General features: G+C 36.1%; 2 protein-coding genes and 1 pseudogene across 6 annotated transcripts in view; 2 read left to right on the top strand and 1 right to left on the bottom strand.

The window, feature by feature from the left end:
* The first annotated feature begins 21357 nt into the window (after window positions 1-21357).
* Window positions 21358-52789, top strand: LOC114258705 (pumilio homolog 4). 2 transcript variants are annotated; one of them, XM_082882808.1, is made up of 12 exons: window positions 21396-21593; window positions 21784-21817; window positions 21932-22627; window positions 29570-30428; window positions 30574-31168; window positions 31260-31401; window positions 31481-31588; window positions 43633-43845; window positions 43925-44035; window positions 51276-51470; window positions 52132-52306; window positions 52402-52789. In XM_082882808.1, exons 3-12 carry the CDS (start codon window positions 21944-21946, stop codon window positions 52437-52439), a joined length of 3120 nt encoding a protein of 1039 aa, XP_082738934.1. In that variant the 5' UTR covers window positions 21396-21593; window positions 21784-21817; window positions 21932-21943; the 3' UTR covers window positions 52440-52789. The 2 variants fall into 2 exon arrangements, with proteins under 2 accessions (XP_082738933.1, XP_082738934.1); XM_082882807.1 differs by having other exon boundaries at window positions 21358-21817.
* LOC145796967 (PHD finger protein ALFIN-LIKE 4 pseudogene) lies at window positions 44622-45939 on the top strand (annotated as a pseudogene). The gene has a single exon (XR_014337819.1). The product of XR_014337819.1 is annotated as a PHD finger protein ALFIN-LIKE 4 pseudogene (transcript).
* Window positions 52790-63574: 10785 nt separating the features above from the next.
* LOC114266380 (OVARIAN TUMOR DOMAIN-containing deubiquitinating enzyme 9) overlaps window positions 63575-72089 on the bottom strand; it is a 19171-nt gene continuing 10656 nt past the window's right edge. For all 3 annotated transcript variants that reach the window (XM_082882811.1, XM_082882810.1, XM_082882809.1), the window contains 6 exons: window positions 71984-72058; window positions 71784-71857; window positions 71642-71690; window positions 67917-68001; window positions 65993-66049; window positions 63575-63953 (listed from right to left, as the gene is read on the bottom strand). In XM_082882811.1, coding sequence (XP_082738937.1) covers window positions 63904-63953; window positions 65993-66049; window positions 67917-68001; window positions 71642-71690; window positions 71784-71857; window positions 71984-72058 — 390 coding nt within the window. In that variant the 3' untranslated portion in view covers window positions 63575-63903. The remainder of the gene's footprint in view (window positions 63954-65992; window positions 66050-67916; window positions 68002-71641; window positions 71691-71783; window positions 71858-71983; window positions 72059-72089) is intronic.

Genomic DNA, 72089 nt, shown 5'->3' on the forward strand with positions numbered 1-72089 from the left:
GCAAAAGAGAGAGGGAATTGTAAAGAGAGAAATATTTTTGCTCCAAAATTTTCAACCCTCAAAAATGGAAGGAGAGGTCTTCTATTTATAGAAAAACATGAAACTCCCTCAGAAATATCCATACATACACGTGTGGACAGATGCATGCACCTATGGAAACAGCTAGCACAACTGGCATAAATATCTGCAAAAACACACAAGTGGCTGGCAGGCCACTAATGTTGGCTGGTAGGCCACACAAATGGCCAGCAGCCCACATTGGTGGCTAGCAGCCCACATTGGTGGCTAGTAGCCCACACTAGTGGGCCTGTAGGTCCCAGGGTTTTTAGGCTTGAAAAATTGTGGTTTGGTCCAAAACAAGACAAAAGGTGTGTAGGGTTTGAAGGCTCAAAGTTGTGGCATTCTATTAAGAACTTCGAGCACTGACAAGCATATACAAATTCATCATTGGGTGCGCAAGCAGGGACGCCCAAGTCATAAGGGCGGTCAAAAATGGGGTGTCTACACCGCTCGAGTGCAAGAAGCGTCGCTCGAGCGTAGATATCAAACTCTCAGTAGTTTGCAGACTAAAAAAGACTGCTCAAGCGAACAAGCAAAATTCTAGGCAATCAACTCTTTGAAAACAGACTCCCAACCTGTTTCAAACACAACCAAGACACTCCAATAACCAAACTCAACAAGGAATAAGATGAAACAAGACTTGAACAACCAGCATGGCAAGGAAACCCAGATACAAGACAATAAACGGGTCGAGTTTAAACCAGAGTCACTATTAAACCAGAGTCGCTATAACCTCCCCTCTTAAGGAATTTCGTTCCCGAAATTTAAAGTCAACACAATAACCACTGTATTTAAATCAATTACAACAACTCATAACCATGACCCATCCACCAGTCATCCAATCTCATAGCAACAATGAACAAGGTTTTCAATATTTAATATGCAATTCACTTTTTCCAAAACGTGTGCAATGTTTTACATTTAACCAACATAACTGAATTTTCAATACAGATTTTAACCATCAACAAAAATAGGTCCAGGTACTTCTCACAGACTTTCACATCACGTTCCCAAGTTGCCTCCTCAATCCCGTGGTGTCTCCACAACACCTTTACTAATGGAATTGTCTTGTCTCACAAGACTTGGTCCCATGTATCTAGGACTCTGACCAGTCTCTCCTCATACGAGACATCCTCATCTACATTTAACTATGTCCAATCCAACACATGTAATGGATCCAGCTCATACTTCTGAAGCATACAGATATGGAATACATCATGAACCCTAGAAAGCTATGGCAGCTAGGCCAAATAATAAGTCACCTCCCCAATACGCTCCAAAATCTCAAAAGGCCTAATAAATTTAGGAGACAACTTCTCACTCTTCCCAAACCTCATCAAACCCCGTCTAGGTGATATTTTCAAGATGACGTGATCTCCTACTTAGATTGATAACCGTCTCCTCCTTCGGTCGGTATAACTCTTCTGACAGCTCTGCGCTGAAATCAACCTCTTACGGATAAGTACAACCTTCTCCGTCGTTTCCCAGACTAACTCAGGACCTAACATAGGTGCGTCACCCACCTTGGCCCAACACACAGGAGATCTACACGGTCGGCCATACAAGGCCTCAAACGATGTCATGTCAATACTCATTTAAAAGCTATTGTTGTATGCAAACTCCACTAAAGGCAAGTGCCACTCCCAAGACCACTTAAAGTCAAGAATACAACCCCGAAGCATATCCTCTAGGATCTGAATAGTACTCTCTGACTGCTCGTCAATCTGAGGATGATAAGCAGTACTAAATGTCAATCTAGTGCCCAAGACATTTTGTAGGCTTTGCCACAATCGAGCCTTGAAAGGCTAATCTCTATCTGAAACAATAGTAACAGGGACCTCGTGAAGTTGAACTATGTCCCTAACATACAAGTCAATAAGAAAATCTACCGAGTCACTCATGCACATAGGTACAAAGTGTGCTGACTTGGTTAACCAATCAACTATCACCCACACGGCATCATTACCCCGTTGAGTCTTCAGAAGACCCACAACAAAATCCATCGTGACATGTTCCCACTTCCAATCGGCTATAGGTAAGGGTTGCAACAAACCCGCTAGCCTCTGATGCTTGACCTTCGCTTGTTGACAAATAAGGCACCTGAAACAAACAAGGCTACGTCTTTCTTCATTCCCCTCCACCAAAACTGGCGACTAAGGTTTTGATACATCTTGGTGCCTTCCAGATGTACCACAAGGCACGAATGGTAGAATTCTCAGAGTCCGACATGAAAAGACGGTCAAGATATCTAACACTCGAGTCAGAATGCACGTTTGGACCCTTCTCTACCTTCTCACTAGATAGCTTCTCCCGGAGGGTTTCTACTTCATGATTACTCCACTGTGAGTCGAAAACTTGGCTCACAAGTGTAGGTTGTGCAACTATTGCAAACAAAGCTGCTAATTCAACGGAATCACCAAGATACAAGTCAAACTCGCCAATAGCGCCCAACATCTTCTATTCTTGGATAGCAATACTAGTTACATTGCTAATGAATTTCCTACTCAAGGCACCGACCACTACATTGGCCTTCCCCAGATGACAATGTAACTCGAAGTCGTAATCCTTCATAAATTCCATCCACCTCTTCTGCCTCAGATTCAAATCTTTCTGTGAAAACAAATACTTCAAACTTTTGTGAACGGAGAATATCTCAAACCTCTCACCATACAGATAATGTCTCTAAATCTTCAAGGCAAAGATCACGGATGCTAGATCTAATTCATGAGTAGGATAGTTTCTCTCATGTGTTTTCAACTACAATGAGCCATAAGCTACTACTTTCTCCTCTTGCACCAAAACACAACCCAAACCTTCCCGAGACGCATCACAATACACAAAATAGCCCAAACCCCTCTCCAGAATGGTCAACACTGGAGTAATAGTAAGTCTAACATTAGGCTCCTGAAACAATTTCTCATAAGTCTCACTTCACACAAAGTTAATTCTCTTCCTCATCGGTCTAGTCAATGGTGAGGCTAGTCTAAAGAAATCTTTCACAAAACGGTGGTAATAACCGACTAACCACAAGAAAATCTGGATCTCAAAGGCATTCTTAGGTTGTTCCCGATCTTGCACTACCTCGATCTTAGAAGAATCTACAGTCACCCCTTCTCCAGATGCCACATAACCTAAGAATTTCACCTCCTTTAACCAAGACCCACACTTCCCGAACTTAGCATACAATTTGTGGGCTCTAAGCAAATCGAGTACTATCCACAAATGTTCCTCGTGTCCCTCCTCAGAGGCTGAGTTGATCAAGATGTCATCCACAAAGACAACTATAAAATGGTCTAAGAATTCACGAAAGATGCCGTTGCGTTGGTTAACCCAAAAGGCATCACTAAGAACTTATAATGGTTATACCGTGTATGAAACGTCGTCTTCTGGATATCCTCCTCCTTCACCCTCAATTGGTGCCCGATCTCAAGTCTATGTTAGAAAAGCAATAAGACCCCTTCAACTGGTCAAACAAGTCATCTATATGAGGCAATGGATACTTGTTCTTAACAGTTACCTAGTTCAACTTCCGGTAATCAATACAAAGTAACAATGTGCCATCATTCTTCTTGGCAAAGAGAGCCGGTGCTCCCCAAGGTGAAGTACTAGGGCGGATAAAACCCTTATCTAGCAATTCCTGGAGTTGAATTTTTAACTCACTCAACTCAGCGCGAATCTATACGATGCCATAGAGATCGGTGTCATGCCAGGCACTAAATCAATAGAAAACTCAATCTCACGGTGAGGTGGTAAACTCGTGAGATCCTTAGAAAAGAAGTTTGAGTATTCACAAACTACCCTCGGTAACTCAATTCGAACCACATCGCTCTCAACAACCAAGAATGTAGCAAGAATGAGACTAAGCGCACCCTAACCACGCGGATCACACACTAGAAACTAGGCCATATCAACCCAATCTCCCAGGAAATAAAAACAGTCACCACTCGAGGTGCACCCCATAACTCTCTGACGGTAATAGTCTATAATGGTTTGATAGGATGACAACCAATCCATGTCCAAAATAACATCAAAACTCGACATATCGATCAACATAAAAGCAAAAGGAAGTCGGTGATCGGCAACCTCTATCTCACAACCTCGACTGACACCCCTAGTCCAATACAACCTCACCACCAATAGGTGACTCTACCTTGAGTGAAGATGCTAATCGAGCCACTTTTAACCCCAATGTTGATGTGAATGCAGACAAAATGAAAGAATGCGATGCACCAGTATCAATCAACACATTGGCAATAGAATTACACAACAAGAAGTTACCTCTCACTACTGAAGGTGCTGGCAACAAATCTGCATGGTAACAGCATACACACGCCCTGTAGGTCTCTGCTCCACCTGCTTATCCCTCGGAACATGAGTCTGATACACTGAATGAGTCGAAGAGGCTCCCTAATTAACCCTCGAGGCTTGAGTTGACGGTGTAGACTGATGGCTCTGTGTTTGCTTCAAACTAAACGCACCAAACGCGCCACCCATCTAAAGGCAAAACCTTCTTAGGTGCCCTGACTACCCACTCTGATAATAAGCAGACGGCTGCCCTTTCCCCTAACTTTGGCTCTGAGAACGAGCCGAAGACAGTACAAACTGTTGTTCTCCTCCCTTCTGCGGGCAAATTATAGACTTGTGGTCTAGCTGACCACACTTGAAGCAAGTGATCCCTCCTTGACCACCTCTCTCAGAACCAGAACTAGGTACAGGAAAAGTGGATCTAGACTGTGCTCCCTAGGACTGTTGTAAGATAGAACCTCTATGCCTCTTACTATCCCGAGTCATTCCCTGAACCTCCTGACTCCTTTGCTTGGAGTCCCTCATCCTTTCTTTTTAAGTCTGAATCATAGTCTCTAAGTGAGCCGCTGCCTCCACAAGACGACCGTAATCCCTAATCATGGATCAACCACCTTGAAAATGAGTCAGGTCCTCAACCTCTTCTCAAACTCCAAGCAACGACGTTCCTCCGTCGCCACGAGTTCTGGAGCAAACCTTGACAGGCTAGTAAAGGCAGCCTCAAACTCTATCGCCAGTGTGTTAAGTTGCTTGAGCTTCAAGAACTACTCTCTCAACTTCTCTCTCACAGTGGGAGGTAAGAACTTGTCCTGGAAGACGTTGACAAATGCCTCTTAAGTCACTCTAATGCGCTCCCTTCCACCACTGACCCTCATCTCCCTTTCAATTTGAAGGATACCAAGGTCACTCTTAACCCATCGTCCTCAATGACAAGCATCTCAAACGTCTTGACTATCTACTCTAGCCTCATCTGCCTTTAGTGGCTCTTTCGGATCTCCCAAAAACTCATTCGGATTCGACTGGAAGAATTCCCTCTTTAGAAAAGACAGCTCTGTCTCGGCAACGTGGGCCTAGACTTGATTCTCAACTCTGAGAATGTCCATGGATTCCCGTAAAGCTCCGACCATCCCATGGGCTAAAGAACCCATGGCCTGTTGACCAATTAGTTCGGCCACATTGGCTTGACCAACCTCTTCCTCCTGCGCTGGAATATCATCCGGTAACGGCACCTCCTGCCATCTAGGCTTGCCACGCCTACCACCACCACGTCCACGTCTTGACGTCCTAATGAAGGTAACACAAAAGGTTAGCACATTCACAAATATGTCGAAGCTAACTCACTCGCATCCTAAAGCAGTGGACAACAATTAATTCACTCCACATAAGCACATAGTCATACAAACACATACGAATTTCCTTTCTAGATAATGATCGTCCCGCGACGTTGCCAGAGTTCCAATTAGAAATAGCAGTGACCAAGTACTCTTTTAACAGGACTTCTAGAAACTCGTAGACTCAATCAATATCTTAGAAATTAAATCTCATACCCACTTAGTTACATAAGCATGTTATCACATAACATACCAAGTTATTCCTAATATCATCTAACAAGGAAACCCATAGTGGTAATAACCACTCTCCACGATTCCAAAGTATTCAAACCCGATAGCTCTGATACCAAGTTGTAACGTCCCAAAATAATTATAACAAGATCATCCCATGACAAATATTAAATAACAACAGATATCTGAATATAATGTTTCACATTCATAAAATTTCGTCTCTTTACAAAAGTATAGCACATGCAATAATACATTCATAAGTCTTAATCCTGAATCTATAGCATGTATTATAAACAAAAGATAAGAAATAAAGTTAAACAGGTATAGTAATGCCCTATCGGCTACAGCTTGCCAAGAAGATGCTTGGTTACGATAAAATTGAGTTTGAACTAAACACAAATAAAGCCCTAGGCTTGTACAAAATAAATACAAAAATAGAAGCTCTTGGCTCCCAGTCCTCCCAAGTTATTGCCATGGCGGAGGTATATCATTAGCACCTGAAAATGGTTTTCCACATAAGGTGAGCCAAAGCCCAGTTAAGTGATTTAGAAAACATTAAATGAGTTGCTTAAGTTAAACTAACATCGTTAAGCTACAATTACTCAGTAAATTCTCTTTCTTGGAGGCTAAGCAAGATTAGTTTGAGTTAAACTTGGCCACTTAAGTTAATGAAACTATTAGTTGCCTAAACTAATTAGTTTCTAGAACAAAAGAGAGAAGGTTGGAAAAGGACAGAAGGAGTTAGAGAGAAACTTTCTTCTTGAGAGCTAGAAAAGAAAATTAGAGAAAATAAAGGGAAATGGGATAAATACTCTAACACGATGTATGAATCTTAACAGGGTTATAAAGTGAATGCATATACAATTCTCGTACCAAAACATTTTATATCTCTTTTCAAAACCATGCAATGTCAAGTTTATATCACAATTCATGAATTTACTTTCCTTATAATAGAAAACAGGACAGTGGATACAATACTAGGAATCTCTAGAACGTGTCTGCAAGTAGGCTACAAGAATTACCAATTTGTCATTTTTATCGGTATTAACTGGAAGGCTCAATACCTAACCGCGCGGGTTTCTGGACTTTCACCAAGGACACACAGGCCAACAGAATACCACAACTACACTCCTACCCAGATTCACCAAGGTATGCACCCTTTTTTTTCTCAAAACAATAACCATTTCAACGTGTTAAATATGTTATAATGCTCAATGCAAATAGATGAGAAAATAGTTTTCAATTCACCAAATTCTTCTGCAATTCCTATAACAATCATAGCTAACCTCCATCGATAACCCAAAATAGATATCTCTAAACAGATAAATAATTTCCAACATTTTCAAATAGGAGTGATAATTCATATCCAACTCTACATCATCATCATTATTGTTCCAATTCCATAAAACCAACATTAATTCCATTTTCCTTTTCAACACGAAATATTCACAATTTAGGGCAAAACCTCTTCTTCTTTTTTTAATAATAATACAAAGAACTAATTTCCCAAGGATAAAATCCACTATTTATCCCAACCCAACCATTTTTACAAAGCCACGGTCATAAACAATAACCCATTTTGAAAACCCCTCTTTTGAATTTTTAGACCGAACCCTAGATTTTTGTTTAAAAATCCCCAAATCATCAACATAGCTTAGAAAATCAAATAACTAAGTTAAAAACCATACAAAGTGTCAAAGTAATCCCTGTCTCAAAGCTAGAAGACAAGAGAGAGAGTGAAGAAACTTTGACGACGTTAAAAATCAACTTTGCTCCGATCAAAACGAAACTCTAGGTGAGCTCTAACTTTTTATCAGAGGGACTATGGTGTAAAAATCAACGGATCAAGATATATTTGAGGTTTAAAGGTGGTTTTTAGAGAGAGAGTAAGTAGATCTAGGTTTTGGAGTGTTTTGGAGTGTTTTAGAGAGAGATAGAGATAAGAAAATGACTCAAAAGTGACCCCCTTCGAACTAGTATACACGCAGATCGCTCAAGCGCAAGTATGGTCGCTCGAGCGACCAGACACATTGAAGGCACAGCTCGAGCGCAAGAATGGTCACTAGAGCGCACAATGCACCCCTCCCAGTAGTTCAGACCTACAAAAGTTCGCTCAAGCACAAGAAGCTTGAGCATAAATATCAAATTCTCAGTAGTTTGCAGACTGTAAAAGACCGCTCGAGCGCAAGAAGCGTCACTTGAGCGAACAAGCAAAATTCTAGGCAATCAACTCTTTGAAAACGGACTCCCAACCTGTTTCAAACACAACCAAGATACTCCAATAACCAAACTCAACAAGGAATAAGATAGAAGAAGACCTAAACAACCATCAAGGCAAGGAAACCCATATACAAGACAACAAATAGGTCGAGTTTAAACTAGAGTCGCTATAGCAATTGTCTTGCAATAAATGCTAGCTACTTGTGGAGAGCTAAGAAAAATACAACAGCACTATCAAAAATGACTAAACAACCCTTTTGGCTCCTCCTTGGAGTTGCTCTCATTTATCAAAACGAGATAGAGAGAAATTATAAATTTTTTTCTTTGTGTTTTTTTTTTCTTTTGGGGAAATTACTCATCAGTAGGAATTTCAAATTTTATTATAGATTTATGAACAAAATTATGTTTTTAATTATTAATATTTATAAAATTTATCACTTATTTGTAATTATTTTTTAAAACTATCCCTAAATTAAAATTTTTCCTTTTCTTTTCTCTTCTAATTTATGTAATTTTTTTTTTCTCTTCTAAATTTCTAAACATAGTGTGAATCAACTTGAGTTTAATGGGTTGGAGTGGGCTCATTCTAGTAGAAGATCTGTTGGAAATGTTATGGTGCACACCCCTTTAGGGGTGCATATCATATGTATTCTATCATAAAATATATAATTTTATTATAAAATTTAGTAACATCAATCATAAAATGCTTAACTTTGTCACAAATTGGCATAACAAAAATACCAAGCCACGTACTTTTACAACATTAGCCACAAAATTTTAGACATCTTATTATGCCAATTTGTGATGAGTACATTAACAAATTTTATAATATAATTACATATTTTTGTGATAAGATACATGTGATATACACCCCAACACCATAGGATATGATTGTGTCGTATCTAGGCACTTTAAAACATATAGTGCACCTTCATCATTTAATCTTGTGAGCCAACCACGTGTTTTGTTCTGATAATTTAGGCTGTTCATTTTGTAAAATCTTTTAAGTATATACTAATAATAATAAAATTAGGTCGATTCGATAATCATAATTTTTTCATTTTATCATATTTGTCTTCAAAAAATATATGGTCTATTTTCAAAAATATATTTGTTGTCTATTTTTTTTAAAAAACAAATATGATAAAATAAAAACGTTGCGATTATTGAATCGGCCCACTTTTTTTTTTATAAGTGATATACACTAAGTGTAACAACCCCAACCTATGATTAACTATTAACCCATGATTAAAGATGCCTAATAAGTAATTAAGATGAAATTCTGAATTATTTGCATATGTATTGCATTATTTGTGTTTTTATCTGTTTATCGTAGGAATATCTGTTTGAAATTTTGTTAAATGTTGCGAATTGAAGGCCTTATCGGCATCCGATCAAGGAATTGACTTGATTTATGTGTTATTTAGATTTTTTAGAATTTTATGGTAGGTTCAATTGAAATTTGATTCAGAATGAATAAAGTAGAATAAAAATAATCCCACTTAGTTATCTTTGACTCAAACTAATTAAGCTTCATTAGTTGAGCCTATATAAGGCCTCTACACCACCTAGACTCATCTTTTCTTCATCATTTTTGAGACAAAAATGTGAGGGGTAAGAGAGAGAGTGAAGAGAAGTTTAAACCCAAGGGAGGAAAGCTAACATTTGGAAGGAACTTTGGAAATTTGACCTCCTAGCTCAAAGAATTAAGCATCTTAAACCCAATTGAACACCTAAGGTAAGAAATCAAACCTTTAGTTTTGTAGTTGAGTTGGTTCGCACATGAATTCAAGATAATTGAACTAAGAGATGCAATAATTAAGCGTAAGAAGTGGAAAAGAATATCAATTCGTACATGCATGTGCATTTCATTGCATTTGGAACATGCTTTCTAAGAAATTCTCTCATGCATGTAATAAGCTAAGCTTAGTTGTAGGAATTCATCATGTTTTACATCCTCTTATCTCATTTGATTATGTTTTGGAAGTTTTAAACCCAAGTCAATACATGCATGGCATGTATACTCATAATTCAAGTTTGAATTTGAAGAATCCACTTACTTTTGGGCCATGATTTTGAGTAATGATTCTTAACTCATGATATTTTTCAAGTTTACAAGTGATTTCTTGAGTTTTGGCCCAAAGGAACATGTTTTACAATTTTGGAATTTGAGTTTTAAGCTTGGTAGAGCAATCTGGAAATTCCAGATTCTACTTCTCCGCTCGAGCGACAGATCCTGAGCTCAAGCGACCACTCTGTAGTTTGCGCCTCCGCTCGAGCGACCAAAAGTTAGCTCGGGCGTAAAATGCATGCTCCTAGAAGTTTTCAATTTTTACAGATTGGTCGAGCGACAAGAGTTGCACTCGAGAGAGGACCTCAATCTTATGCTCGAACGAGCATCGAGCGGAAAAACAAAACAACCAATACTTTTGTAGAGTTAATAGACCACTCGAGCAAAAGAAGTTGCGCTCGAGTGACCACTAACATTTTTGCATGTCCATTCGAGCGAAAGAAGTTGCGCTCGAGCGAAACCTCTGTTTTCAGCAAGTTTTATTAAGTGTTTTCAAGAGCATTTTGGCATTCTCATTGCATTCTAGGCACTCCTAAGCCAAGATTAAGACATAATAATGAGGATAAGAAGTAGAAACACACCAAGATAAGAATGAACTAAGTTAATAATTCCGAGTGTGTAATTCAGTACATATTTGTTTTGTAACTGTGTAGGTCACACGCCACAAGATATCTGATTTGCTTACTTTGTCTGTCTGCTTTCGGAGCCATCTATGAGTAATAACTTAGTAAAGCTATGTTCAACTTTATTTATTTTTTGTATATGGAACAAGATCTGTTTTATAACATGTTATATATTCTGTACAATGAATGATTGTCCAATTTCTAACAAGTATTTGTGGCAACAATTCCATAGCTCAAGTAAGTTATCTGTTCCTAGTCCGGGAGGTTCCTTTATGGACTGACAAGTTATCCGTACTCGGCCGGAGGTTCATTTATGGAACTGACAAGTTATATGTTCCCGATCTAGAGGTTCTTTTATGGAACTGACAAGTTATCCGTACCTGGCCAGAGGTGCCTATATGGAACTGACAAGTATAAGCCTTGATGATATGTATGTGATCTGCTAGCGCTAACAGATGTACTATGTAAGATTAAGCATGAATTCTGATTTCTGTTTATAACTCGAACAAGAATGAGCATATGAATCTGTTTCTGTTTACTGAATTAGTTATGGGACATCATTCATTTAACCCTTTACTCTATTATTATTCACTGGGCTTTCGCTTACTATTTATATTATGTATGTAGGTGAGCAGGCGCGTGACCAGGCCTAAGCTGTTGCTTGGAGAGTTAGGTCAGCCAGCCACTATGCCTCCCGATGAGGTTCCCTTTGAGAAGTCAAGTTTTTGTGGTTCAAGCTTTTAAGACCTGTTTTCCTTTTTGGTATAATACATTGGGCCAAGTCCCACTTTTGTTTCATCTGTCTATGGGAATGATGTATGACTAATTTCTTTTTATGACATCACAAGTGTGTTTATAAAGTTTAAAATTATCTGTCCCATGTATCTCTCCACAGCTCGATGGTCGATGTAAGTTTTATATATTTGCTTCCGCAGCCCCTTATACTTTGTAATTCTATTAAGAGGACTTTGGTGATCCAAGTATTACTGGATGATTACGATGCTAAACCCTTAGGGGCGGGTTTGGGTCGTGACATTAAGGATTTTGCAAAATAAACAATTCAGATCATTGAAATAACCCATAATAAACTCAATGAACCCTTCAAATTTTTTTAAGTTTAAATTTGAACTTTGAAAAACTCAACACTAAACCTCACTCCTGATTCTATCATATTTTTCCTAAATTCTGACCCTAGCCCCCACATTGTCCTTTGGTCGCCGCTACGTCTCCTCTACCAACCTCCCTTCTAATTAGCGTCCTCTTTAACGACCCCTCTTCCCACTACAACCCTTTCTAGCCTCCCTCCTCTACCACATACCCCTTCCTAACTCCTTTTTTTCCTATAGAAGACTCACTTTTCCTACTACACCCTTCATAGCCCCCTTCTCCTACTAATGACCCCCTTCCCCCACCATTTGTTGTCTCTCACTCTCACTACAAGAGAAAGAAATGGAAAAGGGATTAGATGGCGACAACAATTGAAGAGTAGCTATAGGAAGTTGAAAGAGGATAGAGAAGATGTTGGGAAAGTTCAACGAAACTGAGGAATGGGTGGAGAATCCACAGGTTAGAGCTGGTAGGGTGGGGTTGGAAGTGAGTATAGGTAGGAACGAAAACAATATTTCATCACTAGAGGGGCCGAAAAAGGAATAAAAGTGTTTCACTATATACACAAACACACATGTATGTATAATATGATATATAAATTAAATATATACATAGAAAAAAATTAAATATCATAGAAGTAATTTCTAATAGGATAAAGAAGTTTTTTTTTTTTATGCAAAATAGAAAAAGAAGGTAAAATTAGAGGATAATGAGATATATAATTTTTATGTTGGAGGTCCATTTTATACATAAAATGCTATGAAAAACATCATTTTTCACAGAAACATGGGATCATGGCCCTTCATAATCTTCTCCTAGTTCCATCCATGAGTTTAGAATTAAGGTTCAAGAGATGAGGGATTGGAATAAAATGATAATTTTATGTTAGGGTAAAATTGTAATAAAAAAATAAAACATAAAGTTCCAAAGAAGAAAAATAGAGACTATTAGCAACATTCAATTAATAGATGGTTTTTAAAAGTTAACAAATGTATATTTGATTAGTTACTTTAAGTAATATAAAATATATATAAAATATAAATAGGCGTAGTTTTTAATTAATTAAATGTTATAAAATGATTATGATTTAAAAGTTTAAAAAAATTAAAGTATTGTTATTATATAAGTAAAGAGCCATAATACCATAATTTCATATTCAACTTTTCCTTTTATATAGAGTATCAAGCAACATTTAGAGAAGTAAAAGAAGTAAGGGTAAATTATCAATAACTCCTAATAGATAGATTTAATTTCTATGAAATTTAATTGAAAATAAGTCCTAGTATAATCGTCGCTAAAAATAATTTTTTGTGACGATTTTTTACATATGTCACTAAAAATTGACAATTAGTGACTTTTTTTGTTACGATTTTTATAAATTGTCACTAAAACTTACAATTAATAATGTTTTTCTATGATAAATTTTTCAAACTGTCACTGAAAGTTAAAAATTAATGACATTTTTTTATAACATTTTTTTAAACTGACTAAAACTTATAATTAGTGACATTTTTTGTAACAATATTTTCAAAATGTCACTGAAAATTAACGATTAGTGACGTTTTTTAATAGAGTACGATGAAAAATGTCATTAATAATCATAGGATCTATTAGACAATAAGTTCACTTAGTAAGACTTACACGTAAGTCCCCTAAAAGTAAATCACAACAAATAAAGTGTAATTTGTTATAAATAAACAAAAAAAGCACCCTAAAAAATTAGAATTTTTATTTTCACATCTCATTTTCTCTGAGTACACCAATTTTTAAAAACATTTGATTAGATTATATCTTTAGTTTGAAAACAAAAACTCATTGAAAAAAAAAAAAACTTTTGAATAAATGAATTTGGTTTGGAAATGAATTTCAAAATAAAAAATTCAAGAGGAAATTACAAATACACTTTTTGAGATTCGTTTAAAATATAAATTATTTCATATAGTTCCAAAAATTACAGATCACCTCTTCAAATTTCTAATTGTATAACAAGTAATCACTTTCATTAATCAACCATTAAGTCAAAAATAGTTTTTAATAATATTATAAATATATTTCAATTAACAGTTTTAATAATTTCATTGTTGCATAGGAAGATAGTTAGAAAATTTTATTTTTTCTGTCAACTCTATTAAATAAAAAATTCTAACAATAAAGTATTTGTAATTTACAAAATTATAAGTGACAATCAATATTTTAAACAAATTTCAAGAAGTATATTTGTAATTAAGGCTGCAAATGAATAGACCTGTTTGTGAACAGGCTCAAACTCGACACGGTAAGAGCTCGTTCGGACTCGATTCATTATTATTATTATTTTTTTTTTTGCAATCGAGCTCGTTAAATTTTTAAAAAACAAACCCAAACATTCTAAAGCTCGGCTCGTTAGCTGGCTCATTTAATATTTATTATTTATATATTAAATAATGTAAAAATATGTATACAAAATAAGATAAATATGTTATTTATATATTTAAAATATATAATGTAAATAATAGTTAACTATACATAGTACATTTATATAATAGTGGTAGGAGATATTATTTTGATAAAATATTGACTTTTTTAATATGTTTATATATATTATATATATAATTGTATAATCAAAGTTTTAATGGTAATTTTAGTTTCGTAGGCAAGTATGAATTTATAAATTTTTGGTTCATTAAGGCTCGTGAACATGCTCGAACTCAAGTCAAGCCTAAGCCAACTCGGCTTGAGCTCGGTTCGTCAAATTTTTATTGAGCTCGAATTCGATTTCGAGTTCATTAAAATTTTAATAAACAAGCGCAAATATACTAAAATTCGGTTCGGCTCGACTTTTTTTTTTTTCAACTAATTTGCAGCCTTATTTGCAATTTACCTAAAATGAAAAAATTAGAATTCAATGTGTAAACAAAGTATAACGCAGCGGAATAAAAATTATGGTCATACCTTTCAAACAGAGTCTGAATTGAAGGATCTCGTGGGTAAATCACGTGCTTCCTGAATCTGGTCAATCAACCCAGCAGTGGGGTGATGATATTACAATAGTGAATATCATCCACACAAATCACAGTGCAAATGGCTTTGATCGTTGTTTTTTGGGAGAGAGTCAGTAAATGGGAAAAACTCAAACATACGTTATTTTTCACTTAATCACCCATATCCCATATATCATATATATATCCTATTTATCTCATTTATCCATATTTGTTATATGAGATAATATCTGATATCTATATCATCTATCCATATCAGGATATGATAGATATATATCCTGAGTGGCTATCCAAATAGGTTTGAATTCAAATTCAAAACCCATTTGGATAAGGTTCAAAAGGCTGAAAAGGGTCATGCCACATGGGCGCCCAATTTCTAACATCTCTTACTCGCACATGAGTTGGAATGACACTGCCACATCTCTATCTCAATCTCCCCAAAAAAGAACAATCTCATACTAACCAATGCACCGTGCGACTACTGAGAACACCTGCATGTGGGAGTTCTATACTAGAAACTCAAAATGAGCCAGCATAGAGACATCAACCCAAAAACAACAGAAATAGTGTCTCATATACCCCAGACCCATCTAATTACACCGATCCAAAAAACATCTCTAATCCCTCAAAAGAGCATGTTTGACCCTCTCAATTCTTGCAATATATTCACACTCAATTCGCCTATCATACAGAGCGATGTGAGTTGCTGGTAGTGAATATACAACAGTGGTGTAATACTAGATGATCTTCCCTTTGCACTCATGCCATTTAGTTTAGGATTGACCGTTTTCCCAGTGATGTCCCTTAAGGCAGAATCATGCATGACCGCAAGCAACATACCAAAGTAGCAGAACATCAACCCCTTACCTTATGACATAGTCAAAAGTCACAAAAGGGTACATAAATGAAAGTCATATCAATAATGACACGTAAGACTCACACGGTGAGGAAACAGGGATCCATTCTCTCACCTCATTACTCGGTCGCCAAGCACATATAGTATGAATACATGCTACGGTGGAGTAACTCTTCCATAAAGAGTGACATCATACTCGATATACCGTACAGATATTAGTCTAGTCACTTTCTAGCGCCTAACCCGAATTCTCTATTTGCTCGCCTTCCAGGCGCCAAATGAGATCTCGCATCTGGCTAATCATAACAGGCACAACATGGAAAGTGGGTACTAACATCCATGTTTGGTCCTTAACATGACCTCATCTTGGTTATAACCAAGGCGACATACATAGTGGATGATTTAAGCCTCTCTTGGCTCCAAATAAAAATAAACCACTAGTCTCATCCTTGCTCGCTCTCAAGTGCCAAGGGCGATTGCTCGTGTGAGTGAGCTAATCTTGCCTGCTGACATCATCATCTGCTAATCATTATGACACTAACCATAATAGTGTCAACATCCCATCATCTCATAACAAATAAGTGATCAATTTTAAAAAAAACACAACCACAGTCTGCGCAATTCTAGATTCCAAGCATAACCCTTATCAACACCTTTTGCAATAAGCATATACAAAAAAATCCACCATTTGCGCCTCATATGAAGTGGTTCAAGATCACTACCTCTTGCGCAATTTCCTCTCTAAAGATATTTTGGTGACCAATTTGCGTTCATTCTAGATGCGCCCAACTAGCACAAATACGCCCAACTAGCGCATTGAATCTTACAAGAAGCAAATTAATATACTACTAGTAAAGCATTTTATCCACAATCTAATGAGCATAGTCAATGTCTAAATAACTCAGTTGACCATTTACCAAAGATAACACTTATCATGCCAAATACGCCCACATAGCGTACTTCAGGCTCCCACAACAAAAAAGATCAAGGAATATAGGTCAACTGTTTCTCCCAAAGACAATCCGAGGATTCACTCAATAGCTAAGGCTCTGGCTTTTACCGATAGGTAAGTCAATGGATTTGCAATTTTGCATCTAGAATCATTCTAGGATATTCTCTATGTAAGTCATCGAAGACAAACCGAGAATTTTCCTAAAACAATCCCTAAGGATCGTACATCCGAGCATATAAATTACATCACCCATGTCCATTATATTTAAAATAGAGGACTGCCTACCCTAGGTAGCGACAACCTTATAAATTCCTGGCTCATAATGACTAAGTAAGGAAAAACTTCTTTTTGGACCATTGATCATGCCTCAGTGGTCTTCATCGATCATCGTTGGCCTATCATAGCTTTGACGAAATCTAAGAACCACTATTTTGATAACTGTTTTAGGCTGTAAAAGATTTATTGGAACTAGCAACATTTTTGCGCTTCTAACTTTTCACTATAAAAGCAGAAGGTAAATCCCTACGGATCTACTTATCCAATTCTCTAACGAGAAAGTTGGGTCACAATGTCCACAAATCAATGTTCCGAACTTATGTCAATCATAGCCTAAGTCAAAATAATCTCACTCCCCAGGAGGAAGTCTTCTCATGGTCTACATTTTTCTCAATGGTGCGACTTTTCGGTATCTAGCGAGCCTTATGCCTCAACAATGACTATCCAAATTACGCATAACTTTAGAATAGTTTCGCGTCATAATGGAAAGTCAACCAAATTATAGAAATAGTTAATCCTCAAAGACTTTGTCTTAAACTACGCAACATTAATCCACTTTCTAAAAAACAGGGGACTAGAGCCTTTGGCATTATCCTAGGCTCTTTATCATCTTGCGGAGCAATCATGAATGTTTCCCCCTCAATCACCCAGTGATGACATGGAAAATTTTCACATTCGCTACCACGCAACTTAAGAATGTAGAGTATTCTTCTCTAATGGTGTAATCCATTAGTAGGCACATCGCTCCCACTGTCCCTAGGATATTGGAAATTTCTTTCCATTCTCAACTAGGCTACATAAAGCGCTATGCTTAGAATTCTCTATCTTATAGAGTTCCAAAACTCTATTCACGTCACCTTTACTAAGAAAACTTTATGTGACTTAGTTACACTACCACAAAACTGCTTACCTATATGCATATGACCCGGAGGGTTTGCATGACCTCATACAATAATGCGCCACACGACCTTTTGTGTTTATAAGACAGCATACAATAATGCGCTATAGAACCCTAGGTCTTAACTTCGCAATCTTATGAGAAGTAGAATAAAGATAAGCTGCTTAACGGTTACAGATCGCCCATTGATGGCTCTCTGCTAACCCATTACTCAAAATGGAGTGTAAAATCTGACATTAAGGGCACTTAGTTAGGGATATAGGCAACAAACTAGCGCAATTCCCAATTGGAAAACATTTTGCGCCATTATCCACCTAACATTAACAATACTTAATTCCTTATCTCTACTACACCATTGTGTTGTTGAGTATTAGGAATAATCAATTTTCTAAGCATCCATCTCTCTTCACAGAGCTTTCTAAAAATAACTCAAATAGATACTCGCCACCTTGGTCAAAACTAAAAGCACAAAAGCTCTTATCTAATTGATCTCGACCTCATATGTGCAATGTCAAAAAACATCTCAAAACTTTTGACTTATGGGAGATCAAATAGTCTTGACTCAGATGCGTATCGTAATCTATAAATGTGTCAAGATTGGGGCTTAGCTATCATACCCTCATACATATCTAGTCACAAATATCATAGTGGACTAAATGCGCCAATACAAATGACCTTCTATGGCTTTCCTACTTACTTGTGCGCAACCATTGCGAACAAAGTTACACGTTCACATGAGAGCAGGATGTCATAAGCGAGTGGGCCAGAGAAGGCCTACTCAAATCATCGTGTCATCATCTCATTTAATGTGATTAAGTATAATTAAGCCACCGGTTTATGACCAATGTCATAAACTAATTCCAGTCATCTTAATGTGTGAGTTCTCGAAGACAAGTTTAAAAGGTTTAGGCCCAACTAGGTAATGACTCACGACTAATTCATATTCACTAGATCATAAAAGGATGTCATGGAGATATCAAGTGCGCCTAAGTCGCAAATTTAACTAGTAAGTGCTAATCCCCTGCAGCTTCAAGTCAATTTTATTCTCCATACACTTTACTGCATCTAGTTGAAAGATGACGGTACTCTTCTTGCCATCTCTATTTCTCGCTTCATAGTTACTTGCAATTAATTCTACTATCCACTAAAAGGAGAGAATAAGTTATCAATCTATGACAGCTCCTGAAGTAACTTAAGCGCGAATTAGGCTGAAGAGTCTAATTCAACACAATGCTCTCACAAGCGATGCATCAAATTTTTAGAGCCATAACAACCTTGTCGGCCTTGACCTTTTTATTATTATGCTGCAACGTTTGCGCTTAGTGGTAAATGTTATTCAAAAACATTAGCCTAGCTAAGGAATCATACAAAGAAGCCCCTCCTCATGTCTCACACTTAAGTGTGGAAACAGTAAGTGTCCAGACTTAGACAAGTTGGCAATGATAATAGATTTTGCAGCCACTTGGCGCTAATCTTTTCACTTAGTGTTAATAGATTTTGCTGCTACTAAGCGTTAATCTTTTAACTTCAAGTGATACTTCAATGCACACTATTATAGTGCGTGAAATTTTGGTCCATCCACTCCCAACAATTGGATAAAGAGCAAAACACTGCTCATACTGGCTACTCGTCTTACACTCAATGACTAATTTATTTAAGCTCGCATTTCTTGGATGACGTGACTCTTGAATGTTACTTCATCCAATGATGTAACATTATTTACAAGTCAAATTACAAAGTCAATCTACGCAGCTCAATAGTCAAGATCATATACAGATCTATTGAGGACTTACTAATTTCATAACTCCAAAACTCGCCAATCAAAACTACGTAGTGTGCCGCTAACCATAGCGCACACATCAAATTTTGTTGTGCCGAACAAGGCAACAAAATCAGGGCGACTTTGAGTTATGTTTCCTTACTTTGGCTCAATTAAGGCTTGACCTAAAGTCTCCAAGACTTTTGCTCATCAAAAGAATAGGATTACATTGTTCACATTTGAACATCTCTACTAAGGCCCCGTTTGGGGACTTACCTTTTTAGCTAAAAAGTCAAAAAATTACCTTTTTAGCCAAAAAGCCAACAACTCATACAAAAAAGTCAAAGATTCTCTTTTCTCTCTACTTTTTGCACATCTTTTCGTAATTAGCTAAAAAGTCATCCCAAACATATAAGTTTTTTTTACCTACTTTTTTAGCCAAATAGCCAAAAAGTTACTAAATTAGCCTGTTCCCAAACGAGGCCTAAGTCTAGGTCAACCAAATAACTTCCATAAGCTAAATTAATTTAAAGAGAAATTCGTATTGGAATTAATTTTGATTAGCATAATATAATTTTGCCGCAAAAATCTAAATTAAATAGTGACAATATTACACAAGTCGCAAGATCGAAAATCCGCTATGCTCATAATCATCTATTGCGCCACAGGTGACAATTATCCAAAATTTAATTTAATTTATGCGCAAAATATTAGTTTTCGGGAGTAAATCTACACATATTTCTTTCAACCGAACAACCTCCCACTGACTATGGCATGTCAAAGCATGATAAATTCCATACAATAGCATCTTAATGTAAATTTACAAATAACTCATGCTATATTTATTTAATAATGGAATTCAAATAAATAAATAAACAAATAATCATGCTTCTTTAATTGCAACATATTACAAACCCAAAAAATATGTTGTATTCAATATTCAGATTATGCCACAATTAAAGTGTACATTTTAATTATGGCATAATCTGAATATTGTTTCTATTTATCAGTTTCTGGATTTTTTATTTCTAATTTTATGTGTGTTTATTAGTTAACGCTCTGATACCAATGTAAACAAAGTATAACATAGCGGAATAAAAATTATGGTCATACCTTTCAAACAGAGTCTGAATTGAAGGATCTCGTGGGTAAATCACGTGCTTCCTGAATCTAGCCAATCAACCCAGCAATGGGTTGATATTACAATAGTGAATATCACCCACACAAACCACAGTGCAAATGGCTTTGATCGTTGTTTTTTAGGAGATAGTCAGTATATGGGAAAAACTCAAATATACGTTATTTTTCACTTAATCACCCATATTCCATATATCAGATATATATTTTATTTATCTCATTTATCCATATTTGTTATATGAGATAATATCTGATATCTATATCATCTATCCATATCAGGATATGATAGTTATATATCCTGAGTGACTATCCAAATAGGTTTGAATTCAAATTCAAAACCCATTTGGATAAGGTTCAAAAGGCTGAAAAGGGTCATGCCACATGGGCGCCTAATTTCTAACACAATGCAAATTAAAAAAAAAAATTACAAATCAATAATACCTTTATAAACATTAATAACTAAAATTTTAAACTTTTATATATCTATATCTATAAATATTTTTTCAAAAGACCACTATTGTAATTTCAAAAAAAAAAAAAAAGGTATTCGTGCATCGTTGATGTAGAATCAAGCGTCCAATAATTGGCCAACCACCATTTGCAGTTGTTCCTCCCCTTCCTTTCCCACGCATTTCTCTCTCTCTCTCTCTCTCTCTCTCTCTCTCTCTCTCCGTTTCGAAAAATCTCCACCATGTTCGCCTCTGTATTTGTATTTTCATTCAACACCAATCTATCTTCCTTCCTAGATTTGTGATCTTTCCATTCAACGGCTTCGATTCGCACATTCCACACGTGATTTTTTAGCCAATTCAAACGATCCTAAACTCTCTCATTCTCTTTAATTTGTTCATCAATTCATCCTAATTAAACAATATTTATCACTCACTCATGACACATATGGATCATGTGTGTATATGTATATGTTAGAACTTGGATTTTTGTATATTCTCTGATTAATCAATTTTATGTTTGTTTTTTTCAGTTCCCAGATTATTGATGCTTGAATTCGCGTAAAGGTGTGTAATTGCGAATTGTTTTTGGAAATTTTGTATTGGTACGATATAATAGTGTATTGAATTGTAGTGGGTTGTGGTTTGTTTATTTAATTAACTTGTTTTTCTTTAAATTAGGGATTTGTTGAGATGGTTACTGGGAGTAAGGTAGATATGTTTTCTGATGCAAATGTTCGGATGAAACTAGAACATGGGATGATAAGAGGATTAAATGGTAATTTAGAGGGTAGTTTACAGAGTGAGCTTGAATTTATGCTGCGTAATCGAGAAGCTATTGATCAGGAGAGGGATCTCAATATATTTAGGAGTGGCAGTGCTCCTCCCACAGTAGAGGGTTCGTTGAATGCCGTAGGTAGTCTGTTCAGGAATCCAAATTTTGCACTGATTGACCATAACAGTATTAATAGTAATGGACAATTGTCAGAAGAAGAAATTCGATCACACCCTGCTTATTTATCGTACTACTATTCACATGAGAATCTTAATCCAAGATTACCCCCACCATTACTGTCACGAGAGGATTGGCGTGTGGCACAAAGGTTTCAGGCAGGGGGGTCGTGTTTTGAAGGAAGTGGCGATTGGAGGAGGACGAATTTGGTCGATGTTGGTGGAAATTCATCATTATTCTCAATGCAGCCTAACTTATCTGTACGGAAGGCAGAAGATGAGTTGACGGAATTGAGGAAAGGTACTCAAAGGAATCTCTCAGGGCAATCCTCCACTGAATGGCTGGACAGAGGCTCTGATGGTTTGATTGGGTTGTCAAGCACTGGATTGGGTGCAAGGAGGAAGAGTTTTGCTGATGTCCTTCAGGTGATTGATCTAGGTTGGAACTGGATTTTGTGATTTGTGACACAGTTTATAATTTCATTGAAGATTTTCCTTGTGAAGTTTCTTCTTTTTCTTCTATTATTATTACTTTTATATTCTTATATAATCATGGTGCTTTCTTGTGCTTAAAGAAGCTTTCTTTTTCTTTTTTCTATCTTTCTTTCTTTCTTCTTCTTCTTCTTCATTTTTTTTGTTTGGGTTCTTGTTTTTTTGTCTTTGCAGTTTGATGAAACATAGTGCTTCATTCTGTTAGGCATGTGCCTAAATACTAGCTGTTGAACTTCTGTAAATAGGGCTTTGCCAATTGATCGTTCAATTGGAACTCAGAAATGGGTACCACGTGACTTCTAAACTATATATCACGTGCCTACGTTCTGATAAGTGTGAGTCCTGTCATTCATGGTTTTCACAGCCACTAAAATTGTGTTTTATTTTTCTTTAAAATTTTTCTCTCACCATCTCAGTAATGATGTAGTGTATAATTGTCAAGAGTAGATTTGACTACTTACTTTTTGGTTATATCTTCTATATCAAGATTTGATGTAGCTTTGTATTGCTTTCACAAGTGGATTTGATGTGCCGTGTAACTTGTGGTTTTTCTTTTTCCACTTCTTCGTCCATGCTTTCTCATTCGCTTGTTCGCATTTGAAATGATCTTCAAAATCTGTAATGAATGATGACAGGATGTGCTTCTCTTACTTGGGAAACCAATAGATTGAAGCCTATCACTATGTCATTTAATGTAACGGAGAAATTATTCGCTTCATTACAAGGATCCTGGAATTAAAGGTGCATGTTTTGAGTGTTTGAAGTGCCATTGAAGGTGAATTCACCTGCTCAAGGTCAGAAGGTATTTGATGAAAGTCTTGATATTTGAAATGGAAGAAATCCCTGCTACTGTGGAAGATATAATCATATAACTTACTTATATAAACCTTTTTTTGTTGAATAGTAAATTTGTATCAAGAAGAAATGAAAGCAGGGGACTTTCATTAAATCGATGGAGATGTAATACCATATTAGCCAATCAATCCCTCTAAATCTAGTACTTTGGCAGTTGGTAAAAAAATTGATTGATTTGAAGCAAAGACTCAAGATGCTTTACAGTAACCTTGAACTGAGTTAAGCTACAAGAAGCACTTTAAAATATTTTATATAAAATATTTGCAAAAATTTGTTGTAAAACCTTGTGTAAAAAATATATTGATATAGAGAAAGGAGAGAATAAATTGTATGTATTATTGATTGATATATATTGATGTACATTACAATGATTCATGATTCCTATATATAGAAGAGGGTGAGTGTGTAGTAGGTAAGGAGTAGGTGAAGTGGAGGTGGTAGTGGTGTAGTGGGTTAGGTTTAGTGGAGTAGGTGAGGTGGTAGTGGTGTAGTGGGTTAGGTTTAGTGGAGTAGGTTTAAGTAGGTGAAGGTTTAGTGGAGTAGGTAGATTTTAACAGCCCCCGCAAACTCAAGGGGGATAGGAACTAACCAACTTGAGTTTGGAGAGAGTAACAAAACAAGAAAATACATAAAAATAAAAGAGGATAGGAGACACTGTATGGTCGTGTCAGACCATTGGTGAAGACACTGGATGGTGGTGTCATAACGTTGTAGAGGACACTGTATGGGGGTGTCATAACGTTGTAGAGGACACTGTATGGTGGTGTCATAACGGTGTAGAGGACACTGGATGGCGGTGTCAGACCGATGTAGAAGACAGTTTATGGGGTCATGTCGGACCGTTGTAGCAGACAATGTTGTGACAGTTTACGGAGTCTTGCTGGACTCTTGTAGAAACTAACCGGAATCAATGTCGGGACAGTTTACAGAGTCTTGTCGGACTCATGAAGGAGCTAACCGGAATCAATGTCGGGACAGTTTACTGAGTCTTGTCGGACCCATGAAGGAGCTAACCGGAATCAATGTCGGGACAGTTTACAGAGTCTTGTCGGACCCCTAAAAAGTCGCACCCTCAGAAGGTGTGTCCAATCTATCAAAAGGCGTGCCCAATCCATAAAAAGGCGTGCCATCAAAAGTTGCGCCCTCAAAAGGCGCGCCCACTTCATCAAAAGTCGTGCCCGACAGAAAGCGTCGAGCCATCAAAAGTTGAGCCGGAGACGCGGCGAGGCACGTGAGCGACAGAGCGGCGTGTCGGCCGCGTCGTCAGTGTCAATATAAACCAATGCGGAGGCGGTGGAAACCAAACCAGACTGAAACCTCTGAACTTATCATTCTGAAACAATCTGTAAATACTCTGTATCCAACCCTTCTTTGAAACACTCAGCAACCCAAAAAACATGGCCTCTTCTTCCCGTTCAGCTACCCAGAACATGGCCTCTTCTTCCCGTGGTCTGCTCACTCTCTTTCCCGACCTTAACGAGTCAACAAGAGAGATAACTGGTGCGGGGGCCAGTGAACCTCAACCAAGCGCCCCAGGGTTTGCTCCGTTGAACTTCCCTATGCGATCGGTGGAGCAAAAAATGGCAGTGCAAACTGACATTGAAGCCAATCAGTATACTCTGAAGTCATGTGTGGAAACCATGACTGCGGTCACAAACTTGTCGCACCGGCTGCAGAGCAGGACAAATGAGGTGCAACAGTTAAACTCCCAGCTGGCTCTGCTCCAACGCATGTATAAGGATGCGCGAGCAGAGATAAGTGTGCTGAAGGCAGAAAACAAGGAGCTGAAGCGGAAGGCCACCGTGATGTTCCGATTCGGAGGTCCGCCATATGCTGCAGTGGAGGAGCAGGGAATAGTGATCGTGCCCAGTGGAGTGGGAAACACGGAGGCAACACCGTCAATGGCCGCCCAGGACGGAGGCAAGAAGAAAAGACCGGCGGAATAGGCGAAGAAGTGAGGTGGGTGGGTGGCCGTCTTGGTGTTGTGTTTTGGTTTGTTGTTGTTGTTGTTGGTTTTTTTTTTTTTTTTTTTTTTTTTTGTTGTAAAATTGTGATCGGGGTTGATCCCTAATATAAATAAAACAAAGTTGTTGTGCAAATCTGTATTGTTGGTTTTTTTTTGTTTTTTTTTTTTTTAAATATATATATATAGGAAAAAACGAAAATGATAAATACGGGGATAAGAAGAAAAAGAAAAATAACTTGTCAAAAGGTTGAGGGACATGCCATGTGGGTGGATGTTTTTTTTTTGATTACGAAAAAAGGAAGATAAAATAAAATAAATAAAAGGAAAGTGGGGTGCAAAAGGTGATTAAAAGAAATAAATAAATAAAGAGGGTGATGATGGATATGGGTATAGATGTAATAAAGGAATGAAAAGAAAGAAATAAATAAAGAAAGAAAAGAAGAAAAGAAAATGGGTTTGGACTATGTGCTGCTGTGTGTGTCCCCTCCATGTGCTGTCTCCTCCTGTCATCATACGAAATGGTGGGAAAGTTGACAAATTGGTGGGTGTCATTTATAATAATGGAAATAAAGGTGAGGTAGTGGATGTGTTTGGGAACTGCGTGGAAAGAGAGTGCAGAAATTTAGTGGTCGCCTATTCAGATATTAGAATACGAACCACTAGTTCTCACAACATCAAAAGACCAACAGTGGCCTCTCAGTCATTTGCAGCTGCATCCTCTGATGGAGTGTTCTCTCCTTCACCATCTGATGGACCACAAGGCGATTTCCGGTATCGGGTTTGCTGTTGTGTTGGCTGCAGTTTAGGTTGAAGTGCCTTGAGTGGTCCTTTGGGCTTCTCTCCACCTTGCTTCCCCAGAGCCCAATCAGCAGAGTCAAAGTAAGCACGTTCATGGTCCTTACAAATAAGTGGTGGTTTCTTGGGCCCATACTTGCTCTTAACAGCTTCCTCCTCCTGTTGGGGTGATGGCATGGCCTTTTCAGAGTCCTCTGGGACATCTTCATCCACACCTTCATGCTCTTTGACATCTTCCTCCTTGCCTGACATAGTGTTCTTGCATCAATCCAATGTACAGCAGCGGTAAAAACAAGCTCTCGAGAGAAAGGAGAGAGAGCTTAGAGATCTCTTCTTGCAGAGTTACGGCTGTGGAGAGTGGAAGGTATGTGTAGAAAATAAGCGGAATAGATTGAGGTCCGGCGGACGGCTAAGGTGAGGTTGCCGCCCGCCGGTGAAGCGAAAAATACTAGGTTCTAAACCTGCTCTGATACCATGTAAAAAATATATTGATATAGAGAAAGGAGAGAATAAATTGTATGTATTATTGATTGATATATATTGATGTACATTACAATGATTCATGATTCCTATATATAGAAGAGGGTGAGTGTGTAGTAGGTAAGGAGTAGGTGAAGTGGAGGTGGTAGTGGTGTAGTGGGTTAGGTTTAGTGGAGTAGGTGAGGTGGTAGTGGTGTAGTGGGTTAGGTTTAGTGGAGTAGGTTTAAGTGGGTGAAGGTTTAGTGGAGTAGGTAGATTTTAACACCTTGGTTACATACTATAGCTATATCTCCTAAATCGTAATCTATTCAAGGTTGTAAGAAGGATAATACTGGAAAAAGATCAGACAAAATGAAGATTTTTGCAGGTATATTGGAAAATTGCTCATTCAGGCTTTTGGGATTTGCAATTACATATATTCAGCAGATATGTATTGGAATTGCTTTTGAAGATATGAATCCTGCATTAACTTACGTACATGCTTGCCTGTTTGCTTGATGTAGAAGTAAAAAACAGCTTGGCAGTATGTATGCTGCATATAGGGTAGTTTTATATACAAGTGCACATTATGCTGAGAAGTTAGATACAAGAAAAATGTGGATCAAATGATGGATTAGTACTCTTACAAATTCTTTATGCCATGTTTATGTGAAATTTGATAGATGTGACAATTTAGGCAAGAACTCTTGTTTTAGGGATTTTGACAAAAACCTAGAGCACGGAAAAGTTTTTCTTTTCTTTATTTTTTTGACTCTTTAAAAGAAGATTTTTTGGGAGTTTGAGGTGTTTTGATTTCTGAGGTTGAAGTATGGGTACTGAACTTTTAAATTCAGGATACCTAGAGATAGTATCATATTCAACCTTCTCAGCAAATTTGTGACATGTCCATTTATTTTAGGAAATTCTGGTTACTTTCTCCTGAGTTTCTGTTCTTTTCTTATCTCTGAATTTAGCATTTACTTTTCATTTTGCCATTCAACTTGGCACTGATTCATAGGTAATGCTTATAGTTTATTGTGGTATTGAACTGCCTAAAGTTTTTCAATTGTTATGTAACTCATTCACACATTAAATGTACATTACACCTATGTATCAGCTGTTATGCCTCATGCCATATGTACTCCAGAGTCCAGAGATCTAAGATCTCCCTCTTTTTTTAATTTATTTTTTCCCTTTATATTTTGACCAATAAGAGGATCGTGGTTGCCTACTGTTTCATTTTTAAGGCAGGATGACTGTTTGGAGGATTGCTTCTTTTTTTTTTTCTTTTTTCTTTTCCCCCCATTAGAATTACGTTAGATCTTCTTTGTTTCTGAGGGATTTATAAGCCTAGTTAGCTTTTATGCTTAGAACATGCATGACATAATTTAAGCACCATAATGTATTACTGGTTTGGAGTGCTCATATCCATTTTCAGACATAAAAACAGCCATAACTGAAGTGTTATTTTTTTAGCTTTTAAGCATGTTCTGTTCTTTATCCCCTCCTGGTTCAGTTCTTGTTACTTTTTTTTTTTAAGTTCTTTTTCACCATGTATTCATGTTCAATACTTTTGTTTGTTCTTTATTTTTGGTGGACTAATTTCTTGGTCAATAATATGCTCTCTCTCTCTCTCTCACACACACACACACACACACACAACTGGTGTGCACTTGTGTAAAATAATTGTATGCATAATATTGACATCATTCTATTTCCTTGTTTCAGAGCCCTAGTTTCTGTCAAGAGCAGGTCCAGAAAGTTTTCTTTTGGGGAGAAGGGGATTGGGGGTGCATATATAGTGAACTTTTAGAATCCTTAAACTAATACATAAAAAATAACTTTTATAAAACAATCTTGATAATATTTGTACTACAATATATCTAAAAAGTTGTGTATAATAATATTTAGAAGTGTCTTTATCTCAAAAATTAATTGTCCAAATCATCATATATATTCTTTCATGTAAAAATAAAAAATACTAATACAAAGAATATGGACTGCTTATTGTTAATATGTATATTTTATTATATTTCAGAGTGTAATTTTCTTTTTATAAAAGAAATTCCTGAGAATAAACATCTCATGTACAAATTTTTTGAGATATTCATAGAATTAAATGAATATTATGTATTAGTTTAGTTGATGAAAGGATTTTAGTGAGTAACGTAAAGAAATATGTTGAGGATATACAAGTTACTGTTGATTACCAAGTATAATTTCAAAATGGAATAATTTCTCACATTGATTAACATAAATTGATGAAGGAAACAAACTAAAAATTTGGGGAAATGAAAGGACTTGTTGGAGAAAAGGAAAATTGAACACCACAAACAAAACTATAGGGGGCCTTTTAAACAACAAAAACTTCATGGGGAGGGGGTAGGTCAGTGAGAGGTGCAGCTTATTAGGAAAATTTTTCATATACTCTTTTCTTTTAGTTGATTTGATAGGGGAGCTCAATTTTTCTGTTGAGGCTTTGGAACTTCTTCCTGCATCACCCCGTCTGGCAGTATATTAAAACACATGTTTACTAATAAAAAGAAAGATAGCGTGAAGGAGGCATTTGGTGATTTCATTAACATTTTGGTGGGTGTGGCCTCTGCCCACTCGCAATTTTCTCATCAGCACCATGGAGATTATTGTATATAGAGGCATTTTGGTGCTTCCTTACAGCAATTTAAAAATAATTTTAGGATTTAATTGAACTTGCATATCCATGTAATAGATACATTCAGTCTTATGCTGCAATGCAGACATCTTGTTCAGCTGTTGATTAAACTGAATATTTTTTTTTGCAGGATGGACTTGAACAACCTGCTTCCTTATCAGGTCATCCCTCACGCCCTTCCAGTTGTAATTCATTTGGTGATATTGTGGATACCTCAGGCATCTCTAGTCGCCGTTCAGCAGAATTATGTAATGGAATGGAATTCACAGAGGCCTTGCATCCTGGCGCTACTAACCCAGGTCTGCCTAGAGTTCAGAGCCTCGGTTCAGTATTTTCTCATTCTTTCACTTCTGCTATGGCTGCATCTCTGTTGAGGAGTAGAACCACCGAACCTCAGCTGAGTGGAAGGTCCCCAAGTCCTGGTCTTCCTCCCATGGGAAACAGAGTTTTCCCGGTTGAGAAGAAGAATATTATTGGTTCGAATGCCTTTAATGGTCTTTCTTCTAGCATGACCGAGCTTGCTGATATTGCAGCTTCTTTATCTAGCTTTAACTTGTCAAAAAGTGAACTTAGTCATGAAGATAGTGTTTTGCAGTCTCAACTCCAAATGAGATTTGATAAACCTAATCATCTGCTGGATATGTCAAATGGTCATAAGCAGAGTCTACATCAGCCATTTGTTGATTCCAAAACTGAAAAGTTGACCATTCCTACCAGCTATGTTAACTTAACGGGGAAGAATGGAATTGTAACAGACCAAAATCTTTCTAAGTTAGGTTTTGATGGACATGTGAACTTTCCCCAAACATCTTCTTCTTCTGATCTTTACTTGAAAATGAATCCTTCAGGGTTTACAAGCTTAGAAGGATCTAACAATTATCAAACTGATAATTTTTCCAGTATGGACTTTTCTGGCCACATACAGAGTGGGTGTTCCATTAGTAAGAAGCTGAATACAGCAGTTGGTATTAGTAATCATCTCAGTAAAGGTTAGTGTATAATCTTGATGCCATTTATGCAATCTCTCTCTCTCTCTCTCTGTTTTTTTTTTTTTTTTTTTGGGCTAAGTTCAAATTTTCTTTCTCTAGAGAACCTTGGTTGGATTTTATTATTTACATACTTTTTCCATTTCAGGTTCAGGCTTTATTGGTGATCGAAATGGGCAAAATTTTAGTAGTAGTAATCAAGCAGGGTCTGATCTTCATTCGCTGCATATGGATCCACGTTATATTCAGTACTTGCAAAAAACTTCTGATTATGCAATGCATGCTGTAGCTTCCTCAGGTGATCATTCTCAAGGAAGGAATTATATTGGCACTTCCCATGATCATGGAGATTTGCAAAGGTTTCAGAAAGCTCATCTTGAGGAACTGCTTGCTCAACAGAAAAATCAGCATGAGTCATCACTTTTTCGTAAATCTGGTGGTTCGAATCATGGGTATTATGCAGATTCTGCTTTTGATATTGGCTTGCCATATCAAGGAAACCCTATGGCCAAGTCAGTATTTCCCTCTTTTGGATTTGGGGATCCTATATTTCAGAATGAACAGATCTCACACTTTCATTCTATGTTGAGAAGTTCAATGGGAGGATCTAGTGGGTCGTGCCATACAGATGTTGGAACTAACATGGAAGGTGCACTTGCGTCTTCTTTATTAGAAGAGCTCAAGAACAACAAGACCAGGTCTTTTGAACTCTCAGACATTGTTGGTAATGTAGTTGAATTCAGGTATGTAAGAAATGTTGTATAGGTTGTTTTATTTGACTCCTTTAGCTCCATCTTGTTTCGTGAGTTCCTTGTTTCTTGGTTTATAATGCAGTACGGATCAATATGGGAGTCGGTTTATTCAACAAAAGCTAGAAATTGCTACAGTGGAAGAAAAGACAGAGATATTCCCCAAGATCATTCCTCATGCTCGTGATTTGATGATAGATGTATTTGGGAATTATGTTATACAGAAAGTATGTGCTTCATCATCCAATTAACTTAAGAAATGTTCTGTTATTCTGAATTTATCACCTGATATACTTTGATATGCAGTTTTTTGAGCATGGCACAGACAGTCAAAGAAAGGAGCTAGCCAGCCAGATAACTGGTCATGTTTTTCCTCTGAGTCTTCAAATGTATGGTTGCAGAGTAATTCAGAAGGTGCATTCTTTAAGCTATGCCTTTTGGTTGTTTTTCTGCTTTCCCAGCACATGCATCTCTCTCTGGTGCAAGTTTGCACTATTTTGGTACCAGCGTATCATTTTGTGATGCCTCCTTATTGGTTTTTTAGCAGAAACAATTATGCATGCATTACTGGCATGCTTAGCCAAGAGGGAATTTGTTTTCCTCCCATGCAAGCCTTGCAGCATTTTAAAATTACCCCAATTTACTATTGCAACTGCTCCCCACCCAGTGTCTGTTTTAAAGCAGTTCATTCAGCAACAAATTCTGTGAGTATAGAGTGTAATGGACCTGATGAAGATCATGGAAAGAAGAAAAAGATCAAATCTGAAATTTCACATGAAGCACATTTAGGGTATCAAGAATTAAAGATTCAGAATTATTTTGAGTCTTCATGTCATTATAGTAGATTTTAGTAATTAAGGGTACAATGGTAATTCTAATAATTGTAGGACATGTGTTGTAGGGGTTGCCCATGGGTTTTCCTTTGGGTCAAGTTATTAAATGGGTCTTAGATATGGGTTTTATTATGTCTAAATAATCTTAGTGGTCAAAAGTCCAAATTTCTTATTTTGATATTGAAGTAGAATTAAAAGTCATAAAAGTTTCCTATTATGATTGAAGTAGAATTGGAAGTCATAGTTGGTTTAGAATATTAGTAGTTGCTAAATATTTTTAGGTGCTAAGTTTGAGTTATAATCCTTATAGAATTATGAGAGTCTTTAGCCTATAAATAGATGTGTAATCTCAATGATTCGAGAAGAGTTAATTGTGAAATTTTGAGATTGTATTATCCCTTGTGAGGGTGAAGCATCCCCTCTCTCTCTCTCTCTCTCTCTCTCTCTCTCTCTCTCTCTTTTCTACTATCTAGTTACTGTTCACTTCACTGTTCATAGTGCTTAGAACAGCCACCCGACATCCCCTAAACACTTGTGTTTTCATTCCCAAAACCCTACCCTTTTACAAAGCCTTGAGCTCCTATTTTTTAAATACTTTTGCAACCACAAAATCCTACTAAATCTAACCCTATAAGTCTATTGTTGCTGCTACCAGTATACTTAGCCCGGGCTTAGTACTTGTAGGAAAGTAATCCCTACTCGTACATCAGTTTGGTATTAGAGTTTCAAGATCCTACCTTGTTCGTTACCAATCTTTTGATGAAATTTCTTTCTTTATTACAATGCTGGCAAGCATTGAATTAAATTGGAATTTTGAAGCCTCATCAACAAATTATAGAGCTCCTAAGAAAGATGTTGCAATGTTAAAGGAGGATTTTGCGATAATTAAGGAGGATGTTGCTTTAGTTTTAAAGAAGAGAAGTTAGGGAATGAGTTAGACTTCATTCCCTTTTATATTGATAATTGAGCAATTACAGGCATAGTCTGAGTAATCAAAAAAGGAATGAATAAGAATACAACCAATTATTTCCTATTCTAATATTTCCTATTCTAACAATTTTCTATTCTAACACTCCCTCTCAAGCTGGTGCGAAAATATCTCTCATACCCAGCTTGTTGAGAATGCCATGAAAGGATTTGCTCTCTAGTCCCTTGGTGAGAACATCGGCTAGTTGGTCCCCAATCTTCACAAATGGAATACATATGGTACCACTAGTAAGTTTTTCCTTGATGAAGTGCCTATTAATCTCCACATGCTTGGTTCTATCATGCTGAACTGGATTATGAGCTATGTTGATTGCGGCCACAGTATAGTCGCATGGAGTCAGTCTGATGGATTCCCAAGTCTCTCAACAATAGTTTAATCCATAGTAACTCACAAACACCTGAGTCATAACCCTGAATTCTGCCTCAGCACTAGATCTAGCCACCACATTTTATTTCTTACTTCGCCATGTGACTAGGTTGCCACCCACAAATGTGCAGTATCTGGAAGTTGATCATCTGTCAGTGACTGATCCAGTCCAATCTGCATCAGTAAATGCCTCCACACTGAGATGGCCATGTTTGAGAAATAGAGACCCTTTCCAGGAGAAGACTTCAAGTATCTCCGAATTCTCATAACAGCCTCCAAGTGGGAAGTTCTAGGAGCATGCATAAACTGGCTCACTATGCTCACGGCAATGGCAATGTCTGGACGTGAGTGGGATACGTATATGAGCTTGCCTACTAGTCTTTGGTATCTCCTCCTGTCCACTACATCTCCTACTTGATCCTTACTCAGTTTCTGGCCCGGTTCTAGAGGTGTATCACATGGTCTACCTCCAAGCATTCTAGTTTCCTTTAGCAAGTAAAGTACATACTTCCTCTGGCATATGAAGATGCCATCCTGGGACCGAGCTACTTCAATGCCCAAAAAGTACTTCAAATAGCCTAAGTCTTTGATTTCAAACTCTTTGGCTAAGTATTCTTTCAAACGAGGAATCTCCTCAACATCATCTCATGTCATAATTCATCTTAGCAACCGGTGTAAATGTTTCTTGGTAATCCATCCCATAAATCTGGGTGAAGCCCTTAGCAACCAGTCTTGCTTTGTATCGTTCTATGGAACTATCTGCTTTTATTTTACTGTGTACACCCACTTACACCCAATTGGATTTTTAACTCTAGATAACTCCACTAACTCCTAAGTGTCACTCTTGCTAAGAGCTCTCATCTCTTCCATCATGGCATGTTTCCTTTCAGGGTTAGAAAGAGCATCCTGAAAATTGGTAGGTAGATTCACAGAAGACACTTTGGACAGAAAAGCTTTATATGAGAAAGACATATGAGAATAAGAGACATGATTACTAATAGGATACTGAGTACATGACCTAACCCCCTTTCTATTAGCAATGGGAACATCAAGGTCTGAAAAAGCAGGAATAAAAGTACTAGAATCAGAATTACCTGGACTCTTAGTAGAGGTGGGTGACTCTGGACACTCATTCGGAGAAGAAGTTGGCAGTTGAGAAAGAAAAGTAGTCTTTTGCATCCAGGTGACTTGCTGTTTGTCCTTGTCCCTGATATAAACTTTGCTTGCTTGCTTGCTTCCTTTTCCTCAACAGCTGCTGGCTCATCATCCTCTATCTGTTTAACAGGAACAGGAATCTCTTCACACCAAGACTCCCCCTGAAGGGATGACTGTGATACCGGGGGGATCGGAAAATAGGGTTGAGACTCAAAGATAAAAGATTAACACCAAAATTTGGAACATGGAGGACAGAGGACAAAGGGAGGAAAGAGGTAGCATGAATTTTAAACCTTTCCTGGACACCGATAACATAGTACCATCATCAATACGCATTTTTTCCTGACTGGACGAGGGGTTATACTCTGAAAATAAATTAGAGGAGCCAGACATATGGTCGGAAGCACCAGAATCAATAATCCATGGTACAGTCGTAGGAAAGAGCAATGCACACGGGGAGGAAGCCAAGTTACCTGAATTGGCAAAAGAAAAAGAGGGTGCACCTGTAGCAGAAGTGGAGGCTCGACGGTCCAGCAAGTAGCGAAGAGCAATCTCAAAATCCGAGGCAGATAACCCCGAAACATCAGCAGCCGGAGAGACAACTGAAGAAGAAGGTGGTGGCTCAACAGTGTCTGAAAGATGTCCCTGAGCATTAGCCCCTCGACCTCTAGACTGACCAGAACCTACCCCCTCGAGTACCAGGACGGTCTTCTCGGCCACCAGAAGGAGTCCCATGTAGCTTTTAGCGGGTCTCTTATGTGTGGCGAGGTCGACGGCAGTAGTCACAGAAAAGATTATCCTTCTCAGAGGAAGAACGATAACCACGAGTCATACAGTCTCCATCGTGAGGGGGTGCAAAAACTAAGGCCGAGCGACCAGGAGTGGTAGAAGGAAGCATCGCAGAGCGGCGACTCTCCTCATTCTGCACAAAAGCAAAGGCTTTTTGAAGAGAAGGAAGTACATCCATGCCAAGTACTCTGCTTTGAACGGGATCATACTCCACATTAAGGCCTTCCAAGAACTTGAAGACCCTCTCTTGCGCTACAAATGTCCAGTAACCAGCAGAATCAGTGGGACTGACAGGTTTGTAATCCTGAAGGTGATCAAGTCGCTTCCACCCATTACTAAGGAAGGTAAAATATTTTGGAGGATCGTCATCTCACCTTGTACCGTCCTTTTAATGGTGCGACGTAACTTGAAAGCCTGTGAGAAGTTCCCCTTTCGGGAGTAAGTGGTAGTCACGGCCTCCCAAATATCACGTGCAGTGTCCATAGAGAGATAGCCCTCTCCAATCTCCGGAACCATAGAATTTATCAACCAACCCACAATAAGGGAGTTGGTGATCTCCCACTGATCATAACTCGGGTCTGTGGTGAGGGGTTCTTGGATTCTACCATCAACATACCCCATCTTTCCTCTGCTCTTCAAGAAAATAGTCAGACTCTGCGACCACGCTAGATAGTTCTGACCATTGAATAAAGAAGTGGTGATTTTAAGGCTAGGGTTGAGATTATCGGTCATAGTAGAAGGGATAAGGGAACTCTCGCTCTTAGGTGGCTGAGAGGTTGTGGACTCACTAATGAAATCTGTCATGAATATTCTACTAAGTAACCCTCAAACCCAGTACCAATCACAAACTCGGAAGATAGTGGAGGAATAGAAAACACTATGACCACAAAAAGATCAGCAAAGAATATATATATATACATATATATTTTAACTAACCAACCATTATAACTTTATAAGAAAAGAGAGAGAGAGAGTAGAACACTGAGAGAGAGACGACAATCGAGAGAGACGACACTACAAGAGAGAGTCGATGACAGCCTAGGAGATGCCGACAGAAGCCAAGGAAGCTAGAGGGGCTATCAACAGGCCCTAGGGTGCCTTTCGATGGCCTAGGTGAGGCCCTAGGGCCCGTTTGTTTTAGGAGATAGAATGGAGGGGATTAATAATGAGGGGATTAATAGTGAGGGGATTGTTAGTGAGGGGATTAATAGTGAGGGGATTGATAGTGATGGGATTAATAATGAGGAATTGTTAAATTATTTTTATATAAAATAATAAAACAAATAAAAAAATATAAAAAATTAAACATCATATTTAAAAAAAAATTCCCAATATATAAAAAATAAAAAAAATTTCTAATCCCCTCACTATTTTCTAATACCATCTCTACCTCCTCCTTACCAATCCACCTTCCAAGGGTATTAGCAATACAAAGGGACTAATAGTCCCAAGGCTTTCTCTGCAAACAAACAGGGGCTTTAGTAATACCTTGGTATTACTAGTCCCAATACCCTCCCTATAGCCCAAAACAAACGGGGCCCTAGAGTGCCAACAGACCCCCTAGGAGACTGACGATGGCCTGGATGGATTGTGGGATGACAGACGATGGTCTGGGTGAGAGGCTATTGTGGCCGACTAGGCTCCTGGGGAAGATAGAGCTACCAGCAGACAAGAATAAGGTATGGGCTAGGGTTTAGACTCTGATACTATGTAGTTTTAGAGAAAAGAAAAAGTTAGGGAATGAGTTAGACTTCGTTCCCTTTTATATTGATAATTGAGCAATTACAAGCATAGTCTAAGTAATCAGAAAAGGAATGAATAAGAATACAATTAATTATTTCCTATTCTAACCATTTCCTATTCTAACCGTTGCAACAATAAAGAGTGATGTGCATACTATCAAAATAACTTTGAATGGATTGAAAGTTTCCATAGAAAGATTGTTGGTTGCTGTTTTGGAGAACACTATTATCCAAGAGCAACAATGATAGTGTTGAAGATTTTGAAGAAACTATGAAAGAGCAAGATGAACATGTTTTGCTAATGTTGAGGATATTGAAGAAACGAATGCGAAAATTAATTTGCTTACTAAAGAAAACATGAAAGATCATCATGATCAAGATTCTAAAACCAAGGAAGTGAAAGAAAATGATGAGAATGCAACTGAACTTTCTGCTCTTCACAAGAAAAATGAAGTTCACATTGAGTTTATTATTCCTAATAAATTTGATGTGGTCAATGGAGTGATGACAACATTGAACTTTTTGATTTTCTCATCCTTCATTCAAAACAATCAATTTGAATAGTTGCAAGTGCAAGATTCCATAATCCTCATACTTCAATATTATAAAACTCGAGGTCCAGTTTTTTTAAATGCAGGGGAGAATGATGAAGATGATGGAAAGAAGAAAAAGAGCAAATCTAAAATTTCACATGAAGTACATTTAGGGCATTAAGAACTAAATATTTGGAATTATTTTGAGTCTTCATGTCATTATAATAGTAGGTTTTAGTAATTAAGGGTACAATGGTAATTCCAATAATTATAGGACATGGGTTGTAGGGGTCACCCATGGGTTTTATTTTGGGTCAAGTTATTAAATGGGTCATTATATATGGATTTTATTATGTCTAAAATAATCTTAGTGGTCAAAAATTCAAATTTTCTATTTTAATATTGAAGTAAAATTAGAAGTCATTAAAGTTTCCTATTATGATTGAAGTAGAATTGAAAGTCATAGTTGGTCTAGAATATTAGTAGTTGCTAAATTTGAGTTATAGTGCTTATAGAATTAGGGGAATCTTTAGCCTATAAGTAGATGTATAATCTCAAGAAACATTAATATTATGAAAATTTGAGATTGTGTTTGTGTGATTGGCCTATCCCTTGTGAAGGTGAAGCATCTCTCTCTGTCTCTGTCTCTGTCTCTCTCTCTCTCCCCCCTTTTATCTAGCAAGGTTACTGTTTGCTTCATTGTTCACAGTGCTTAGAACAACCACCCAACAACCCTTAAACACTTGTGTTTTCATTCCCAAAACCTATCCTTTTACAAAGCCTTAAACTCCTATTTTTTAAATATTTTTGCAGCCACAAAATCCCACCAAATCCAACCCTATAAGTCTATTGTTGTTGCTGCCAGTATACTTAACGCAGGCTCACTACTTGTGGGAAAGTAATCCCTACTCGTCCCACATCAGGACCTGTAAAAAAAATTTTGTGATACAATCTCTGTCAATTTAGGTTATAGATGTCTACGGAGTATGAAAAAAGTTGAGGATGAAAGAGGGGAACAAGGATAAGATGAATACGGATACGTAAGATGTTTATCAATTGTATGGAGCAATTAACATTTCTCTTCTCTGCACAATGGGTCCTTGTTCTCTTTCATTGAGGAACAAATTCTTCATGTATAAAACATGCCCTGGACCAATAAGTAATTATCAATTGTTGGGCCCAAACTTCTGAATCCTTCTCATAGTCACATTAACTTTTAAATAGTTCCCCTTGTGTAGTCCAAGAATAAGGGAAAAAAAAATGAAGAGGAAGAGGCAAAGAAAAAATAATAGGAGCAAGAGGAACAAGAACAAAAAGAAGAAAAAGAGTATTGAGAAATATTAAATGCTCCATACAATTGATTAGAGACCAACATACCTATATTTCCATACAACCCTTTCGTCTTATCAAACACTTCCATCAAGTTTGGTGTTGGGAACCTGGCTCTGCGATTGGAAGCAACTATTTTGATTTGGCAAGACTGCATTCTCTTTTTCTGAAGTGGTGGGAGTGGGATTTTCTATTCATGCTGAGTCTTAGCTTTGGTGGAAGGCCTTGGGAAAAATGTGATTTAGCAATCGTCATTATTTTTTATTGACACCATCCTTTTAAATATTTGATGCAATTTTTATATGCTGAGATCAAGTGCATGCTTAGATCAGTAAGTGAAACTATGCTATGCTGAGTCAGTCTTTTTTACCTATGTGGTTCAATGTTCATGTGCTGAGATCTATGTTATGCGGACTCTTCTAAACTTGTGAAGTACCCATGCCGGACACTCGACACCTGAGTAAGGGAAATGGAATTGTGTCCTGCATGTTTAGTTGGACATGCACCCATTAAGCATGCTTAAATAGTCAAGTTTACTATATAATTTTTCATAAGCCTCCCATTTTATGTATAAATTGCTGTAATGTTTATTTGTAAACACCATTTTACCCTAAAAAATTAACTAAGTTTTTATTAACCGTGTTGGAATAGATGAATCCAACACTTGGGCACATTCAACACATCTCCCAAGTCCATCTAACATAGGCTTAGATCAAGTGCATGCATAGATCAGCAGGTGAGAGGGTTGACTTTTGGTTAGGCATGAAGCTACTACGCTTTGAGTAATTTACAGTTCATATCCTCCTTAGGAGGGCTTATGGTGCTTTGTGGGTCTCTGAGGTTTGGTCTTTCGGCTTGGTTAACTTAAGAATTCCTCATCCCTTCAGTCGTTTTATCATCATTTTTTTTGTAAGTGTCTTTTTATTATCTTTTCCCTTTGTTTCGTAGAATCTTTATGATGTCGTGGTTTTTGACATATAGTATTGGGAAAATCCACAGGGTGCATTAATGGTTAGGTTTGCTTATGCTCACATAGTTATTCAGATTTTGCAAGAAATTTTGTTTACATGATCTATTGTGGAACAGAAACAATTGTGCACATCATATGCAATTATGCAGAAAATATCTAATGTATGCGTTATGTGTTGCATAGTAACTGCAGTGGACATAGTGGCTTGAGTTTAGCTTTTATTTTTGAATTGCATGTATGCTTGAAGCTGAAGCTTTGTTCGACTTGTCTAGAACTACATGGCAACCAAATCATCTTCATAACTTAATGATCTTTCTAGTTGAAGGCCTCAATGCTTTTGAATATCCATCCTCTATCTCACAACATTTGTTATTGATTGTTTTTGTCTATATTTTATTTATTTTTTCATTATATAACACATTGAAGTGTTAGATATTTGATATACATTATTGGGCCCATTTCCTACCAGCTTAGGCTTTTGGGAAAATTGGTCACTTAATATGTTATCAGAGCTCTGGTTGAACTCTTGGGTTCAAGTGTCTTTATTGACATTTGTTATTCTGTCCCCATTTTGTTTCTTCCTCTCTGTTTGGTTGTTTGCTACTCCTTTTGTTTGTTTCTCTGTTTCTCTCCACGTGTAAGACGGGGTTGCATGTGAGGGAGGCTGTTAGTTTGATATACATTGTTGGGCCCATTTCCTAACAGCTTAGGTTTTTGGGAAAATTGGTGACTTAACAAAAATGATCAAATTTTTACATGGAGTTCTCTTGTATCATTAGGGCTCTTTTCTTGAGGCTTTGTTTCAGCATTCAGGAGTACTGGAAATTCTTGAAACAAAGAATTGAGTGTCTCTTTAATATATTACTAATGTGGTTGGCATTCCTTAGCTTACTTCATCCTCGCTCAAGTTATTTTTAGTTATTTGATTATGAGAATGTTGCGGCAAGCAAGTGGTGGCTGAGTTAAAAAAAATTAGTTGAGCAATATTTCTATGTTATCCCTTTTGCCTAAGAAAAAAAAGTAGGGCGAATTACACTAACGGTCCCTATCGTTTGGGACTTATATCACTTTGGTCCCTAACCTTTTAATTGTGATACAGTTGACCCTGAATTTTGAATTTTATTCCAAATAAAGACAATTGAAGACATTGTTGCTCCATTTCAAGGGCAAAGCCGTCAATTTAATAAAATATAAACTAGTTTGACAAAAATAAATGTCAAAATTTTATTTTTGAATTTTTAAAAATTATTTCTACCCACCAAAAATAAATTATATAAAAATGACATATCTTTTACATTTTTATTTTTTTACCAAATTAATTTTTATTATGTGTTTGAATGATGATCATGTAATTGTGGTTTTTTTGGTTGATATTTTTTTATGGTTATTATGTAATAGATGGTTGTATTTGTTGTTAACAGATACTTTTGGATGGTTATCATGTAATGAATGATTATTAAGCTTTTAATGTGTAATCAATATGTTTAATATATGAAATGTTTTTAATTTTGGATGTTCTGATTTAATAGATTGGTTTAATAATGACATCAAAATTGTCGTCATGTTTGACTTTTAAAAAAATAGAAACTAATTTAACAAAAATAAATATTAAAAAAATATTTCAAAAAATTATTTCTACCCTCACCAATTTAATTTTTAGTTTTTTAGAATTTTTTTTCTTCTAAAAATAGATTCTAAAAACCAAATCAAACATAACTTTATAACCAAGAAAGTTCCAACATTATTCATTAAAAAAAAAACCATTACATTTCAAACAACATAGTTAACCAACACAAATTTTTAAAAAATAGAAACTAATTCAACGACAATAAATATAAAAAAATATTTTAAAAATTTTTTTCTACCCTCCCAAAAGTAAAAAATGAAGTGTTTTTAATTTATTTTTTTTACCAATTTAATTTTTAGTTTTTTAGAATTTTTTTTCTTCTGAAAATAGATTCTAAAAACCAAATCAAACATAACTTTATAGCTAAGAAAGTTCCAACATTATTCATTAAAAAAAAGACCATTACATTTCAAACAACATAGTTAACCAACACAAAATAGTTTGTATGGCGACTTTACCCTTGAAATGGACCATTTGCAAAGGAAATATTTTTTCATTGTCCTTATTTGGAACAAGATTCAAAATTCATGGTCAAATGTATCACAATGAACAAATCAGGGACCAAATTGACACAAGCCCCAAACTATAGGGACTGTTGATGTAATTCGCCCAAAAAAGTATCATGGGTGTTGTTTTGATCCCACTGTTCCTTCTTGCAAGGCGCTTGATATATTGGATCTAATTAGGAAAGAGTGAGCATATTGTAATGTTTTACCAATTTTAAGAATTTTTCTAGTCTTATTAAACATTTCATATGTATTTGTCTTATCAAAACTATGCAATGATTTGGCATCTAATAAAAAGCATTTGGGTTTTCTTTTAAGGGATTGGACTATCTAGGGTGGTAGTTTCTTATTGGATTGAACTTCCATACACCAAATTGCTTTCTCTACTCAGCACAGACTTATCAATTTGTTATTCATTGAACAGACAGGCCAGTTCGTATCACCTTCTGGGAATTAAATCTAATACTCTCGAAATGAAATCTTTTCACAGCATCTCACATTCCAATTAGGCTAATCATAATGCGAAGTATGCATGGGTCATTTATAAGTCATGAATTACTATGTTCCTTAATGCCTTTGTAAATAATTGTTAATACATCTCCAACTCTAGTTTCTAGCTGGATAAGGCGTGTTTAGTCCTTTTGCTATTGAGTTGCTCATGATTAACATTGTATTTGATGATTGGAGAAAATGTGCAAGGCCAGCACTATTACCTTATAAAATGGAGAAGGAACTTGGTCAACATTATCTCATGCTTATAGGTAGAGTAAGGTTGTTTCTTTTTGTTCTACTGGGTAGAGTAAGGTTGTTTCTTTATGTTCTACCGGTACAGTCAGTGGTTGATCCATCCATACATTGGCCCTGTTTGGTGCAGCTTAAAAGCTGCTTATTTCAGCTTTCAGCTTAATTTAAGCTATTTTGATGTGTTTGGTTTAACTTATAGCTTATAGCTTATAGCTTTTTGGAAGTCAGAAATCAGCTTATTCTTTGAGTGGGGCAGGAGATACTTAATTTATAAGTTAGAAATCAGCTTATGTTCATAGTTATAAGTTATAAGCTGTTTAAGCATAAGCTATAAGCACTTTTCCATAGCTCTACCAAACAGGGCCATTATACATTTTGTTTCTACCTCTTTTGATGGTATTACTGAAAACATTCATAATTTGGTTTGGTACATAACCACGCATTTCATGACAGAAACCTGGGCTTGTAATGTAAACTGATGCTCTATTTTCTACCTCGACAATCAACACATGATCAACAAGACACCTTCATGCCTGTAAAACCTTATCAATATAATTACTAAAACATGCATCAAAAGTCAGATCCTTAATTCTAATCTTGAATTTATGACATTGATTCTAATTCATGAAGGCATTTGTAGAGCAGATGGGGCATGGCCAGGGGACATGTAATTTCATTCACAACATTTGGCACACTTAAGGGAACGTTGACAAACTTATCGTATCCTTCGAAAATGTTGCATGCGCCATATCATTGTCATGTCCTAGAAAATCATGCAATGTGTCATATGTAATGATGAAATTCTTCCTTAAAAGAAAGTATTTATTCTTTCCTTTCCTATTATAAATCATGTTAGTGCTGTAATTATGGCTACAGGCCTTAGAAGTAGTTGATGTGGAACAACAAACCCAGATTGTAACAGAGCTTGATGGTTTCATCATCAAATGTGTTCGTGATCAGAATGGTAATCATGTTATCCAGAAGTGCATAGAATGTGTCCCTCAAGATCGAATTCAATTTATTATCTCGGCCTTCTTTGGGCAAGTTGTAGCACTTTCCACACATCCTTATGGTTGCCGTGTCATTCAGGTTAAAATTTACAGTTTTGTACTTACCATTTCTTTGTTTTGTATATCATCTATTATGTAACGCCTTTTGATGTTAGCAGAGGGTTCTGGAGCACTGTGATGATCCGAAGACACAACAAACTATCATGGATGAAATTATGCATTCTGTGTGTACTCTGGCACAAGACCAATATGGGAATTACGTTATTCAGGTATTTTAAAAATTTATCACCATTCTTACTTCAGCATGTGTGCTATATATATCATTAATTGGCAATGCAACCCTTCAATTAAGGAAATGTGTTGTGGAGTTTTGGTGGTCTTTGGTTCTTTCTCCCAAATTGATGGTTTGGTCGCATAGTCATGGAATCTTCATAACTTCTTATGTTAGAGACTTGTCCCACATTAGTTCATTTAGTCACCAAAGCTTTGTTTATATAGTCTAAAAGTCTATCCAACCATTGCCAATTTGTTTTGTGTTGGATGTCTCCAAATTCTAGCATCCTATGAGAGTTGAGTATTTGGTGGTCTCACGGGCTCAGTTTCCACCCTGGGTTTGTTCGTTCATCTCACCATCACCTCCACCTGCGACCCGGGATGCATATTTAAGGGAGTGTTAGAGACTTGTCCCACATCACATTGATTCTCTAGTCATCCAAGCTTGGTTCATATAATCTACAGGCCTCTTCACCATTGCTAATTAATTTTGAGTTGGATGTCTCCAAATTTTAACATTTTAGAATTAATCTGTGGTGTGTGTGAGTTTGTTTAAATTGTAGTTGTTAAAATCCACCTACTCTCCACCTACTTCACCCACTTAAACCTACTCCACTAAACCTAACCCACTACACCACTACCACCTCACCTACTCCACTAAACCTAACCCACTACACCACTACCACCTCACCTACTCCACTAAACCTAACCCACTACACCACTACCACCTCCACTTCACCTACTCCTTACCTACTACACACTCACCCTCTTCTATATATAGGAATCATCATCTTGTAATCTATCTATCAAATATCAATCAATAATACATCATTTTTTTACATGGTATCAGAGCGATAAGATTTAGGCATATACTCCTTTCTTTCCGGCGGGCAGCCGGCCGGCAACCTTGCCTTCGCTGCCCGCGGGAGTTTTTCAACAACATCACCAAACCAAACACCAGAAACCCTATTCTTTATCACTTTCTCTCTGCTTCTAATGGACGGAGGAGCTCAGTACAATCCTCGCACTGTCGAAGAGGTTTTTAGGGATTTCAAAGGTCGACGAGCCGGCATGATCAAAGCTCTCACCACAGATGTTGAAGAGTTTTATCAGCAGTGTGATCCTGAGAAGGAAAACCTGTGCTTGTATGGATTTCCAAGTGAGCAATGGGAGGTCAATTTACCTGCTGAAGAAGTGCCTCCAGAACTCCCAGAGCCTGCATTGGGTATTAACTTTGCCCGAGATGGGATGCAGGAAAAGGATTGGTTATCCCTTGTTGCTGTCCACAATGATGCATGGTTACTTTCTGTCGCCTTCTATTTTGGTGCTAGATTCGGATTTGATAAAGCTGACAGGAAGCGACTTTTCAATATGATAAATGATCTTCCTACAATATTTGAAGTTGTTACTGGTGCTGCAAAGAAACAACAGAAGGAGAAATCTTCAGTCTCAAATCATAGTAGCAACAAATCCAAGTCAAACTCTAAAGTGCGGGGATCCGAATCTCAAACAAAGTTTTCAAAGCCACAGACGAAAGATGAAGAGGAGGGTTTGGATGAGGAAGATGAAGATGAGCATGGAGAGACCTTGTGTGGGGCGTGTGGGGAGAACTATGCATCGGATGAATTCTCTCTCTCTCACAGTATCACTCTCTTTCCTTTCTTTTTATTTTAATCTTCCCATTCCCTTTTCTCCTTATTATTCTATCCTCTTTTCCATTCTCCATCCAAAACCATTATCACACATCCACCGCCCATATCCCCCACTTTCTTTATACCCATCTTTTCTTTTATTTTATTATATATATATATATATATTAAAATAATCACTCATAACATCAAACCCCTCTGCTGGTTCCACCCATGTGAGCTTGTCCTCTCTTATTATTATTATTATTATTATTAAACAAAAAAAAAAAAAAAAAAAACAAACAGGCAGACGACGAACTTGCACAATAGACTCATTTTATTCATATCAGGATCAACTCCGATCACCATTTTACACAAAAAAAAAAAAAAAAAAAAAAAAAAAAAAAAACAACAACAACAACAACAACCTCATCCACAGGCGGAATTTTTTCTCCTCTACTCTACTACAGGTCTCTTCTTCTTGCCTCCGTCCTGGGCAGCCCTTGCCGGTGTTGTCTCCATATTTCCCACTCCACTGGGCATGATCACTACTCCCTGCTCCTCCACTGCAGCATATGGCGGCCCTCCAAATCGGAACATCACGGTGGCCTTCCGCTTCAGTTCCTTATTTTCTGCCTTTAGCACACTGATCTCTGCTCGCGCATCCTTATACATGCGTTGGAGCAGAGCCAGCTGGGAATTTAAATGCTGCACCTCATTTGTCCTACTCTGCAGCCGGTTCGACAAATTTGTGACCGCCGTCATGGTTTCCACGCATGACTTCAGAGTATACTGATTAGCCTCAATATCAGTTTGCACCGCCATTTTTTGCTCCACCGACCTCATCGGAAAGTTCAATGGAGCAAAACCAGAGGTGTTTGGTTGAGGTTCACTGGCCACCGCACCAGTTATTTCTCTTGTGGGCTCGTTCAGTTCTGGAAAGAGCGTGAGCAGGTTCTGGGTAGCTGGACGGGAAGAAGAGGCCATGTTTTTGGGTTGCTAAGTGTTTCAGCGAAATAGCAATTTCAGACTAGTAATCTTCGGAAGGGTTGGTGACAGAATGGCAACAAAGTGTTCCACAGTTTCTCTCTCCGCAGAGGCAGAGTTTTTTCAGCGAAGGGTTGGTTTCAGAGGTTTCAGAATGGTATGCCTCAGCCTCAGCCTTCGTCTTGGTTAAATAGCCGAGGCAGCCACGCGTATCGCGCGCCTCTTGCCGCCCGACAAACTGGCACGCCTTTTCATGGCACATCTTTTGACAAAGTGGACACGCCTTTTGATGGCACGCCTTTTAATGGCACGCCTTTTGATGAATTGGGCACGCCTTTTGAAAGATTGGGCACACCTTTTGAGGGTGCGACTTTTTAGGGGTCCGACAAGACTCTGTAAACTGTCCCGACATAGATTCCGGTTAGTTTTTACAAGGGTCCGACAAGACTCTGTAAACTGTCCCGACATTGATTCCGGTTAGTTTCTACAAGGGTCCGACAAGACTCTGTAAACTGTCCCGACATTGATTCCGGTTAGCTCCTTTATGGGTCCGACAAGACTCTGTAAACTGTCCCGACATTGATTCCGGTTAGTTTCTACAAGGGTCCAGCAAGACTCCGTAAACTGTCACAACAACTGTCACAACAGTGTCTGTTACAACGGTCCGACATGACCCCGTAAACTGTCTTCTACATCGGTCCGACATGACCCCATAAACTGTCTTCTACATCGGTCTGACACGACCACACAGTGTCTGCTACAACGGTCCGACATGACCCCATAAACTGTCTTCTACATTGGTCTGACACCGCCATCCAGTGTCCTCTACACCGTTATGACACCACCATACAGTGTCCTCTACAACGTTATGACACCCCCATACAGTGTCCTCTACAACGTTATGACACCACCATCCAGTGTCTTCACCAATGGTCTGACACGACCATACAGTGTCACCTATCCTCTTTTATTTTTATGTATTTTCTTGTTTTGTTACACTCTCCAAACTCAAGTTGGTTAGTTCCTATCCCCCTTGAGTTTGCGGGGGGCTGTTAAAATCCACCTACTCTCCACCTACTTCACCCACTTAAACCTACTCCACTAAACCTAACCCACTACACCACTACCACCTCCACTTCACCTACTCCTTACCTACTACACACTCACCCTCTTCTATATATAGGAATCATCATCTTGTAATCTATCTATCAAATATCAATCAATAATACATCATTTTTTTACAGTAGTGAACACCATCTATGTGGGATTATAAAAGGCACTTTTGTCCCAGACTAACGCAGGATGCTCATGCAGTTATACATGTGATCAGATCAGAGCATGCTTTGCATTGTTTCTAGATTATCTTCATCACTTGGACACTCGCCTAAACACCTTGCTGGGATTTATACCGCATCCCACCAACGCCAACGGAAGCACACCCACGCACACACCAAAGAGAAAAATAATCACATAGATTTGTGGTTCGGCCCAAATTGGTTCGGCCCAAATTGCCTACATCCACGGGAGATAGAGATTCCATTATGATAAAAAATAGAGAATACATGTGAGACGGCCAAAACACTCAAAACCCACACTACTTCCCGAACCCCACGTTCAAGGGTAGTTGAGACCTTGCTCACTCAGTGCCCTCCCGGTATTTTTTCTCTCACCCCTTACATCTTTATTTTTTCCCTCACCACTGTCTCAATCTCTCTCAGAGAAACCCTATAGTCCACATGACTAGTTGTAATAGTCTAGCCATGAGAATCCTAGTTCTATACAATTATTAAGTGACCAAATCCTACACATATTAGGCTTCCCATTAGATTCCAGACTACTATCCTAACCCAAATACATGTCTAAACCAACCTAATAACTATATGTGGCCCACCTTTATCACATGGGTGGACTAATCCTAACAATCACCCCCTTTAGTGATGTGGGTTAAATGTTATGTGCATCCTCCAACCTAGTTGTCCGAGTTTGCATGATACACTTCACCTTCACCTAGAAAATGTTACACCCCATTGAATCGAGTGCCTAGATTATTTGTACCTCACACAATAGTGCTCAACGTGTCCTTTGTGGCTTCCTTTGTCCTCATGCTCAAGCCGATAAGATCCGCCACACCTCCTTAAAGTGTTTCCACTACCACGAACCAAAACCTTTAGGCTCAGTTTGGTTAGGATGAAAATGGTAGGAAGTGAAAGAAATAGAAAAAAATAATATTTTTTTGAGTTTGTTTAGCATAAAAATGGTGGAAGTTCTAAGAAAGTTAATTTTCTTGTATAACTCATAATAGCATAGTAATTAAGCTTATAATTTCTTGCAAAAAAACACAGAAAAATATAAGAAAGTTAAAATATGTTATAAAAGTAGTTTGTTATTATTAGAATTCCTATTTGCTTGTAAAATTTTCATCCTAATCAAATTTATACAATAGTACATATTTTACTTTCCTTTTCTTTTCTTTTACTTCACTCTATATCATTTTCACTTTCTATCATTTATTTCTTTCTAATCAAACGGAGCTTTATAGAAAGAGACCGGCATCCTCCCTCGGTGTACACCTTATCGCGACCTCCGTCTCAATTTCTATGCCAAAAACTTCATTTTTGTGAACATCCAGCAACCCGTTGTCTTTCTTTTGGTGGCCACCAAATATCCTTGCAATTGTTGCTTACTATTGTTTACCCACAACTCGTACTACTCGCTTGATGCTTGACAGTAGTTTCCCTTGTCACAACATACTCCATGAGCTTGTACAAATTGCCAATCATGATCTCCAATCAAACAAACACCGTCTGATTGACCCCGCAATGACTAGACTTCCTTTTGATTGAATCAGATTACTCTTGGATCACCTAGATCACATGCAATCACTTTTGATCGCCCCTTGAACCTGTCCAATCCCTTTAAACCTGTTTAGAATCTGAAAATTCTGACCCTACCGATGAATTCACAACCCCTGAAAACCTTGAGATCCACCTTCACTGTGAATTTTTCTATCATGTTTCTTCTTGTGAAAGCTTTCACTAGATTTGAACCTTCTTTTCTGTACCACCAGGATTTCTCTCTTCTGTGTGGGCCCTCCATGTGTAGTAACCGCACCCTCTCTGCCAACCGTACCTAGGATTGACAACCATAAGCTCTAATACCACTTGTTGTGATTTATACAGTCTCCCACCAACGCCAACAGAAGTACACTCATGCACACACCAAAGAGAAAAAATAATCACATTGAGATTTACGTGGCTCAGCCCAAATTGCCTACATCCACAGGAGACAAAGATTCCACTATGATAAACAATAGAGAATACATGTGAGATGGCCAAAACACTCAAAACCCACACTACGACCTGAACTCCATGCTCAAGGGTAGTTGAGCCCTCGCTCACCCGGTGCCATCATGGTATTTTTTCTCTCCCCTTATATCTCTATTTTTTCCCTCACCACTCTCTCAGAGTTCACATGGCTATTTATAATAGTTTACCCATGAGAATTCTAGTTCTATACAATTAGCTAATAATATTAAGTTTCCCAGTAGATTCCAGACTCTACTATCCCAACCCAAATATATATATATATATATATAAATCAACCTAGTAACTATATGGGAGTCACCTTTATCACATGAGTGGACTAATCCTAATGCACCAAACCTAGAAAACTAGCACCCGTTTTGTCTACAAAAATTGCAAACACACTTAATTTTATTTAACAAAATTCATAAGAATACTCGCATTTTTAACAGGATTTTCCAAGGGTGTACTTGAACTTGTGGAAAGGAAGAGGAAGAGAGTTTATTTCTCTTCCTTGCTTTTCTCTTCTACAAGTGGTAAAACACAATGTAAAGCGTTCAAGATATTGTCAAATTTTTTTGTTGGAATCGAGAATCTGACCGAATTTGACCTAGTGGTCTACAAACCTGTTTATATGCTAAAAGATTTTGATATTGTTGAATTGCATTTTGCTTTTTATTTTATTTTTTTCCTTCCCAAGAGATGATAAGGACAAAAAAAAAAGAAAAAAAAGAGTACAAACTAATAAATGAATGAATGAAATTAAAAAGTTAAAATGGCCCCTCCTGAGTATAAGATGAGAGAGACAGTTAAGACAGACATTTCCAACAAAGATGGATGAATGCACCGATAATCCCTTGTTATGTTTAGTTGAAGGTACTACAAAGGGGAAGAGGATACCCAAAAGATTCCAGATTAAAGCAATGAAGAATGACATGATTCCTAAGACCTATATGTGGGCATGGCTCTAGATAGAAAGCATAGTGGCAAAAAATGATCTGTCACTCACCCCAAGTATTTGGGACCTATGGTCTTGATCAAGTTGAGCATTGATGCTCTAACTTTTCATAAAAAATGACACAAAACTGGCTTAACTGGTAATGCTGACACAGACCAAAAGAAATAATGAAAGAAAGTGACAAACTTCTTTTGATTTCCATGGTATCATTCATTCTTGAAGATTTTTAATATTTTGTGATAAGTGTACTGTAATTTACACAGCATTTCGTTTTTATTCTAATGTTTATCAAACTTGCTTTATAAATCAATGTAAATAGCTATTATTTGTTTACTGATGTTCTTAGTTTTTGCTTGGTTAGCATGTCCTGCAGCATGGTAAACCACAAGAACGATCTGTAATTATTAGCAAGCTAGCAGGGCAAATAGTAAAGATGAGTCAGCAGAAGTTTGCCTCTAATGTTGTTGAGAAGTGCTTAACTTTTGGTGGTCCGGGAGAGCGTCAACTTTTGGTGAATGAAATGCTTGGTTCCACTGATGAAAATGAGCCCTTACAGGTTTTTGACCATCTCTTGCCATTCAAATTCTACAGTAGATTATGTGAAAAACCATACTCCCCTATGTTGGTTTTGTCTACTTACCCAAAAAAAAGAAAAAAAATGTTACTAAATTTTGAGAGATCAAAGGAAGTTAATGATAAAAGAAAATAACTTAAAGGATACAACAATAATTAAAAAATAATGTAAATTTATACTCGTTAAACCTGCTAAACTTTAAGAATTAGTGTTATGCTGCATTTTTTTATAATCTTTGAATGAAATATTCATAAACGTATAATAAATATATAGAATTATATAATTTGTGTAGGTAACGCACGTGTTGTGCCCTTCAAATTTTGAAAATTGTCTTGTCGGCATATCTCTGTCGTATCTGTGTTGTTGGGTTATGTGTCGCGTATCCATGCTTCTTGGGTTATGTAGCGTACTTCCAATTAATTTTGAGGCGCTATACATTATAATATAGCTTCAGGTTCATATGAATGAATGATTTCATATCCTTCTTTCAATAGAATGTAAAATATAATTATGTCATGAGCTTAGTTCGATTGTAATTCATTTTCTGAATGGCAGATTTGAAGCTCCTGTTATTAATTCTGTGTGTCATGTACTGGTAGTTCTTGTTGAATAACTGATGAAACTGTTAAAATCACAAATGCAGGCCATGATGAAAGATCCCTTCGGAAACTATGTTGTGCAGAAGGTTCTTGAGACCTGTGATGATCAAAGCCGTGAATTAATTCTCTCTCGCATCAAGGTCCACTTGACTGCACTGAAGAGGTACACTTATGGTAAACATATCGTTTCACGTGTTGAAAAGCTCATCACAACTGGAGGTATAGAACCATTGCTTGATATACTTTTTTTTCTGTGACATCAAGTTACTAAATTTCCAAGCAATTTCTCATGAGTTGTAACGCTGTATTTGCAGAGAGGCGCAGTGGGTTAGCATCCTCGTATTTTTCTTGAGGTAATCCCAATTTGGAAAAGAAGACATCTTTGTTATTATTTTCTACCTGGAGCTTCTAATAATTGTAAATAAACACGAAGTTCAATTCTCCTGTTGGAATACGATTTGCTTGTCTATTTTCTCTATGTATGTTCGGCTTGCAATTTGTAATTTCACGGTTGAGTCATAATAGGATTATTCTTTTTTGATGTACATTTTTAAGGTTCAGTCTGTAAATAAAAAAATAAAACAAGTGTAAATGGTCAATTGCATTGGGTAAGAGATGCGGTAGAGTTCTTGTTAGGTGGAAGTTCATGATGTTCAGAACATAATTTATATGTAAATATACTACAATTTTCTTCTGAGGCTATATTATTACTTACCTTTGTAGATGTTTTGATTATAATTTATTCATTTTCAAGGTCCATATTATTTTTTTCAAGATCCAGAACTCTATTTTGATTGTTCAACCACTAGCTTTTTGAATTGTTAGAGTTTATCATGTTGGATTTTTTTTGGCTAAATCTTATGCTCACCCATTTGAATGTTCATACTCATCAATCATCATGCATTAACTGCTTTGTACCCAAATAGTTATGCTGGAGGTGTTGTCTTTATTTATTTATTTTTCATTATTGGGAACATCATGAGTCTATTATTTATTAATTATCATCATTATCCTCCTTCTTCTTTGGAGGTTTACCCATCTGTGTACTTTTGGCTTCATTGGTTAGAGCCATATTTACTTTTCTTTTCTTTTTTTGGCAACGTTACTCTTTTTTTTTTCTTTTTTTTTTTAAATAATTATTCTCACACGTTCCATCAAATAGATGTCTTTTTGGCATAATTATTCAAGTTCTTGGCACATTCACCTTCTTGTTTTGTGTCCTACTAGACAAAATGATGTAAAATGTTAGATCACAAGTAGCAAAGGGTTGGACATTTCGAAAATGGTCAGAGAAATAATGCCACCATTCCGATGCAATCTATGTGGAAATCGAAATTCACCTATGGAAATATGTTATTTTAATAATTTTTTGATTTTTTGATTAAAATATGAGGTGAAAATAGTGTTTAAGATGATTTTTTGATTTTTTACACCAAAAAAAAAATTAAGTGTAAGAAAAATAGGAGAAATTCTATTTCTACACGCGTAGTTACCTCAGTGCATACACTTAATGAAATATTATTTTAATGGTAATTATATTTTAAACTAAAATTATCATAATGGACATCCACAAACACCCATAATGTTATATAAAAATATTCTCTGTACACATCTTTTAAAAATAAAAAAATCTCAATATACACCTTCTGAGTAAAAAAAAACTAAACCTTAACTTCATCATCATCGCCTCGCTAGCTCTTCAAACATCTTCACAGCTTCATCATCATCAACTCTTGCTTGCTCCACCACCTTGATCGCCACGTGTAAATCACCCGGCAACACTACCTTGTACACTGGCCCACACCTTCCCTCTGCTATCAGTGACTCTTTTCCGAAGTGTGACATGGCATCAATCAAGTCCTTGAAAGTCATGTTCATCAATGGCTTCTCAAACATCACCGCCGGTGCTGATGATGGTTTTTTAATGTCTGCTACCCATGATGTCCCTGACTCTATCTCGAAAGCGAACGACCTTGATTTCTCTATCTTGAATGGTAATTGTTGTATTGGTTGAGATATTGACCATTTGTGAAACATATTCGGCTCTGTAGTACCGAAATATGGTAAAACATTCGAATCTCAATTGTCAAATTGAAAATTTTATTTCGAAATCAGGGTCGAAAAAATCAATATATTTCATAACTGTAATGTCGAAAAAATAAATATTATTCGAAAACCAAATTAAAAAATGAATTTCGTAAAACCAATGCCAAATACCCAAAATCACAACTTTTCAAGGGAAAAACGAGAATTTTTTCTAATTTGTCAATGCACTAGATAGAGAAAACGATATGGTACCAAATATAACAAAATCAAAACAAAGTAGTAATAGTTATCTTCAACAGATTTCAGAACTGGAGTGTCGAATGGAGGAAAAGGGTCTTCAATGGAGGTTCTTCAATGGAAGATCTCAAGTCTTCATTCTGTTCAATAGAGTTTCTCTTTACTATTGAACTCTTTACTATGAACCGAAATAGGGGAGACATTGCTCTTCAACTTTGAATAGGTATGTAGAAAGAGAATTGAGGTGATATGTGTATAATATATAAGTTAAGGGTACAATTGGTATAATTGATGTGTGAAATGAGAATAAAAATTAATAATTGTGTGCAATGAGAAATGGTGTGTACTGAGGTAACTATGTGTGTAGAAATGGAATTTCTCAAAAAATAGAGAGGAAAGAAAATTTTTACCTTTTTGACTTTGATTGTAACTTCCCAAACTTGCTCAAGAGGCCTGTTGGGTATTTTCTGTCATGCCCTACTCTTGTAACCTTTCTAAACCACAAACAAGCATATATGGTATGAGTTTCTTTTCTTTTCTTTTTATTTATTTTAAACAATTGTTGAGTGGAAATTAGGGAAGTTGTATCACGTAAGAGTAGAATCTCATTACATGTGGTAAGGGAACACCTAACCCACATGATAAAGTCTCAGGCCTGGCCTGAGCATAGACCCACGAGACCATCGCTTAGGGTCCCTCAAAATAGATCCAAAAAAGAGGCCTCCTCCTATTATAATTTAGTATAATATATTAAGTACGTTTTAAGTTCAAAAAAAATTAAAGGCCCAAATTAACTTAAAATAAATTGACCAATTAAAAAATTAAAAGACCTAACAGTTTGACAACAGCAGACCAAAAAAGCAGCAGTTTGAAATGCCCAACAGTTAATCTAATTCCTAATTCCTAACTGTTAAGGGCCAACAGTTTGACAGCAGTTTGAAAAGCCCCCTTCTAACTAATTCCTAAGTTCCTAACCCTAACTACTCTTAATCCAATTTTCTCAATAGTTTGATAGCAGTAGCCTAATAAAGAAACGGAGTAACAGCACACAACCAGAGCACACAAAGCAGCAGCAGCAACAGCAGCAGCACAACAAGCACAAGTTGGTTTTTTTTTTTTCCTATTCAATTAATTAAATATTTATCTTGTCTTTTGCTCAGTTGCTATTATAATATTGGTATTTACATCATCACGAAGAATTTGTTTAAGTTTGATAGTTCACATCACATAATTTAAAAGTTTTGTGTTTTGTTAAGTAGTGGTGGTGCTCTTGTTTTGACTTTTGATCTACAAAAGTATTTTGATTTTAGCTCATCATCATGACTCTTAAAAGAAATTATCCATCCGGATTCGCAAAAAAGAAAAAGAAGCAAAGAGTCAAAAATTAGTCGAGTGTCAAAAAGAAGCAATTGATAAGTTCTTTATGAGTGACAAACAAGCAAAACAATCAATTAAAGACTTGAATAATGAAGAATTTGAAACTTTGATGTATAAGGAGAATGAAAATTTGGTGGATAATAAGAATGAAAATTTGGTGGATCAAGAAAGAAATTTTTTGTGATTTTCACACAAATCTTTTGTCCCTTACCTTCAAAAAAAAAAATTCATTCAATGAAAAAAAAAATATAAAGGGTCCCAGAAATTTATTAGTTGATTATTGACTTTAGACCCCAAAAATCTCAGGGCCGGACGTGTCAACTCTTAGTCTTGCATGAAATTCATTTGATATGTCTAAAATATGGTTGAACCTGAACATATTTACATGATACTCTGTTATAAAGTTAATATTGCTTAATATTACAAAGGGTAGGGGGTAGTTAATCATGTTTTAGTTTGAGAAAAAATTTGTTTTTGGCAAGTTGCTTTTGACATTATTTAATTATTTACTGTTATTTCTTTCTTAAACGTTTAAAGAAAGCTTTGCTTAGGTTTGGGCCATTTTGTGGGTGGGAAATTGTTGTGTTAATTTGTTTGGTCAATTTTGAGTTGTTTTGGATGTGAAGTGTCAGAGGATTTTATTTTAAATTGCTAATCTTTAAATTGCTTTTGTAATTATTCTGCTATATTTTAATTCAAAATTATATATATGCTATTGGAGGAAATTAAAATAAGAATAAGTATTATCAAATCTTTATAAATGAATTAAATTTTTTTTAAAGAGAAAAATATAAAATGACTAATAATTTTCGAAATTAAATATAGAAGGTCGGTTGTAATTAAAGGGTAATGTTTTTTTCAATTATATTTTATTGGTAATTGTTATATCATTGGTAAAAAGCATGAATAATGCTACGGATCATGAAAAAAATATCATGGAATGTATCATGAAGATTTTTCATTATTTGATTAGTGTGTGGTGTTTTATTATATATGTAATCCAAAGATGGAGAATCTTTCATGATCATTTTCATGATATTTTTTTCATGATACCTAACATTACTATTAATCGAGAAGTTATTGGGTGGTATTGTTGTCTTGGAAGTCTTGTGATTAGTAGAACGAATGGAGTTCATGATTTAGGGTCAGATAATGGAAAATCCCAAGAACATATCATATTAATACATGGTTGTATCAAGGCCACCTAATAATTTTTTCATTTTTAGAAATAAAAAGAAAGGTTTGAAATAACAGGAATAAAAATTTACGTATAGGAGAGGTTTTTTTTTTTCGTTCACGAAAGTAAGAGGTTATATATGCAATTAAATTATTAATGTAAAATAATGACTAATTGGAATTTTTAAAATGACATGAATTGATTACAACATATTTTTTATTGATTTTTTGCATATTTTCATATTGTATATGCGGGTGATGGCAAGAGAAGCATGCGTATCACGGATTGAGCGCTTGTCATCCTCTCGAGAAGTTGGCTCCATGTGTGGTACTGCGTACCACCGTGTATTATGCCCAAGGACCAACCTAGAAGATGCGATAGGGGTTTACTCTTCCTGTCTTACCGTTCACAGACTAATACGCTTACAAGGTGCTTAGTATAGAAGTCGCATACCCAATAAGTCGATACGTGACAATGTGCTTGCTAAGTACACATTGCCTTCTTATTTTAGGCAACTCATAACAGAATAATTTTAATTTCAAAAGACACAAATAAAGAAAGAAAACTGCTCTATATCATAAGACTACTATCTCAATTTCAATTGTGATGAAATGATAAATTGTTTCTAATGAGTGACTAAATTGTTTATACGGCTCAAAAATTATGAAAAAAATGTGAATAAAATATAAATTAAAATTTCTAATTGTTTTATCTGCAACTTTAATAACCTTTCACAAGCTTGTTACAAAAAACCAAAAAAAACGAACAAAAAAAAAATCTCACTAAATTAATTGGCACCTTAGACCATCTCTATCCTTGCATCAGATTTAGCATTAAATTTGAATTTGATGAAAAAAGTCACTTTTTCTCTCTCCATTGGTTTCACCAAATTGATATCAAATTAAAAACAGAACAAAAGTTTTACCAAATTGAGAAACTCGATCAGTTTCACCAAAACACTGTTAGTGTACGTTGGAGGTGGGGCCACCAGACGACCGGCTGGTTGTCCCACCGGTCATCCCATTTCTTCTCTTTTTTCACCGTTCTTTCTTCCAATATATTAAGCTTCAAGGATTGCTCCTTTCTCTAAAACAAATTACAGGGTGTTTCCATCATAAATCCATAGCCTCTCTCTCTCTATATATATACATAAATATGTATAAACACATGGGTTTTTTGGTTTTTGATGGTGAAGAGCAAAAGGTGCACCTTTCTTCACACCCAATTAAACATGAAGCCTCATTGTTTTTGTTTTTTATTTTTTTATTTTTTTATTTTTTATTCTTCTTTTCTATGTTTTCGTATTCAATTCAATCTGATTTGTTGTACTCCATGGAGACCACAGAAGAAAAAGGAAAAATAATAGGTAATTTTTGTTTATGAACAGGACATTGATTTTGGAATATTCAGGAGATGTCTACAGAAAATAAACAGAAATCAAATTTTCAAAACATTAACCGGTCAATCAGCAAGTCGATCAGCCAGTCATCCTACTGGACATCCCCATTGTTTTGATGCAACGGTTAGAGTTGCTTGTATCAGATTGAAAAAATTATCTTTTTTTTATTCAAATTTAATGAAAAATTTACTGAATTTTTGGAGATACTCTTACATGTCTCTTAAATAGTGTTGCTAATACTACTCTATCTTACATGGACTCTTTAAAATAAATCAAATACTCGTGTTGGACACTCGACATTCGGACAAGGGTATGGAATATGTGTCGAATACTTTTCAACGGATATTTTTTATATAATTGTATATAACACTATTATTATATGTACATATTGATGTATAATTGCTATAAATGTCATTTTGACACTATAAGTTAAATATAATACCATTTTATCTCAAATATTAAATTAAAAATATAAAAATATGACATTTTTTTGCCGAGTCCGCGTATTCTTAAATTTATGATTTGATAAGTCTGACCTCTAAATATATATCCGCACCCGACACCTGTACCCGAGTCCATGTAACATAGATACTACTCATTATTTACTTTGATCTCCTACTTTTTTGAACCCCTATCATCAAGGTTCCTCCTTCTGGGAACTACTATTTGTACATTCTCATTTTTCTCTTTACACACACTTAATAAAAATTATTTTTATTATAATTTTATTTTCAAATGAAATTACTATTATAGATATTAAATAAACACATTCAAAAATTGAATGTCAAAAAAATAAAAAAAAATCAGAGCTCTACTTTCGAAGAAGTTGTTTATTTTCAAAATGCCATTTTCGAACTAATTGTTTATTTTTAAAACTTTACTTCCGTACCAATTACTTATTGAAAAAGATGTGTAAAGAAAGGAGTGAGTGTGTTCAAATGGAAGGTCCCCCTCCTTACCTTCTTTCTCTTTGGACACCATCATAATTTCAAAGGTACCCCTTTCTTTCAGCTCCCACCATTACCACAAGCTTTCCACTGGCAACTCTCCTTCAATGCCGTCTACACTACCTTCGACAGCCCTCGCCAACCCTCTATCACCCTTTTCTGCCACACCACCGTTCCAGGCCCTCTCTACCACCTCCTTCATACCTCATAGCCATCAAAGTTGCACCTCTGGTCTCCCGAACCCTCTATTCGCGACTACCACTCCCTCTGGCAATCTACCCAAAACTGGCTCAGCAGTGAACTACTACTATTTGTTCGGTGGCATATGTCCGAACTACTGCTATTTGTTCAGTGGTCTTCATTGCACAAATCTGATTCGACAGTCTGTAACCGAACCACCAATATTTCTTCAATGATATATGTCCGTACTAACACTTTCTGTTCGACACTGGTTTCCGAATCTGATGCTACAACTTCGATCTCTCTCTATTTGTATCCCTTTTGGAACTAGGTGCTACAATACACACCATGTGAAACCCTAGCTGCAAAGAGAAAGAAATAGCGAATCTCGATCGCAATCGATGATCGATCGGTTGAAAAAAATAGAGAGAGAGAACGGAGCTTCACTATGATTGTAGTGGGTGGGTAGGGATGGGCTAATGGGTGGTGAGGTGGTGGAGGAAAGATAGAGGGAGGTTGAGAAGGGGTAGGCAATGGCAAAAGGAGATGGAAATGAGTTGAGGAGAATCGCCAAAGTGCGCCAACCGGAGCTGTAGTGGCCAAAGGTTAGGGTTTTGGGAGGTTAAGGTTTGGGACAAAAATAGAATTTTGTGTTAAGATAAAATTGTTATAATAAATAAATAAAAGGAAAAATTTTATTTATACATCATTAATTCTTTCAATACACATCATTAATTAGGAGTTGTTTAGGATGACCTAAATAAGTGTATTTTTTATCTTTTTATAAAAAGATGTACAGAAAAGTAGAGAAGTGATGTGATGAAAAAAAAATAAAAAAATGAATTATTTAGGACTTTTCAAACTTGACCTTAGTATACATAAATTTTAAAAATATCTTAATTCACAACATAAATTTCAATTTTTAACTCTAGGCGTCGGTGGTGTTTGGTGAATCTTTTTTTGCCTAACTTTTGACTTTTAGCTTAAATTTGTTCAACATGCATTTCAAATATATATATGTATTTCAAATTTGTTCAAATTGGGGAAAATAAGAATAGTTAGGGTTTAGGAAAATTTTGGGGAAATTTATTTTGATGTTAAAAATTTGTGTAGGAGTTGGTTTATTAATGCTCTGTTTGTATGAATCAAAAAAAAAATGCTTTGTTTGTGTAGGAGTACCCTCATTTTACTGTGATATTTCTATTAAACAAATCATAATAATAAAAATTTGGGAAAATTTATTAATTCTTTGATGTTAAAAGTTTGTTCAAGTTATTTATTTATTTATTTTCCTGCTAGTGATGCAGGAAAAAATCTGTGCTTAAGGGAAATGGAGAAAATTTTAGCTTATATTTGGAGAAATTAGTATGGCATAATTTTTTTCAGAATGGGATATCTAACTGTGCTTCAATCTAAGGATTTAGGGATTTCTAAATGGAATAGAAAAAAGAAATTTTTTTTTTAAAAAAGAAGGATTTATTTCACTCACTTATGCATACAAGATTAAAAATCACATAGTACAAAACATATAGATAGAAGCCACGCAAAGCAAATCAAATTAATCAAAATATAAAAAGTGAGCTCTAAACTAATCAAAGAATTATTGATATATAACAAACAAATTACTAAGAGAAGATTGTCATATGAGTGAGCTCTTGTGAATAAGAGCGCAAAGTTATCTATGACTGACAATAGGCATGTTTTTTGAATGTTCATATATACTTGGAGCTTTTGTTCTAAACTTAATCTGTATGTTCGTGTGACTTGAGTGGATTGGGTGAAACTATTTTAAACGATTTCAAAATACTTCCACTTCTCAAGAAAGATTTCAATTATCGGGTGAAACTATTTCAAAATACTTCCACTCTGTTTTAAAAGCGTGTGTGAAAATGTCCGTGGATTGGGTGAAGCCTTGGCAGAGAAATGGGGTTCATCCGTACATAAAGAATAGCCGAAAATATTACCTTCATTTTAAGGTAACTACAAATACTCTCTCTCTGTGTCTCTCTCTCTCTCTTTCTTTCTTAAAAAAATATATTTTCTGATATTTTTTGTATGTAGAATTGCATTGGGGCAATTGATGGAACACATATCAAAGCTCATGTGGAAGCAGAATACTTACCCCGTTTCATAGGTAGGAAGGGATATGCTACACAAAACATATTGGCAGTGTATGACTTTGACATGTGTTTCACATTTTGCTTGCCTGGTTGGGAGGGAAGTGCATATGACACGCGAATTTTTTGGGATACAATTAGGAATCCAAACAATAATTTTCCATATCCAGAAGGAGGTATGAATGTAACACAAATTAAGATTTATTCATTTATTCTATATTAGTTATATTTGTAATGAGTTCATATTTTACTTTGTAGATGAGTATTATTTGGTTGATTCTGACTATCCAAACACAAAGGGTTATTTTGCGCCGTACAAAGGGGAGAGATATCATTTAGCTCAATTTGACCATCGGCCTCTTCAAACTGCACATGAAAAATTCAACAAAACACATTCATCACTCAGGAGCGTAATAGAAAGACCATTTGGTGTTTGGAAAGCAAGATGGCCTTTTATGAAAGATATTCCATACAATTATAATTTTATTTGTCAATGATAACTTGTTTGTGCTACTATGGCAATCCACAACTTCATTAGACGAACTAAGTTAAGGGATATTCTATTTGACTCTTATGATAAACATATTGAGTATGTCCCTGTTGACGAGGAAGCAGTGGTAGGGGAAGACCGACATGGGCATCCGGTTCGTAATGATGATTATGGGATGGATTCAAGAAGATATGAGATTTTAATGTCAATTTCTCAAGGAAATAATTATTAAAATATAATAAATTTATTTTTGTGTAATATTTATTTCATTGTATTATTATTTAAAAATGATAGGGTTATGTTAATTTGGTGTTGGAATGATCTCTTAATATGTAATTAATAGCAAAAAGTCTAGAAAAATTTAATTTACAACTAACAAGGGTAAAAAGAGACATTTACACAGCAAAAAGCTACTTCACAGCTTATTTAACAAACACTACTCAGCAACTTAAATCTATAATCCAACAGCTACACCAAACAGATTAACAGTTTCTGATTAAAGTCATAATCTATAATCTGTTAAGGTATAATCTATAATCTGTTTTAACAGCTACACCAAACGGCCTCATCATACCACTTTTATTTGAGTAAACAGCGTACACACACCCACACATCTCATAAACTCACCAGAGATCTGATCTGGCTGGCGGAGGTTTTCATTCGGCTAACAACTTTAATTTGTTATCTCGCCGTCGTTTTGCTATGTTTAAATGGTTTGATTCGGATTTGTCTCATTTCCATGATTTCAATAGTTTGGTTTGATTTCAATTTTTATGGAACTGTAAACAATAGATTAGTCGTAGTTTCATCTTAATCAGATCCAAACCGAACCATGCTCACTCCTTGGGTTTCAAGTTGAAGTGTGAAGCCAAAAAAGAGAGTTGGAAGCAATTACGGGCAGTTTTGAGCAGTTGAAAAAATGGCTAGAAATAAGAAAATAATATTTGAAAAAGTAAATGAACGTGGCTTAAAAAAAAAGGTAAAAGTATAAGGCTGAAATGTGGAACACCATAAAAGACAATGAAGAAGTAAAAAACGAGAGGATAAACACATCAAACATGTTGCACATCATAGTTTTTATCTATCTTTAGGGGTAGGCTATCTTAACTTTTAAGAGTAAATTATCTTACTTTTTACTAGTAGAATAGCTTTAGTTTGTAATCAAATTTTGTTCATCGATAAAATTCCTACTCTTCGAAGATTAATAAAATATATTTTGTTATTCTTCAATCTTTTTGTTTCTCTTCTCTCAATTGTTTTTTTTTGAACCACTAGTTAAAATTTATTTGTATTGATTGGCATAGTTTATAACCAAATCGTCTATCAATTGTGACTCTGCAAAAATTTTGCTAACACCCACTCACATGAAGATGTAGCCAATGATGTTAGCAGATGGCAAAATGTGTTCGTTGTTGATGTTTTGGGTGCTAAACCTATCTGTCATGGAAAATTATTTAAAAACAAAAAAGTTATACAAAAATTACATTTTGAATTATATGTCAATAAAATTTGTAAAATTATAAAAATAATAATAGGTGTTTTGATTGAAAATAAAACGGCTACAAGAAGTTACACAAGCTTTATTTAAAAATTCACTAAAAACAAAAGAAAATTAACCTAAATGTCACTTAAAAAGCCAATCCCAAAGGCCGACTAGATGTCTTAGTACAAGAAAATTGTTTTGTACAAAGGCCGCCAACGCATATTGTCATGCTGCTGCAACAGCCAGCCATTTTCTCATGAATGACATTGATAAGTAATGGAATGGTTACCTATCCAACCAACAAAATCCCTCCTAAGAGGAGCCAGAAAGCAGTAAAAGGTCAACGGACTGAAGCTTCTAACTTCAAAGCATCCACCAACTCTCATTTTTCTTCATCTCTGATGGAGGGAGATCTAAAAATAAAGCAACATATCAAGAAAAAAAATATAAGTCAACAGAAATGTAAGACTTACCAACAGATGCTAACTAAACCAGGAGAGAGAATGTATTAGCACACAAATCAACAATTCAATTGTGAAAGAATTGAGGAACATGTTAGATGGCCAAGTAAGCTGGACAAACTAACAAAGGAACAAAGCAAACAAGAACAAGTTCAACTAAACACCAGCCTCGCAATCTACTAGGTCAATTCCCATTGTGTACCTATTATGCACATATAATAATTGAAAAGTCTAGCCTACACTTCTCCTTTAAATTCAGGTATTAAGAAGAGGGAAACTGAAGCCTTATAAGTAGCATAGATGGGACAACTCTAGGCGATGTGAGACACATTTCAACAATAATATGACTATGCTCGACACCACTCCACAATGCTGAAACCATGAGTTAAGAAAAAACATGTCTGTCGACACATTCCCATGCATGCCAACACCATCTTTGAACTAATGTTAACCACTTATCACAAACATCATGAAAAATATGAGTCCAGGAACACTGCTGCACGTTATGTCTTATGTAAGTGCTTCGTCTCACTGATGGACTTCTTCCAGCAGCATTCATCAGCACTACTTCAATACCACGTCCAATACATAAACAAAATCCTAGTAGCGCAGGTGGTATTCTTCAAAAGTTCTTGTATAAAGAGTTGGGTACTCAAGTGCACTATATCAGATGGCACATTCGAATAAGGTGTTGAACATGGGTGCAATTGAAAAGCCCAGCCCACACTTTTCCTTAAAATCCAGATATTAAGGAGAGGGAAACTGGAACCTTATAAGATAGGGCAACTCCAAGCGATATGGGACACATTCCAACACACCCTCCTAGACCACAACATACAGTAGCCGGACAAATAGCACACCAATCACAGGCTCAACCAAGCTTTGATACCAAATTGAAAAGCCCAACCCACACTTCTGCTTAAAACCCAGGTATTAAGAAGAGGAAAACTGAAGGCTTATAACTAGCACAGATAGAGCAACTCCTGGCGATGTGGGACACATTCCAACAGGTGCTCCACTATGGGGTATATTCTCAAAGGTCTCGTGTTCGACTCTCATGAGATGAAAAAGCATTCAGGCTTAACCGCTATGCATGTTTGCGTGTGTGTCCAATGTTTATTCACAAGGTCGTGTACTAGATGACAGGAAGGTTGGTTGGAGTTCACTGTCATAAAAAAAATAATAAAATAAAACAAAATAAGGGTATTGAAGTTCCATCAGACCTTGAATTTTCAGAAAAATCTGTAAGAATGATAATCTTCTCTGTTCCAACAGGAAAACAAGAGGGGGAAAAAAAAATTACATTATGTTTGTCAACTCTCCCATTTTCTGTCAACTGCCTTCAATGACCAACTAGCCCCAATATCAGTCTCCCTACTCATGATCCAATCAGCTTAGGACCCTCAAAAATCAAATTTTATTATCTGCACATCATTTGAGATTCTTACTAAACACTGTGTGCAAATCACATTCAGCTGGTTGATGAGACCAAAGAGAGAAAGTAACTGCAAGGGCACAAGCTCGCCTGGGTTCAATATCCCTCGAAGGCAATACGAAGAAGCTAATTAAGTACTAATTTAGAGACTAGTATGAGCTTGAGGATGATTCTTTTAGATAGCTTGATATACAGTGCTAGCCCATTTCCTAATAGCTTAAGCTTTTGGGACAACTAGTGATCTAACAGATTCAGCAGGCCAATAATGTTATAGTGAGAAGCAATTTAAATGCATATCATATGCATAGTTAGAACTTAGCCGTCACAGCATTAATCATTAAATGCAATGTGAATGGCACTAGATGGGATTGGGAAATTCCATAAGGAACAAATGAGTGAGGAAGCAGATAACTTATTTTCATGCTTTTCCATAATAACTTGTTTTGATGCATGCTCTGTAAGAAATGAGTTTACAGCAGTATCATCCTCAACTTTTCCACCATATCCCATGTAGCATATGGGTCAGTTGTAGTATCATGAATTGACATATGCTTACCTCCTTCTGTATAAATGGAGTTATAATGTACCTCTGCCCAGAAGCTCAAAAAAATAACTGCACATGACACAAATCACGAAACTTTTATGCCATATCTCAACAATGGTAAAACAATGTAACACATGAATAGTGAAAAATGACTTCATATCTATCCCACTAGTGGTTAGAAAGGGAAAGCAATTCTATTGGTAACCAAAAACATGAAATAAATGTTATAATAGAGTGGAAACTGATATACGATTCTAAAGATAGCAATTACATAGAACAACTTGAAAATGAAAGAGAATAGTCATCAAACCAAGCAAGTGGTACAGAATGGTCAGACTGAATGGATAGAGTAAGTACAAAAATATAGTCTACCAATAGCAGAATGAACCATGTCAGCACCAATACTCTGTGGAATGCATCCTGAGAAATTCAAGCAACAAGACTAGCCACCATGTAGGTTTCAGTTGGGGCACAATGTCACAATGCACAATTTACTCTTACAGTTGCATTAGCAAACCTTTTATGTTGTGATATTTTCCTCAATATGTAATTCCATAACTCTCTATTTATAATTACACCAGTTGGAAAATTTGACTTATTCCTGATTCTTGTTCAAAAATGTTCTCATTAAAGTCAACTTTTGCTGATATAACCAAACATATATACTGGGACAGATATGTAATTTTAAAGCTTGTTTGGACAGAGCCCAATGCCAAATGAATATCCTCTTCAAACGTCATTGGCACTTTAATTTCATTACTCTAGTATAACTTTCTTTGACAAGGCCTAGAATCCTTGGAAATGTCACGAGCTTCATATTAGAATAAATTTCTTTAACCTACATATGAGACTTCAAGCATATGTCCTCATGGGTGTGACGGCTACTATTTAACCCACTTCTACCAGATTTCTGACCTCAAAAAGTCACTACCATGAGGAGTATGGTTTAGTTTCTCTTTGGCTTCTGCAGCAATTATTATTTATGTATATAGAAACCCGATTAACAAACAATATCCAAAAGACCTTTTAAGTTATGATATTTTTCTTGTAGATTCGAACACTTATCCTTATATAACTCCTCCCAATTTAACCTAAAGCCAACTTAACAATTAGCTTAAAAAAACTGAGAATTTCTATACACTTCCAAATCTTAGCTTTTGGTTTTACCATCGATTATGCTTCCCTAAACAAACAAACAAAAAATGAGGTAAATGGGAAATTTTGCAAATTTATCCATATGCACCCACAGTACAAAAAGAAACCATTTACATAAGCATCCACACAACTAGGGTCCTGAAATTTTTTTAGACCACAGGAGCATCTTGATTATTAAGCATCAACTGAAGTTCCCAATATAAGGTTCCAAGATGACAAGTCTATGATTAAAAAGGCATCAAGAGCAAGTTGAATTATCTAAAGAAGACTCATTTAACCTATTACGTAGAAGTATTTTCAACAGATTTTATATCGATTTAAAACAAAGAAAGTAGCATATGAATTAGAGAAACATCGTTGATAGCATAATTTTTATTTATTTAACTTAATATACCCTATTCCACATGTAGTTAGGGTGCATCATTTTGCATGTAATACTGTTTCATTTCTGCTGATCCCTACCAACTAGGATCCTACAATGGATAACTCAACAATTTTTTTTAATCACTATTAGAATTCCAAAGTTATTAAAAATGGTGATCATAGCATATAAACTTGTGAAATGTTGTTCTCTCATCACTGTTAGGTCTTCCTTGCGTTTTTCTTTTTTTTTTTTTCCCTTTTGTGTGTGTTTGTTGATGTTTGTGTGTGTGTTTATCCAAACAGTGTAGGATGACATCACAGTGATCCTCCCCATGATATTACTGGCATACAATAACTATTGGAGAGATCAATTGTGCATCAACTTTCATAAATAAAATAAAGAGGCCTTATCACTTACTTCTTTTCGAATTCTGAGTGCGTGGAAGAATCTCGATGTAACAAGTATCCTTAAATGACGTTATGATAAATATCTTGATACCATACTGCAGTAAAATTATAACCAAGAATTAGTCATGCATGGGATAAGTACTACATAGCACTATTATTATGATATCATGCAATTAAGAGAAAAAAAAATGAAGACCTTCAAACTTATATAAATAAATATCTTTGTAAGATAAGATTTAGTAAAGAGTCAAAGATAAAGCCAGATAAGCCTAAGGCCCCTAGAAAAATATTAAACAACGGAAAATTTTCAAACAGCCTATATGTGTATAAAGAAAATTACTAACGTGTTTGTAAAGAGACACAGTCCACCAAGTCCACAGGAGTTCAAACTAACAAGGGGCCAAACTTACAGTCTCATTAATGTGTGTGCTTAGTTTAATAAGCAAGCATGAAATGCCTCCAACTCAATTAATCCAATAAAGCTGAATTAAACAGCAAATTCTGGGTATCTGGAATTTAATGCATTTTGCTATCACAAAATCTAAAGTAAATCAACGGCCATCAAGTATCGCTGCCTAAACCCACAACCTTTGGGACCGTCCTTTTCTCCCTAATACCTTAAAGAAAATACTTCTCACTGGTGCAATCATAGATCATTGTCACACAAAAAAACCAGATAATGTGCCTTGCTTGGTCGTCAATCAAGGGAAAACTCATGTAGATATGGGTGAAAGGGGGTCACAGCCCATGAGTTCAGAAAAATCTCTCTACCTGGATCCTTATGAAGGATCAGGGGCAGTGCCATGCACTGCTGAGGGTATTTATTTGAACACCCTAACCTTTCAAAAACTTCCATTACATGTGTATGATATATAATGGCCGGTAGGTTAGCCTAGAACTCCTGAACATCCTAATAATATTTTACAATTTGCAAAGCATGTGGTCAAAAAGTGGGCAATAATGTTACAATGATCGCATGTTTTATTTATCGTTTGATGTGTCATATAATTATTTATAAAATTAATATTCAACCATCGTAAGTATATCAAATCATACCATAAACAAAATATGATAAAAAAAAAATGTGATAAGTATAACATCATTAAAAAGTGGATACCATCTGACATGGTCACATGCCTGATATTTTCTCCCTATTTTTTCTCTCTCTTCACATTGTTCTCTAGGCGTCTGTCTTTTCCTTTTCTTTTCTTTTTTTTTTCTTTTTTTTTTCTTTCAATTCTTTCATACCCTTCTTAAATTCAGTGTATATTCTATCAAAATTGTTTCTTTATACCAATAAGGAATTATACCTCAAGTATAATTCATGAAGCATACCATAAATAATACTAAGAAAATTGGAAAAATAAATATCACCATTCCAACAAGTAATTATATTGAGTAACTTTAAATATTTTTTTTTAAGTGATTAAATTCATTTATAGTCAAATAGTTACTTGCAACAATTTTGGCAGTAACATAATATAAATCCATGACATGTATTAAATCAAGTATATAAATTGCTCAAAAAAAATTAAAAAAACTTTATAAATCCAAATATATGTGATTCTAGAATAAGAAAAAGCATATCAAAGCTATGCAGGAAAAGAAGTTCACAACTCTGGAAGCACTGTCCATTATGCAAGTTCCATTACACCATGTCTGCATCACCACAGTTACAACTATAATGGCATCCACAACCATTACTTCAAAACCTTGCATGAACATGCACTTTTGGCTCTCTAACACTAAACTACATGAAATGGCTCTTAGTTTCCTTTTTCTTTTTTTTTTTCTTTTCTTCTCTTCTTCAAATTGTTCCACACAAGGGTACTGTAGCCATGACTAAGGGATGTCTTACACCTATACCTGTGTCATGCCATGCCGAGTATTCTACCAAGCCCATGTCAGGATAAACTATTGAAAAAAGCAGTGTACTCTTAAGAACTTCAAGCATTACTCTTACAACGTAATATTATAAACATTGGTTCATACACAAGAAATAAAATATGTAACACGTATCACACTGGGAGTAAAATTCTAGGCCCACACCCATCATTAATTAATGCTACCTTTTCCTCCTCATTTATGCATTCAGCACAAATTCTCTCTTTTTTTACATTGCCAATTATCCATCATGACATCTCAGTTCAACTATAGCTCACTTGGAAGAAATCCTAATTGATTCGATTCTTAACTAGCCATCATTTTCATTGTCCTCTTGTATCCCTTCACTATTAAGTGTATTACAATAATAAACACTCAAAAGGAACTTTTTCCAGTTAACAAAAAATACACTCTAGGGACAAATATACTTTCCATAGACTTTGATCAACCACCCCCAGATCTCATGGAAATAAATTTCAGTATTCATGCAATTGTAGTCCCACTTTTACTCAAGTCTCACACTATTCCCGATCTTAAAGCCTTTAAATTCTAAGCACCTCTCAATGGCATAGGAGGACTATCACGTATGAAGCACGGACACAGACACGGTCATATGGACATGGACACAGGACATGATGATCTAAAGAAATGAGGACACAGACACAACGGGACAAGGCAACAAATTTTTTATATATACATATTTTTTATTTGCTATGTAGATTAATATTACATCCACAAATAATCAAACTTAACAAAAACAAACACTAATTTAATATATAAAAAATTAAAAACTCACTCTTCAGTTAACTCTTATCGTTTATGTCTTTCTTTTCTTTTTTTTCCTTTTTTTGTATGATCTATTAATTATTTAAATCGAAGAAAAAAGTAAAAAAACATTGAACATCCAACATCCATCAAAAGCACCAAAGTAGAAGGGGGGGGGGGGGGGGGGGGACTTGTTGGTGTGTCCCATGCATGTTCCCGCCATGTCTGACACTACTACGAAGCCTATTTTGGAGTGTCAATGCTTCATAGACTATCACTCTAAGTTGGTCAACTTAAGCTAAATTGTTGGCAGGCGTACACTCTGCAATTTGGCCAAAATGACAGTCTTTTAGCTAAAGAAATATCACTGCAAAACTTTCAACCAAGGCAAAATATCAATTGAGAAATCTTTCAATCTCAACAACCCATGATTGTAGGACAACCCTTCATTCTCTTAATTAAGGCTCACTCATGCAACACCCATCTTTTTGTAGTCCCGTGATAATAGACACATGCCTTAATCACCATGCTTCTACTATGAGGCTCAATGCAACACCTCTTGAAATTACAAAAAAAATTTATAAAGAAATATTAAATAATTTCACAAGAAAATTCTTAAGGTTGCGGTCATGATCAACAAGGCCAAATTTCAGATTGTTTGATTTTCAGTTAGTTATTAATGATCACAACAACAAAATATCAACTTGTTCTTGCACAATCAAGGCCAAATTTCAGATTGTTTGATTTTCAGTTAGTTATTAATGATCACAACAACAAAATATCAACTTGTTCTTGCACAATCAAGGCCAAATTTCAGATTGTTTGATTTTCAGTTAGTTATTAATGATCACAACAACAAAATATCAACTTGTTCTTGCTTGTGCATCAGTTCAATAAGTTTCATAACTTCCTGAAAGGTATAAAATTAATTCACGGATACAATTAAAGGGAAAACTACGAACTGTTCGAGAAGGAGAAAGACCACACAAAGTGCAAAGACAAATTTGTGAACAACAGTTTAAGCTATGTTTTCCAAATGGCTAGATAATGCTAATGTGCATATGAGAGAAAGAGAGTAACTAATACCGCATCTGCAGCAGCCTGCAATGTGACATGATCACCCCACTCACCAGACCTATAATCATTTACATCAAAAATATATATGAACATGACCAAGTTTATAAAGATTATAGATGCCAAAAAGATCAAGTGAAGAATGCTGTCATACTTGCTAATGTTCTTCAAATAGTCATCATAAGCCATTGGAACATAAACTTCATATAATTCTGGGTGCAATTTGAGCTGAAGAAATTGATGCATTGCAAACAGAAACATCCAAATTTTAGGTCAAATGGAATGTAATGGAATCAAGAGAACAAATACACGACAAAAAGTCATAACTATCTTTTGAATATCAAATATACCAACCTGATCAACAACTTGTTGTCTTACAAATTGGTGGTGCTCAGTAGTACGATAAATTTGATCTGACAAAGCACGGAACTGGAAAAACAAGAAAGCAGTGAGAACATAA

This window comes from Camellia sinensis, chromosome 8 (genome assembly GCF_055761805.1).
Source record: "Camellia sinensis isolate YWXY chromosome 8, ASM5576180v1, whole genome shotgun sequence".
In the NCBI taxonomy this organism is placed as follows: Eukaryota; Viridiplantae; Streptophyta; class Magnoliopsida; order Ericales; family Theaceae; genus Camellia; species Camellia sinensis.

What these genes read in the sequence shown, in the direction of transcription:
- LOC114258705 (XM_082882807.1), top strand. Translation starts at nt 21,944, where the DNA reads ATGGTTACTGGGAGTAAGGTAGATATGTTTTCTGATGCAAATGTTCGG. An exon ending in GTTGCAGAGTAATTCAGAAG is followed by an intron (nt 31,589 to 43,632) that starts GTGCATTCTTTA and finishes TTATGGCTACAG; the next exon opens with GCCTTAGAAGTAGTTGATGT. An exon ending in AAAGCTCATCACAACTGGAG is followed by an intron (nt 52,307 to 52,401) that starts GTATAGAACCAT and finishes CTGTATTTGCAG; the next exon opens with AGAGGCGCAGTGGGTTAGCA.